Source organism: Takifugu rubripes, chromosome 21 (genome assembly GCF_901000725.2).
Source record: "Takifugu rubripes chromosome 21, fTakRub1.2, whole genome shotgun sequence".
In the NCBI taxonomy this organism is placed as follows: Eukaryota; Metazoa; Chordata; class Actinopteri; order Tetraodontiformes; family Tetraodontidae; genus Takifugu; species Takifugu rubripes.
The window spans coordinates 2235496-2307365 of record NC_042305.1 but is presented as its reverse complement, the minus strand read 5'-3'; the positions used below and the strand labels follow the sequence as shown (position 1 = coordinate 2307365).

Sequence of the window (71870 nt, the reverse complement as noted above, 5' to 3'; positions counted from 1 at the left end):
ATTTATCGGAGTTGAATCTTGTTTGATTTTTTTGAAGGCGTTTCACCTCTCATCCAAGAGCCGTTCTAGGCAGATTTGATGATATGACGCTCATAGGCTATATAGCCTTTTCTTTTTGGGGGGAATGGATTGGAGGCTGCTCCAACATTGACGTTTGGACTGTGACAAAGCAAAATGGACAACCTCCACCAGAATAAGTGTTTCAAGAAAATAAGTTTGAGTGTATTAACTTCAAAAGGCCATTTTCTTGTACCTGCTCTCGCTTACGGCCATACCACCCTGAGAACGCCCGATCTCGTCCGATCAGGCTTCAGGCTGCAGAAGATGGGGTGCTGCTGTACTGTAGTAAGACTGACGAGTGGAGAGACAGCGACAGCGACATCAGCAGTCTGTCAGACTTCCTGCACTACAGTGGATGGAGGACGGTGATGGTGGAGCACAGGCAGCACACCACCGCAGGAACCCAGCATGCATGGTTGGATGCAGAGCTTAAAGGAGACAGCAGATGTAAGGAGGAACCTGAGGTTCTTAGGAACCCAACACGTGGTGTCGGGCCCACCCTTGATTCAGATCCCTGTGTGGCGCTGCCCAGACTGAGCACAGGCGGAGAGGGAAACACTCCAGTTGGGTCAAAGCCGTCCAAACCGGTCCAGTCAACTCTTGTTGAGCCGCTGTCCGTTGCCTTCATGGGGACTGAGGCATCAGGTGACCATCAGAGGCCGAAGGTAGATCCAAAACCCCAACGCGATGATAAGGGCGGCGAGGAGTTACATGTGTTAACGACGGCTCCGCCTCAGGCCTTCAAAACAACGACCCGCAGCTTCGGCTGCATGTGCGACATTGATGCTGATGACCTTGAGCAAGAGCAGAGCCAGTGTGCAACAGCAGGAGCAACAGATGAGTCCATCCACTGTGCTGCAAACCAGGTTATTAACACCTCCTCGTGGACCAGACCCTGGTTCATTCCAAACACCTCCTCCTGGACCAGACCCTGGTTCATTCCACACACCTCCTCCTGGACCAGACCCTGGATTATTCCACACACCTCCTCCTGGACCAGACCCTGGTTCATTCCAAACACCTCCTCCTGGACCAGACTCTGGTTTATTCCAAACACCTCCACCTGGACCAGACTCTGGTTTATTCCACACACCTCCTCATGGACCAGACCCTGGTTCATTGCAAACACCTCCTCATGGACCAGACAGTGGTTCATTCCAAACACCTCCTCCTGGACCAGACTCTGGTTTATTCCACACACCTCCTCATGGACCAGACGCTCCACCAAACGTCTCCCAGCATCTCCACGTCCCACCACAGTCACTGTGCACTGTTAGTAACAATGCGTGGACGTCTCCTGCTTCTGTGGCTGACAGTTGATCATCTCTGGCCAATCTATGATGTTCAGAGTTCTCTTTTCGTGGTCATTTAAATAGATAAATCTAAGTGTACATGCACCATATGTCCAGCAGGTGGCAGTGTTGGTTTTTATAAAGTAGTTCCAGATTTCCTACCGTGCAGGATACTGCAAACAGAAATGATCTGAATTGTCTTCAAAAGATCACAGCTTATATGGGTAGAGATTTCCCTCTACTCATCCCTCTCTGTGTCTTACTCACCATCATTGTTCACCTCTGAAACAAGCCTCCAAAATCAATTTGTCACTTTCCTTTATTCTTTCTTTATTTACACAGCACCATTTTACAGGAATATTATTACAATTATTGTGTTAAAGCCATATTTCAATGTACATTTTTGCATGAAAATATACAAAAATAAAGTTGGATCTGTTATATATCTGCCTCCTTTTGTCTCGCTGTTAGGAAACGGTGCCTGATTTCCTGTTGCGCTTTGCTCGACTTGTGGCTGAAAAGCAGATAAACTCAAAGTGTTTGCTCTGGTCCATGTTGGGGAAGGGAGGGGGGCCTGCGTGGAGCCTCTTGATGAAGTGGACCTCTCTTTGGTTCTGCCTTGTCCTGGAGGCTTTGATGGGCCTCCCTTTCCGACTGAAGGCAACGTACCAGCCTTCAACCTTAGCATTCTGCAGAGCTGTGTAATTGTTTTCCAGCACTATCTCTGAGAAGATGCACTCCCTGCTCCGACCGTTGGGCTGGAACACAGAAAGGTTCTCCATTAATCCATTAACTGTCCCATCTGGACATTACAGACGGGAGACAGCTAAAGACGTGTTTCTGAGCTACAGCAACTAGTGGAGCAGGTAACGGGGCCCCTTTTGAGAACCCCCAAATGTCCCCGTAGCAGCTGTAACGGTACGTTAGTAGTGACGGTACCACCAGCTCAGCTAAAAGGAGGCTACAGGTTCAAACACAGACATGATTTGGTTCTGAATTTTGATAGTTGATCCCACTCCAAACACTGGCTGCCAGTGAGGATGGATGCAGGTTCCATGCCTCTGATGTCTTCACTGACATGAAACAGGTGAACATCAACCCTACTGAAATGTTCAGGTGAGGGGCCTAATGTCAAATGTGCTCATTATCAGTGTTTTCTACAGCAAATGTGTGTGTATGTGTGTGTATGTGTGCGTATGTGAGAGAGAGAATAATTATTATATTGTTATCATTTAAATGCATTTGTATGTTTAGCACCTAAGTGCATGGAGAAGAAACAGTGTTTTTCACCTCTCTAGATTTAGTACACTTGTCCAGAGCACCAGATTTACTGTGAGGTTGTTATCTGAAACCCTAAAAGCATCTTGGGAGAAGGTGAAAATTCCACATGGATAATGAGCTGATGTGAATAAAGGAAGGAGATTTGCAGGGGAGCAGCAGAGCGACGGAGGGTGTTCCAGAGTGAACTGCTGCTCGCTCTCCCTTGCAAGGTACCTGTGTTTGTGTCTTTTGTTCATTCACGCAGGGTTTTGCTGGGTTGCTCTGTTTCAACTCTAATATCCAGCCTGGAAGTAACAAATGCTGGACTAACTTTTCAGCATCATGGTGGGTCAGTAGCTTCCTGATCTTTGTGATGTTCCTCAGGTAAAAAAAGGCACTTCTAGAGACTAATTTAATGTGTGAGTTGAAGGAGAGATTTTGGTCAAAAATTACTTCTAGATTCCTCACAGAGAGACTAGATGTTAATGAGATACCATCTAGAGTGATCATGTGATCTAATCTATCCCTGAGAGGTTCAGGACCAAACACCGTGACCTCAGTTTTTCCTGGGTTAAGGAGGAGGAAATTTGAAGACATCCAGGACTTTATGTCTTTAAGACAGGTCTGAAGCTTCACTAACTTCTCTGTCTCCTCTGCTTTCATGGATAAATAAAGCGTGAGTGTCATCAGCATAACAATGAACATTTATCCCATGCTGCCGAATAATGTTCCCTAAGGGAAGCATGTACAAGGTGAAGAGGATTGGTCCGAGTACAGAACCTTGAGGAACTCCATGGCTAACCCTACTGTATGAGGAGGGAACACCATGGACATGAGCAAACTGGTATCTATCAGATAAATATGATCTAAACCAGTCTAGTGCTGTCCCTTTAATCCCAATCACATGTTCCAGTCTCTGTAACAGGATGCTGTGATCAACTGGATCAAAAGCAGCACTGAGGTCCAGCAGAACCAGCATAGAGACCAGCCCATGATCGGAAGCTATGAGAAGATCATTAGTGACTTTAAGAAGTGCTGTTTCTGTGCTGTGATGAGCTCTAAAGCCTGACTGAAACATCTCAAACAGGCTGTTCCTCTGCAGGTGCTCCAGTAACTGAGTCACCACCACCTTCTCAAGAACTTTAGAGATAAAAAAAAAGGTTGGATATGGAAGGTTGGTTTATCTGCTGGAGGAAACCAACTGACTCAAGTCATGAAATGAAGCCATTTCTGAAGCTGTCATTTATAACGTCCATATGGAAGTCTCCAATGATAATGACTTTGTCCGTTCTAAGGACCAAGTCAGATAAGAAATCAGAGAACTCAGACAGGAACTCTGAATGTGGCCCAGTAGGGGGCCGATATACAACTACAAACAGAAGTGGCTTTTTTGTCTTCCAGTTCAGATGAGTGATGCCAAGAGTCAGGCTTTCAAATGAACTGGATAATTGTGATATTAGTTTCTCCAACTTGTACTTTGGTATTAATTTTAATAAGATTATGGTGATTGACCGCTCCCCTGCTCTGTGCTTGGGGAACTTTTAACCGTGGAACAGAGACTACCTCTATAGTGTTAAATATATTATTGTTGGTGGATGAGGGTTCTAAGGAAGCAGCAGAGAGGTGTGTAAGACTACACCTCTGCATCCTGGTCTGGACCCTGGATTGTCAGGTCACTTTAGGTCTAATAAAATTAGCCAAATTACTAGAAATGAGAGAGGCACCATCCCGTGTGGGACGGACACCGTCTCTCTTGATCAGACCAGGTTTTCCCCAAAAAGTGTTCCAACTGTCTAAAGGCCACCTGGTTATCGGGGCACCACCGTGACAGCGACGACATGCGGCTAAACATCTCCTCGATGGCCAGATTGGGGAGGGGACCAGAGAATGCAACGGAGTCCCACATCGTTTTTGCGTAGTTACACACCGACTCCAAGTTAATTTTAGTGACCTCCGACTGACGAAGCCGGGTGTCGTTGGCTCCGACGTGAATAATAACTTTACCAAATTTACGTTTACGTCTCGCCAGCAGCCGTAAATTTGCTTCTATGTCGCCCGCTCCGGCCCCCGGAATGCTCTTAACTATGGTCGCTGGAGTCGGCTTCACGTAGCGCAAAACAGAGTCGGTTACCAGGGTCGGTTTCTCAGCGGGTGTGTCGCCGAGTGGGTAAAAGCAGTTAGCCACAGGAAGCGGGTGGTGGGGCACCGTGGGCCTTTGTTTTGGGCTACGCTTCCTGCGAACCGTCTCCCAGCCGCCCTGGCTAGCCGGCTGCTCGGCTGCTGCTGGGGGACCGCTAGCTGAAGCTACGCTAGGCGGCTCCGCAGCAGCTAGCTTCTCCTGGCTACCTGACGCAACTCCAGCTAACTCCAAGCTGCGGAACCGCGTCTCAAGCTCGCTAAGTCTCGCCTCCATAGCCATAAATAAACTACACTTTCTGCACCTATTCCCTTCACTAAGGGAGGCAGAGGAGTAACTAAACATTTCACACGCTGAACAGACAAAGACACCGGGTGGAACAGACGGTGAGGCCATGCTAACGCTAATATCAATATCAATCTTTATTTATATGGCATTTTTCATACGCTAGGTAGCACAAAGTGCCTCACAAAGGATAAAAACAGCAAAGAGAACAAGAGAATCAAGAAAAGGACACACACACATGCATACAACACACTTACACACACAAACAGGCTTAGACAAGTTGAGACATGGCTGGGCACCGAGACCTGAGGCGAATAATCGGCGAAGCCCTGTATTTGTTTCATATGGGTTGTTTCTCACTGTTGTTATCGGGTGACTGGAATGTCCCAAGCGTTCAAATTTTAAGTAAAGTGAATACAACACACCAAGTGTTCAATATTAAGTGAATACAACACACCGTGCACAATGCAACCAACGAACGATTGAGAAGACAGGAAGTGACGCAATACGTTACCAGGAGGAAGTAAAATGGAGACTCAACGGCTAACTCTTGGTTATTGATGTGGCGGTTGGCTCCTGTCCGTCACCTCATGGTTGTGTCTGTTCCCCAGGAAATACAGTGTTTATATTCCCAAATTCTCCATCAAAACGTCATACTCACTGAAGACTGTGTTGACTGAAATGGGGATGGTAGACATGTTTGGTGACAGGGCAGACTTGAGTGGTATTGCAGAGGGGCAACAACTGGCAGTCTCAGAGGTAAAGATGGAAAACAGGAACAGCATCAACAATGAGCACAGATTTCTTTCTGACAATTAGTTATGTCTGGTATTTCTTGTAGGTTGTCCATCAAGCTACCCTGGATGTCGATGAGGCTGGAGCCACTGCCGCAGCTGCTACAGGCATCACAATAACACTTCACTCCTATTATTATGTTCCAGTCCTGAAGTTTAATCGTCCCTTCATGGTTATCATCACTGACCACAGCTCAGATAATATCCTCTTCATGGGCAAGATTACCAACCCAAACATCTGATGCACTAAATGCCTGTTTTGCTCAATAAGAATTGCATCACATATAAAGAGCCTTAAAAAAGAAATATTTGCCTTGTAGAGTCTCACTTTATTAGAATGTTTCTGAATCAGCTCTAAAAATAAAATAGGTGGCTGAATAGCACAATTTTAATCTGGTTTGAGACGGGGTCCCGCTATGAGCGGCCGACTACAGACGGGGCTCCCGCTGTGAGCGGCCGACTACAGACGGGGCTCCCGCTGTGAGCGGCCGACTACAGACGGGGCTCCCGCTAGGAGCGGCCGACTAAAGACAGGACTCCCGCTGTGAGCGGCCCACTACAGACGGGGCTCCCGCTAGGAGCGGCCGACTACAGACGGGGCTCCCGCTAGGAGCGGCCGACTACAGACGGGGCTCCCGCTGTGAGCGGCCCACTACAGACGGGGCTCCCGCTGTGAGCGGCCGACTACAGACGGGGCTCCCGCTAGGAGCGGCCGACTACAGACGGGGCTCCCGCTGTGAGCGGCCGACTACAGACGGGGCTCCCGCTAGGAGCGGCCGACTACAGACGGGGCTCCCGCTGTGAGCGGCCCACTACAGACGGGGCTCCCGCTGTGAGCGGCCCACTACAGACGGGGCTCCCGCTGTGAGCGGCCCACTACAGACGGGGCTCCCGCTATGAGCGGCCCACTACAGACGGGGCTCCCGCTATGAGCGGCCGACTACAGACGGGGCTCCCGCTATGAGCGGCCGACTACAGACGGGGCGGCCCACTACAGACGGGGCTCCCGCTATGAGCGGCCCACTACAGACGGGGCTCTCGCTATGAGCAGCCCACTACAGACGGGGCTCCCGCTATGAGCGGCCGACTACAGACGGGGCGGCCCACTACAGACGGGGCTCCCGCTGTGAGCGGCCCACTACAGACGGGGCTCCCGCTGTGAGCGGCCCACTACAGACGGGGCTCCCGCTGTGAGCGGCCGACTACAGACGGGGCTCCCGCTATGAGCGGCCGACTACAGACGGGGCGGCCCACTACAGACGGGGCCAGAGTGATGGGCTTTGAGCACGTGATGACTCCTGTGGTGAAGATCATCAACAGCATCCGCTCCAGAGCGAAACAGCTCAGAACATTCAAGGTTCTGTTGGAGGAGCTGCCAACTGAATATGGTGACCTGCTGCTACACACAGAAATCCGATGGCTCAGCAGGGGACGGATTTTGCTTCCTTTTTTGTCCCTTTTGAGTGAAATAAAAGAATTCATGCAGTCCAGAGGGGAAGACGCCGCGCTGCAATCAGGTCAGATGGTTCAAACAGAGTCCTCAACCCAAAGTCTGATTTAAAAAGATCAAAAGTGGCGTAAATGTCTGGTCCTGACAGGAGAAGGATAACTGGAGCGGCATCGCTCGTACAGTAGACCGACTCTGCCTCTTCCTGGTCACCCCGGTGATGACCTTTGGCACCGTAATCATCTTTCTGAGGGGAATCTGTAACCAACCTCCTCATCTGCCCTTCAAAGGAGCCCCGCATGACTCCAGAGAGGAGAACCCACGCCTGCTGTGATGCACACACACAGCCAGGGCTTTTTCCATCGCCATCGTTTCTCTGGGGGAAATGTTGCATTTCTTTATCTTCATAACAACAAATCTTTAGTTTGTTCTATAGGAGCTCCATATGTTTAGTGTCAAAGACTTCTTAGATTGTGTTCATTGCTGGCACATAAAGAAAAATGCTTTGATTTTACTAAAGTGACACAAACCCATCTCTACACTGTTTTTTATATCCTCTATATTATTGTGCGTAGTCTGTGTAACTGTTGTGCTTTATTTCTGCTGGCTTCTTTAATGGGATGTAAACCAGCCTGACATAATACCAGTTGAGTACTTTATTTGATGTTGCCAAAGGTTTAAAAACAGCCTGACAGAATAAGAAATTGTGAAAATTTAGAGGATGAATTATACCTGGTGGTATCTGATCTTGAATGGCAAATTTTAGAGTATTTTATAGGGAAGTGAAATAATGTTTGGACCACTTATCAGGCAAAGAGAAAGTAGTTAAGAACTGCTCTAAAAACACCACCTCAGGGGGACTATATCCAAATCTCTCCGTTTACTGATGGGACGTTGAAACGTCAATACGCGGATTCATACATTTAGAACTGGACGTTGCACCAGAACTGGAAGCGCGGACTGATACATTTTTAACAGCGGTCCTGCTTCAGCCCTCCGGGGTTTAATAACAAAATACGAAAAATACGAACATTTTAATTTTGGAAACATAGTTGTCTGTTGCCGGCTTTTGCAAAATTGCTAAATACACGCTAGCATGCATGTTTTAAGCTATCGTAGCGGTATGTTTTACCATGCCCGCGCCCTATAATCTGGAGCGCCTGATGTATGTGTTAAATACAGAAATAGCACCCGTAACTGAGGCTGCACCTTTTAATACCGTGCGCCCTTTGGTCGCGAACATACGGTATATAGAACATAGGCCACGTTTGTGCGTGATATCACTCCGCGTCTGCGCAACGACAACAACCTCCAATCTTTAGTATTGCTGCGCCAACTGGTGGTCTTTTGGGTTGAGGATAACGGTGATCTATATGTACCTATATGTAGCTATAGCGTCATTGGCCTCCACTCCAGCCACTCCTGGTAGTTCCTCAAAAACACTGAGTTTCTAGTGGATGCACAATCTGTGGAAGCCAACATAGAAACTTCTGAAGAGCCAAAGTTCTTGCAACAAAAATATAGTCCCCAATGAGGTTGTTTTGTTATCACACGACCCCGTCCCCATTATCTTAAGAGAATATAAAAGAATGAGTGGAGACAGAAGAGAGAATGAGACGTTTCTGGCGCGTGTCGCTCTTGATTTTGTGTTTATTTTTGCAGTAAACTTAAAGGAGGCCTTTTCACTTTATGTTTGATTAAATTTAAGCTGATATTCCATTCTTGACATCTTTAAATTTACAGTATTCATGGGAGTTTTATTTGGTCATTTTGCTTCTTTTTATTTCCTATTTCCCACATTTATTCATAGTTTTTATTAGATTGCAATAAATCCTATAACATTGAACAGACTGACTAAAGTCAAATGACCTGTGGTTCCCACCGATAGCCGTCATTCTGATGGGTTTTTGCTGGCTGCAGCTGAAATATTCCAATGCTCCATGTCACAGAGACAGTAAATACTAAACCCTAAAGATTCTGAAGGCATGATGTAAAATAGTAACGTATAATACAGACATTTGAAGAGACAATTAAGAGAATGTTTCCATGCTTATAAGAGTGGTCGAGGAGCCATTTAGAACTTTATAAAGAAGCATTGTGTGATACCAGGAACTAATTTAACTTCAAAGCGAAGCTGCTTCTGCTTTGTCGACCATCGACTGATCTCCTGAAAGTCCACCAGCGCTTTTTAAAAACTGAATTTTTCATCTATGGAGGGAGTAGACGGCAGATGTTTCCACAGACGCTCTTCACCAGTGGTCAGTGAGTGATGCAGCAGATGAGCGGGAGTTGACTGGCTACAACCAGAAATGTCTCAATGTCTCCAGCCCATAGTGTGGATTCTCAACGAGATCAGACAGCAGCTTCACTCCTGAATCCTTCAGCTGGTTCCCACTCAGGTCCAGTTCTCTGAGATGGGAGGGATTGGACCTCAGCGCCGAGGCCAGAGAGTCACAGCTGATCTCTGATAAGCTGCAGTCCCATAATCTAAATAAAGAAGGGAAACTTTTATAAGGTTATAAGTGAAACCAGTATTAATCTGAAAGGTTAATCAAAGGCATGATCTGTAAATATTTAATTTAGTTACAGGTTAAAAAATGATACTAATATGTAATTACCACAATTCCAACCTCTCAGGTTTGCACTGTTCCAAAGGAGAATATATATTGTTCTGGCCCTCACTCTTCCCAGGTTCTCCCACCTCTTTCCCTCCCATCTCATCATGGAGATCCATCTCACCTGTGGCTCATCTTTAAAGGCACAACCTGTCTTAGATGACTTCCTGTCTCCCTCACCATCTCCCTCCTCGTTGGCTGGTGTCTACCAGGCACCCTCACCTAGTTTTGTCTAATTTTGGTGACCATCTGTCGGCTTTTTCATTGTCCTTAAATCAATTTATCATGAATAAGTGGTCCCCGTGTGGCCCTCCCTCCTGAAGGAACTGGGCACAACACACACACTCAGAAAGTGTGAGGACCCTCGGATGGAATAATGGACATTTTTGAGAATGGTGTTTACCTCAGAGTTTCCAGTCGGCAGTTTGGAAAGTGGAGAAAACCACAGAGCAGCTTCACTCCTGAATCCTTCAGCTGGTTCCCACTCAGGTCCAGTTCTCTGAGATGGGAGGGATTGGACCTCAGCGCCGAGGCCAGAGAGCCACATCTGATCTCTGATAACCTGCAGTAGTCTAATCTGAAAAATGCAGGATGAGGTTATACGGAGCAGGTCTGCATGTTATCTGCGTCAGTACTAAACCTACGTTAGTTCTTAGTTGGGTCAGACCTGAATTCACAATATTACAAGGAATTTTTTTAATGTGGTGCATCACAGCAGTGTTGAGAACAGCCTCACTTCACCATCTTAGCAGCTGGTATATAGGTAGAAAAATGAAGACTGACCTGAGCCTCTCCAGTTTACAGTTTGGACTCTCCAGTCCAGAACAGAGCAGCTTCACTCCTGAATCCTTCAGCTGGTTCTGACCCAGGTCCAGTTCTCTGAGATGGGAGGGATTGGACCTCAGCGCCGAGGCCAGAGAGCCACAGCTGATCTCTGATAAGCTACAGTGCCTTAATCTAAATAAAGAAGGGAAACTTTTATAAGGTTATAAGTGAAACCAGTATTCATCTGAAAGGTTAATCAAAGGCATGATCAGTAAATATTTAATTTAGTTACAGGTTAAAAAATGATAGTAATATGTAATTACCACAATTCCAACCTCTCAGGTTTGCACTGTTCCAAAGGAGAATATATATTGTTCTGGCCCTCACTCTTCCCAGGTTCTCCCACCTCTTTCCCTCCCATCTCATCATGGAGATCCATCTCACCTGTGGCTCATCTTTAAAGGCACAACCTGTCTTAGATGACTTCCTGTCTCCCTCACCATCTCCCTCCTCGTTGGCTGGTGTCTACCAGGCACCCTCACCTAGTTTTGTCTAATTTTGGTTACCATCTGTCGGCTTTTTCATTGTCCTTAAATCAATTTATCATGAATAAGTGGTCCCCGTGTGGCCCTCCCTCCTGAAGGAACTGGGCACAACACACACACTCAGAAAGTGTGAGGACCCTCGGATGGAATAATGGACATTTTTGAGAATGGTGTTTACCTCAGAGTTTCCAGTCGGCAGTTTGGAAAGTGGAGAAAACCACAGAGCAGCTTCACTCCTGAATCCTGCAGCTGGTTCCCACTCAGGTCCAGTTCTCTGAGATGGGAGGGATTGGACCTCAGCGCCGAGGCCAGAGAGTCACAGCTGATCTCTGATAAACTGCACTTAATCAATCTGAAAAATGCAGGATGAGGTTATACGGTGCAGGTCTGCATGTTATCTGCGTCAGTACTAAACCTACGTTAGTTCTTAGTTGGGTCAGACCTGAATTCACGATATTCCAAGGAATTTTTTTAATGTGGTGCATCACAGCAGTGTTGAGAACAGCCTCACTTCACCATCTTAGCAGCTGGTATATAGGTAGAAAAATGAAGACTGACCTGAGCCTCTCCAGTTTACAGTTTGGACTCTCCAGTCCAGAACAGAGCCGCTTCACTCCTGAATCCTGCAACGTGTTGGAGCTCAGGTTCAGAACCCTCAGATGGGAGAGGTTGGACTTCAGAGCCGAGACCACAGAATCACAGCTGGTCTCTGATAAACTGCAGCGACTTAGGCTAAAATAACAATTATTTTGAGAGAAGACAAATAAAAATGAACATGTACCAGAGCAAAACACAGCTTACAAGCAACAAACCTCTGGTCCTGCACCGGCTTATCTGCCGTATGTTCCTATTTTGGGTTCTTTCAGGGCGGTTGGACAAGATCTCCACCGTATGTAAAGTGTGTGTGGGTCAAAATACCTTCCAAGTTTGTGAGACCACATTTCTCAATAGCACTCAACTCTTGTCAGGAGTTGGGACAAAGCGACCCACTCCTGATAGCTTGTGGGCGATGCTGCAGCGACCCTGCAATCCCTACACTCTCTGGTGAAACCAAATCAAAGGTTTTAGACACTGCTGGATGCTGGAAGGGTGGCTATAGTCTGGACGCATCGTTCCCCTGACTGCACATTTCTCCAACAATGATTGGCAGCTGGCGTCACTTGTTCTCCAGATGAGAGAAGGAAAGAGAGCCCCCCCACAGTGTGTTTGATTGCCCCACTGCAAGCTCAATGCTGCCAGAAAACATTGCAGGAGCATCAATTCCCCTCAGGGCATCAACAAGGACCTCAGGAAAAGGTGCAGCTGCCACCTACTAGAGACAAGCACACTGAGCTGAGATTCAAAGCCCTCTCCTCCCAAGAGAAGAGCTTGTTTGTTGGAGGCTCTTCTGGGCGATACCTGGTGCCACAGCTCCAGCTCAGCCCGTCTCTGGAGCTGAGGTGGAGCTTAGCAAGTTTCATGGTTCTCCACCACTTCCTCTCGCTGAGGACCTTCTCAGCTGGTGGTTTCTGCTCCACCTTCCAAGTTGAGCAGGTGATACTTCTGCATTCCTGCCACCAGTGTCTCTGCAGAAAGAGTCTTCTCTACTGTTTTATATTAGATTGAATAAAATTAGGATTTTTGGTTGATGTCTTAGATGTTGTTGACTAAGAGCAGGTTTTTCTTTAATACCATAGAAAGATTCGATGAGAAGAGCAAATGTATTATTTTATGAGCTACTTCCACTACTATTATATACACATACTTCCATATTGTCTTAGATTGCAAGCTGCATTTATTGCATCGTTCATAGAAAGTCATATTTGTGAGGAGAAAAACTCCAATAAGGTCATTTTCTTTAATGACCATTACAACAGAAGGAGGCGATGAACAAACAGATTTATCTAAATATTCGTGAAAACTTATGGATGGAAACCTTTTTAAAATGGTTGCATTGTGTAGAATCAGTGTAGAATCAACTTGTTGACTTCTGATTTGGACTCCAATGGAAGTGAGGTGCAACAATTGTGGATGCTGAAAGCTTCAGATCTTCATGAAGGTTTCTGTGGTTGGACTGACCTGCTGCCCCTTTAAGAGGGAGGCAGGTTTGGGCTTCTGGCTGGAATGAAGCCACCTAAGATGAGAATGACTGCAGGCTTTCGGTACCAAGGTTTAACAGGGTGCTCACTTCACACTTGGGCTTTTCTCTTTTTTGGGATGGCTTTTCTCAGTAGAGAAGGGGCATGGCACACTGCAGCAGCTTTCTTTTTGGGGTTTCTAGTTTTCCTTCTGATCTTTAAAAGACAGGAAGAACCATTTTTGATTGGTCTGAATGTTTGGGCGGTTTTGTGGCCAGCCTAAAATAAAACAAGACAAATCTACAACTGATACTTCCTTTCTAGTCATTGATGACCATCCTCACATGGGACAGATTTCCACAACCAATTTAATACTGCAAATCTGTCCTGTGTGGTCTTTTTTCTGAGAACTGTAACACTACGTTTATAACAAAGATCAAACATGTAAACAGTTATTGTCTAACTAGTTACACCTGGGAAAGTACTGGATCATCTCTGACTGACCTGAGAGTCTCCAGCTCACAGAGAGGATCCTGGAGAGCACCACAGAGCCGCTTCACTCCTGGATCCTCCAGCTGGTTCCAACTCAGGTCCAGAACCCTCAGATGGGAGGGATTGGACCTCAGCGCCGAGGCCAGAGAGTCACAGCTGATCTCTGATAACCTACAGTGTGACAGCCTGGAAAAGGAATCATGGCAAGAAATGATCTCTTATTGGAGGAAAAGTCATATTACACTTGCTCAAAATCATTATTTCATTTTATTTCATTATTTAATCAGGGCCCTTGGAGTCAGGAGAGCTCTGCCCCCACTGATAAACTGGGATATTACAGCAACAACATAGTTAAAAAGTATCTATAAAATTGACTTTCGATGGCTCATTTAAATTCATACTACACTTCTCTTCTCCAAAAGTCAATGGAGATTATCTTGAAGCCTTTCATTGTTTAGTTGTTATGTCGAAGATAAAAGGAAGCTGACCTGAGAGTCTCCAGCTGACAGTTTAGACTCTCCAGTCCAGAACAGAGCAGCTTCATCCCAGAATCCTCTAGACTGATGTAGCTCAGGTCCAGAACCCTCAGATGGGAGGGATTGGACCTCAGCGCCGAGGCCAGAGAGTCACAGCTGATCTCTGATAAACTGCAGCACCCCAGCCTGGAAAAGGAATAAATGGGGCAAATAAAAACACATTTCTAAATCTGAAAATGAAGAGAAAAGTAGAAAATGTAAAGAAATTTAGAAAAGGCCAACAGAGGCCTCCTGACCTGAGCGTCTCCAGTCTGCAGTTTGGATGCATCATTACAGAAGACAGTAACTTTACTCTGGCATCTGTCAGGTTTTGGTTCATGCTTAAGTCCAGCTCCCGTAGATGAGAAGGGTTTGACGTCATTGCTGAGGCCACAACTTCCCAATGACTCGTTGAAAGAACACTACCAGACAGTCTGTTGTGTATGAAACAAAAATAGTGAGTCAAACTTTGGGATTTCTCATCAACTTATCTGAGAATCTACCTCAACACAAATGTAGCTCATTTCCTGGAAAAGCTAAATTCAACACCGTAGAGCAACAGTTTGAACGACCATCAGATCTGAAATGCAACTGAATTATTCTCAACATTTGTCTTATTTTAGAACAGCTCATAATTACTCAATATTTAAAATGATTGTAGCAAATGGTTTAAAGAAACGTGCATCTTTTTATCTGTCTATCGGCTCTTTGGATATTTTGCATTTCATCTAATTTGTACGATCGTGCGTCAAGTCTTAATTCAGCGATCCGATCGATGACATCAGAGTCTCTGGTTGCATCGATTGCCCTCAGCTTCTGTTATATCTGCCCGTTTCCCTTCAAATCATTTTCACTGCACCTTTTGTTGCTAGTGATGAAGTTGCCACCTAACGGGTGTGGAAAGGGTCAAACAACTTTGTGGGTCACATAAAGGCTCCAAACAGAACCGCCACAAAGACCTAAAACACCCATTTAAATCAACGAGGCCGGCTGTTTTTACGTTGAACAAATGAAGCAAAATAGTCACGTGTCATTAGTTAAAATGTGTTTTTCTGTCGTTAGAATACGATGTATACAAACAAACAAAAGTGATTTAATGACATGACAGTAATTTCATGATAGTCAGTTAACTTGTGGCTCCTATTATTCCTGCCTTATGTTGGTTTGTCTGGATTGACCTTTGAACTTATATCCAGTGAAGAGAATTGTCTTTATTTTATTAGCATGTGTTGTACCATATGTTTCTTTTTTCTGTTATAAGCACTTTAGAAGTTAGGAATAGTAGAATGTTTAATCAGTGGAATAAAGATAAGCAGTCAGTTGACCCTTCCTTGACATGAATGTTGTTTAGACAGTTGGAGCCAGGAGGAGACAGTCAGAAGGAAAGTGGTAGACCCCCATCGTAAAACGTGACAGAATAGTTTACTGGTGTTGATAAGTTCCTCGGCGGGAATGACCTCTGACCTGGCTATCTGGGAAGATAATGGAGAAGAAGGACTGCACCAACACCAAATGAGGCGGGAAGAAGAAGATGAGGTCATCCAAGAAGAAGGACTGGATTGGACTGAATTAGCATCAATAATTTACATATATTGTTCTATAAAAGACTGGGCCAAGGGATAGTTAGGCGGTCAGACTTCATGCCCTGACAATTGACTTTGTTGTTGCTAGGGTTATGAACTGGCCCGGAGCTCTGTAATATTTGTATCTTGAATTGATTCTGTTTGCTAAATACATTTGTTTGCTAAATACATCTGTTTGCTAAATACATCTGTTTGCTAAATACATTTTGAAATTGACATTTGTTTACTTGAAGTCTTCATTTAAAGAACACACGGATTGGCAGTGACACACGAGAGGTACTGCAATCCAACAATTTGGTGACCCCGACGTGATGAAGACAGAAAAGACATCTGAGGCAAAGAATTCAACAACGGTCACTTCGGAGGACAACTGACGACAAAGGGATCCCTAATAAAAGGTAAGCAGACACCTGTTTAATCAAAAGTTCTGCACATTGGCAATTTCCAAAAAATTGTCGTCACTGTCAATTGAAGTGTCCTAGTTATAAATTCCAGATACAATATTGCAAATATTGAAACGACTGCAGTAAGTACGGTTAGAGTCCGTAAATTTGAACGGTTAGAGTCCCTAAGTACGGTTAGAGTCCGTAAATTTGAACGGTTAGAGTCCGGAAGTACTGTTGAAAAAACAGGGAATAGACGGTTAGAGTAAACCGGAACTAGTACAGTGCTGTATTGCATATACAGTGCACTGTATATGAAAAAGATTTGGGTTGGGACTCGGAGCGCAGTTGACGGGACGGACACTCCCGACGCCCGAGATTTGTGTTTTGTGTGGGTTGGAAAAGTGACAGAGTGAACGTGAATTAAAAGGCTCTTTGTCCTTGGGAATTAACCCCCAGAGTGGAACCGGACCAACGAAGTTTGGTCTAGAAACTTGTTTCACTAAGGCATTGAGTTGACCGTTGGAGTCATTCACATTCAATCTCACTTGGGAGCATAGTTAAAGATGGAACTGGAATGTGGTAAAGCGTGTTGGGATCAGGGAGAATGCTCTCCCTATCCCCGGTCTGTGGAAGAACAGTGGAAGTGGACTCTTGATCAGGTGGTGAGTGGCATGAAAGAAGAGGACAGGGAAGGAGAATTGGATGCAATAAAAAAGTTGTGGAAAGAAGCTCAGAAGCAAAAGGTACTTCCCCCTCCAGAGGTGAAGGTTAATTTAGCTGAAGCATTGTGTAAGTGGGAGTCAGAAATTCACACTAGATTACAGGATCATTTGGATAATCCAAAATCCAAAGGTTTTATAGCAGGAAAATCATGGAAAAAACAGGGTAAGGAGTTAGAAGATAAGCGTCGAAGGATACATGTTGTGGCTGTGGCATGTGCAGCGGTGCACTATTGCAGATCGAGGGGGGTCACACGAGTGCCCAATGTGGAGAAGCCTCCATTAGAAGATCCAAACCAGACACTGACACTTAACACCACTCTTTACCCAGTATTACCTACTACCTCTTCCTTACCCCCATATCAATTGCCAGTTTTGACTACTAATAGTGGTCAGTTAGATGTGGACAGAAATGAAGAAATGCAGGATTTACGTGAGACAGTGTGGGACCTTCGGAGACAGGTTAGCAGGATCAAACAGAGACAGGAAGAGGTTGAGGATAGCTTGGGAAAATTTGAATTTAGAGAGAAAGGTCAAGTGGTTCGCCCTAAAATCTCCCAACAAACTATATTTAAGAAACAGGACAGTCAAAAATCTGCATTAAATGTCTTTAAAAGACTTAACAATCAAACAAAACAAGAGAAAAGAGCTGATCCCTCAGGAGGATTTGCCAGGGCTGAGCTCAGGGAGGAGAAGGCAAGACTGATTTATGGCAGTGATAAAGAGGAGAGTGAGAGTAAGACAGACACCCTCAAACTTCCAGCTACATTTATGGGAGAATCGGATCTTCAGGAGCCCGTTGAAGCTCAGACAAAATTATATGAAAAAGACCCAGCTTCAAGTATGGAAAATTATGAATCAGAATCAGGGGAAGAGAGTGAGTGTGAGGATAGAGGTGTACCGTTGACAGGGGCCATAAATAATGAGGAGGCAGGTCAAACAGGAATACACATGAGGAGTAAGGGGCCCGTTTCAGGAATGCCGCAGTTCCAGGCCCCTCTGATACAGAAAAGAGGAGGACAGGAACCAGTATATGTTCCGTTTGCTATCACAGACATTAATTGTTTGGTGGATAAGATGCCCCCACCTGCAGAGGGAGGCGGCAAGTGGATGTCCAGCCTTTTCAGTTTAACACAGAGCATGCAGCTGGCGATGGGAGATTTTAGAGGAATTCTAGGGAGACAAGTGTCTCTCTGGGATTTGGATAAGGTCGAGGTAGCAGCAGGTATTAAAGACAGACCTAACGCTGCACGTTTTGGCCCTTGTGCAACCAGGGTTGGTGAAGCTATGAGACAGATATTTCCAGTATCTCCAGGAGCAATGCAGAACTTAAGATTTAAATGGGAGGAAAGTGAGTCGGCACATGGATTCCTTGCGAGGTGTAAAGAGGAATGGATGTGTGCCACAGGTTGCCATCCTGGCTCAGATAATCTACACACCATTTTGTTCCGTCAGGCAATAATTTTAGGACTTCCACAGTCAGTAAAAGAAGCCATGGAAGGAAATCCTGACCTTCCAGGCAGTACGGCGGATGTCTGGGAGAGACATCTTTCACACCACATCAACACATTTAAAGTTAAACAACAGGGAAAGAAAGAGGAGGTGATGACAGCGCAGGAACAGCTCCTTAAAATGCAGTTAGATGAGGCACGGAAAAAGCTTAATGATAAACAAAAGGAAGAGAAACAGATGGTTCAGCAGTTTTCTCGGCAGGTGCAGCCAGATCAGTTAGGTCCGCCAGAAGATTTTGCTCCAATAAACCCTTATTGGGTCAGTCCAAGGGGAGGCATGTGTGGGAGACACGGCGGGCAGGGATACGGCTTGATAGGCGGGTACTTAGGCCAAGATCAGTGTCACGCCTGCAAAGGGTATGGTCATTGGCAAAGGGACTGTCCATATCACAACTACGCGGAGGTACCAGGCAGTGTTCCACCATCTCATGGAATTTATCACCGGAGCCAATCTCATCTGACACCGTCGAGCTTGTGGGGTTCTCAGGGAGACCGGAGAGACTGCCGTTTTCTGTGCCATTAGTGACTCATTTTGCCGGACAGACTGTGTTGCACCCTTTTTTGATTTCACCACATTGCCATATAAACCTGTTGGTACGAGATCTCCTGGTGAGGACAGGAGCAGCTATTCTGTGTGGAGATAAAGGTATTTTGGTGCAATTTCCTAATGGAATGAAACTGAACTGCTGTATTTCACACCAAGGTGTGAAGGGACAAATGCTGATGAGTCCGACACCCTCGCCAGAACAGGGGGTGTGGGCGGACATTTATTGGGGAGAACTTGAGCCTGAGACCTCACCTGGTGTCGGTGTTGTGGCATTGTTTCAGAGCTGGAGGCCCTGGTTGTCGATGCTAAGTCCTTTTGCCCCGCCAGTTGATCCCTATCATGTCACCCTATTTTACGACCGTGAGAATAATGAGGTGTATCAGGATACATTTAGAGAAAAGTTATAGGGAAATTTCTGGATGATTACATCACCGTGTTTGTGTGTTGGGCCTGAAGGTGTGGCTGCGCAGGTCGACTTTGCTGAACAGAATGAGTGGCATGAGAGACTGTAAAGGAAATGTTGTTATTTCTGGGTCTCGCGAGCTATAGTAGATATTTTATTCCCACATATTCAGAAAAGACTATGCCCCTACGTGCAATGGTAAATGAACAGGGAATGCGTGATTTGGCAGCTCGGTTAACATGGACAACTGAGGGAGAGAAAGCGTTCATTGCTCTTAAACAGGCACTCACTACAGCTGCACATTTGGCAGTTCCAGATTATAAGGATACTTTCTTTTTGGATGTTTCTGAAGGAGAACATACAGTAAATGGTGTTCTCTTTCAGAAAAAAGGGGGTGAAAGGAAAGTATTAATGTATGCAAGGATAATACAGTGTAAGGCATGTAGCAGGGGTAGCAAAACTTTTACAAAAACAGCACATTTAGTTACGCTCTGACAGTTCTTACAACACATAGTGTGGTATCACTGGTCAGCTCAGCAGCATTTACCATGACCTCACTTAGGCAGACCAGGATGGACAAGATTTTAACGGCATCACACATAACATACACACATGAAGGGATCAATATGGCAGATGGTATAGGAGAGGGTGAACCACACAGATGTGAGAAGAAAGTGAAGAAAGATGAAAAAATCAGAGTAGACCTCAAGGCGGAGCTGTTAAAGGATCCAGATGAAATATTAATCACAGATAGCTGTTGTTTCAGAAACCCACAGGAGGGGCTGAAAGCTGCCTAGGCAATAGTTAGAAAATGGAAGTGGAAACAGGAAAGATAACAGGTAAAGAGTCAGCACGACTTGCAGAATTGAAGGCAGTTATTAGAGCATTAGAAATATCAAAGGGAAAGAGAGTGACCATCAATACAGATTCAGCGTATGTAGTGCGAGCGATTCACTTAGAACTTTGTCAACTTGAACTTTGGTTGCGGGCAGGTTTTAACACAGCATCAGGCTCTCTTAAAAAAAAATGAGGCAGATATGAGGTAATCGGCACAGGCACTCATGGAACCAGCAGAGGTCGCAGTCGTAAAGTGCAAAGGTCACAGCAAAGAGAACTCTCTGGAGGGAAGAGGTAATGAGGCTGCAGATCAGGCAGCAAAGAAGGCAGCAGGTTATAAACCAAGTTACAATTTGTTGATGGCAGAGAAAACAGTTCATGAAATTCTTCCAAGATACGATAGGGAAAGACTTGGTTGTGATCAAGAAGAAGCTTCTCCACATGAAAAAACAGTTTGGAAGGAAAAGGGGGGCTGTGAAAGTTGAAGGAATTTGGCGGGGCCCAGACGGCAGACCTGTTCTCCCGCCCGGTCTGTTAGATGCCGTTCTGGAAGAGGCCCACGGCCTGACACACTGCGGGAAACCATGAATGATGCAGAGAATGTTCAATATGCACACAATTTAATGTAAAATCAACAATTCGACCACATGAGTTTCCATGGCAGGGCAAGGAAAATTATAGATTTCACCGATATGATAGACCGAGTCAATGGGTTCCGATACCTCTTGGTGGCAGTGGATGCATACACTGTCTGCCCAGAGGCGGTTCCCGTAGAAGTAGAAGATGCAAAAAGTTTTATAGTTATTAAATTTTTGATTAATCCGACACACGGTTTCCCCAAACAAATTAGGTCTGATAATAGAACTCATTTTAAGAAGAAAGATTTTCAAGAAGTAAAGAAGGTGTTAGGCAAAGGTAGAAAGAATGAATCAAACTGAAGAGCAAAATTGGCAAGATATGTGCTCACAGGGGAATGAAATGGACACAGGCGCTTCCAATTGCCTTGATGTCAGTAAGAAGCTCTGTTAGCTCCCGGACAGGATTCACTCCCTTTGAGCTCAAGCGGGGTGTTCCCTTTCTGGGACCAGGAGCAGAAAATCCATAGGCCAGCCCAGCACTTGTATGAAATATAAATTGTTCAACTAAAAACAAGTTTTCTCCCAACAGGCAACTTCAGTAACCACATCCAGTAAGGATCCAGGAACTCAACACACAGCTGAGTGGGTTCTTCTGAGAGTCATCAAGTGAAAGTGGTCAGAGCACAGGTGGACTGGTCCCGTTGAAGTTGTAGAGTGAACATTACATGTTAACCCTAACATACTAACATACTAACACTCTAACACATTAACCCTAACTCTGGTATCACTGGAATCAATGTACCCCAGCAGGTAATTCAGAGAGAACGCTTGGACAGATCCAGGAACATCCAAAGAGGATGGCACCATGATTAAACTTATATTATTCTTGATTACATCAAAGGGAGCGGTCAATGAATTGTTAGTATTGGCCTAGCATAGGCTAGGCCAAAAGGGGGATTGAAGAGAATTGTCTTTATTTTATTAGCATGTGTTGTACCATATGTTTCTGTTTTCTGTTATAAGCACTTTAGAAGTTAGGAATAGTAGAATGTTTAATCAGTGGAATAAAGATAAGCAGTCAGTTGACCCTTCCTTGACATGAATGTTGTTTAGACAGTTGGAGCCAGGAGGAGACAGTCAGAAGGAAAGTGGTAGACCCCCATCGTAAAACGTGACAGAATAGTTTACTGGTGTTGATAAGTTCCTCGGCGGGAATGACCTCTGACCTGGCTATCTGGGAAGATAATGGAGAAGAAGGACTGCACCAACACCAAATGAGGCGGGAAGAAGAAGATGAGGTCATCCAAGAAGAAGGACTGGATTGGACTGAATTAGCATCAATAATTTACATATATTGTTCTATAAAAGACTGGGCCAAGGGATAGTTAGGCGGTCAGACTTCATGCCCTGACAATTGACTTTGTTGTTGCTAGGGTTATGAACTGGCCCGGAGCTCTGTAATATTTGTATCTTGAATTGATTCTGTTTGCTAAATACATTTGTTTGCTAAATACATCTGTTTGCTAAATACATTTTGAAATTGACATTTGTTTACTTGAAGTCTTCATTTAAAGAACACGCGGATTGGCAGTGACACACGAGAGGTACTGCAATCCAACACCAGCCAGTGTTGAACATTTCTGGATGAATTGTTGTGTTTTTTAATTTATGGACGCTGCAATGGAGATAAAGAATTGAAGGAATGACCACTGGAGGGGGTAGTGCTACCTGACATGATCCACTCGCTTGATTTAAACGCCGATGTCCGGCCCCAAAAATCTCTACTTACACGGCCTTCCTGCAGTTCCTCACAGCTGGAATCAGGCGACGTCGTCCCTCCACTGAGGTGTTGTACAGCTGCAGGTTCAGCTCATCCAGAACCTCCTCTGACATCTGCAGCAGGTAGGCCAGAGCTGAACAGTGGATCTCTGACAGTCTCCTCTCTGATTTCTTCTCTGACTTCAGGAACTCTTGGATCTCCTGATGGACTGACTGATCCTTCATCTCCATCAGACAGTGGAAGATGTTGATGCTTCTGTCTGGGGAGATTCCATCACTGTTCACCTCCTTCAGGTTGTTGAGGACCTTCTGGATGGTTTCTGGGTGGCTGTTCCTCTGATCCAACAGTCCACCCAGGATCCTCTGATTGGACTCCAGAGAGAGACCATGAAGGAAGCGAACAAACAAGTCCAGGTGGCCATTTTCACTTTTGAGAGATTTCATTAGTGCTCTCCTGAGGAAGTCATCAAGAGATGTGGCTGGTTCAGAATATTCTAGGAACTGATTTATAACCACTGTGTCTTTCCTGGTGTAACGGTGGAACATGTAGACGGCAGCCAGAAACTCCTGAACGCTCAGATGAACAAAGCAGTAGACTGATTTCTGGAAGATCACACTCTCTCTCTTGAAGATCTCTGTACAAACTCCTGAGTACACCGACACCTCGGAGACGTCCAGTCCACATCGCTCCAGGTCTTCTGAGTAGAACATGATGTTTCCTTTCTCCAGATGTTCAAACGCCAGCCTACCCAACTTCAGAAGGAGTTCTTTATCAGCCTTATTTAGTTCCTCTGGTCTCTGCTTTCCTCCATACTTCTGCTTCTTCCTCTTTATCTGAACCCTCAGGAAGTGTGAGTAGAGGTCAGTCAAGGTTTTGGGCAGCTCTCCTCTCTGGTCTCTGGTCATCATGTCCTCCAGAACTATAGCAGTGATCCAGCAGAAAACTGGGATCAGACACATGATGTGGAGGCTCCTGGAGGCCTTGATGTGTGAGATGATTCTCTTGGACAGATCTTCATCACTGAACCTCCTCCTGAAGTACTCCTCCTTCTGGGAGTCAGTGAAGCCTCGTACTTCTGTGATCGTGTCAACACACGAGGGAGGAATCTGATGGGCTGCTGCAGGTCTGGAGGTGATCCAGATGAGAGCTGAGGGAAGCAGGTTCCCCTGGATGAGGTTCACCAGGAGCACGCCAACGGACGATACTTGTGTGACATCAGAGATGAGCTGATGCTTGTTGAAACCCAGTGAAAATCTGCTTTCATCCAGGCCATCAAAGATGAACAGAAGTTTCCAGACAGTCAGATCTTCTGCTCTGATCTTCTGTAATGTTGGATGGAAAACATGAAGCAGTGAGAGAAGACTGTGCTGCTCATCTCTGATCAAGTTCAGCTCCCTCCATGAGAGCGGAAGCACCAGACTGATGTCTTGGTTCTCCAAACCTTCTGCCCAGTCCAGACTGAACTTCTGCACTGAGAAGGTTTTTCCAACGCCGGCGACACCGTTGGTCAGAACCACTCTGATGTGTCTCTGTTGCTCAGATAAGACTTTGAAGAGGTCCTGGCACTTGATTGGAGTGTCCTGGATGTTCTTCTGGGAGGTTCTCTCAAGCTGTCTCACCTCATGTTGTGTGTCCACCTCCTCACTTTGTCCCTCAGTGATGTAGAGCTCAGTGTAGATCTTGTTCAGCAGGGTTCCACTTCCTGCTTCATGAGTTCCTTCAGTCACATGTTCACATCTTCTCTTCAGACTCATCTTATGACCTTCTATCACCTCCTGCAGATCACTTCCTGAACATAAGTAAACCAATGATTTCCATCTATAATAAATCATCAACACAACTACAAATTCATAACATCACAAATTAAATCTCATATTGAACAGTTTTACTTTGTTTGGGCTTCATTTCAGCATCTCCAGATCTGCTTCCAGGTTGTGAACAAGAGGACTCTCCTGGTGGAGCTGACTGGTCCCAGTTTGATAGGATGTGCTCCCCCCTCTCACTATGAAACACATCTCTATTAGTCCTTTGATTTATAGGATGAAAAAACCTGATCAAGACTCAATATTGTTCCAGCATTTATGTCTGAATTCATCTTTCAGTTTAAACCTGATTCTTGTTTCTAATCAACAATATTCACATTAAGTATGTAACTATATGACTGTCTGAGGTTTAAGTGTTAAACATCTCCAATAATAAACTCACAACCTGCTGCTGTTAATGTGACTAACAGCTGCCACACAAACACATCATCACGCTTTAGTTTTCTTACATTTCCTCTGAACTTCTGAAGTTTAATATATCATGTTTGGACCGGTCACTCTTCAGGGACACACAGCTGGGCACTGTGGACTCTGCTCTGTCCTCGTCCATCCTGAGGAAACATCAGAAATAGTGATGAGACTGTGATGAAGGTAAATAATCTGTAGAGGTTGGAGTTAAATAATCCCAATTCACTGCATTTTTATCAAACAGGAACATTTCTAATCCATTCTGGATAACAACTGAATCAATAAATCAATGATGTCTCTGTATAATTTTCATGTTGTCAGAGTTTAAGCTGCTTTTTTTAACTGTTCCCTGCAGTGAGAAAAGAACTGGCACCTTTTCCAGCCCCTCATCCTGCAGCACTGAATGTGCTCTAAAGTTCTTTCCAGAGCAAACGTCTCTGCACTTGCAGCAACATGTTGTAGTCATGGATCCGTGAGGAGAACCGGATACAGGAAACGCCCCCACTTTGATCCCAAAACCCAACTGGTGGCCAACGGTGGTCCGGCAACGACGGGGACGCTGGTCCATCGGGCCCACAACACTGGTTTTCCACAGGCCAACATGGTGAAAGGACTGTCTTCAGCTCAGCCACTAAATTATCTGGTGCTACATAAACATACTAGTCAGGACTTTTTAACTTCCCTCCTTTGTTCCCCTCTTCAATTATTTCTATAATCCAAGTCCTCAAAGATCACTGCTCTATTTAAAATAGATGAAAGAAATGACACCCACTCCTGCATTTCTTTCACAGTGGTTCCACAACATAGAACAATAAACCACTGTGAGAAAACGTGCAACATGAACCCAAAATCCTGTTGGTGTCCTGTGATCCTGTGTGGATTTATTTAATTATTTTTAAAGTTTATTGTCTTAAATAATACCAAAATATCCAGCTGTAACCTGGACTGTTGAACAACTCTAATAACTTTATGAGCTTTTCACCTGTCACAAAAATGTTGCTCTTCCTGCTTCGTCTGAAGAGAATACTTTCACTTTCATTTTTAAAACCTAATCACAGCTTTATGGCCTATATATTACTGCCATTAAAGCATTCTGGGAGGGTTTAAAGTTCTTTTAGGATCAGTAGCAAAGAGCAGAAAAATAAACTAAACTTCACTTAGAAAGACTATTCAACTATAACTAAAGCCAGACTATAAGAATGTTAAATAAGCCCTATTCATTTATAATGTATAACGATGTTTTGTGCTAAAACTAAATATGAAGTCTCATTGATTCAAATCTTGATTTTATCTCCAATCACAACTGTCAATTCTTTTCAATAATACTCTTCGTTTCCACTCACCTTGTCGGTCTTCAGTCTTCCTGCTTAGTCTGAAAGGAATACTTTTAAAAACTGGTTTGTTGAGTTCCCAGTTTCTGGGAACGTTGTTGCTGGTGTCTACCTGCAGGGGGCGTGGAGGAGCCGCTCATCAGCCACAGCTGGCCCCGCAGACACACGCACCTGCGGTCTCTCTTCAATCTCCCGTTAGATTTAAGGACAGAACTCCCGTCTGCCAGCGGCGGAGGGTTTTCATCGCCAAACCCTGACTCCTGTGGCTTGACTATTTTTGAGAGTTTTCCTCGCGGACTTGTTTTGGACTCTCTCGAGGTCTCTCCGCTTCTCTGTGAACGCGGACCGAACTGTTCTTGTTCACTTTAAAATAAAGACGCTTTAAGGACACCATTCTCCACCATTATTCAACCTGGTTAAATAAATAAGATTTATGATGCTTGACAGATTTGAAAGACTTGTAAAAGCAGCATATTTCTGCAGCCCTGGAGTCCAGGAGGAGCAGCAGAGGTCACAATGTGTCGGAGCGCGTTTAACTATTGTCTGCAGTTCCATGCGTGTCCACCGGGTGGCGGTAAAGCACCACATGATATTTCTCCTTTTTGGAACTTCTTCAGCTGCGTTGAGCTTTAAATCTTCAGCTGTCGCTCCCTTTAAGCTCTAAACTTTGCGGTTCTGTGTGTAGTTTGTTGGTTTAAATATTTTTGATGAATTCTGATGACGATGAGTGAAACTGTCAATGACCAATGGAAAGTTCGTCCATTGTTCTACTGTGTCACACATTTTCATTATTTATTGTCATTTTTGGGTCTAAACTGGACCAGTTCTGTGAGCTGTTTTGCTTTTTCTGTGGACCAGATGTTCCAGGCAGGTTCCATCATGGGACACAGACGGAGACAGGTCACGTGACAACAGTCAGCCTTTAGTTCTTTATTACAGGAGGATCTGGTTTATATACAGACACGTATCTGCAAAATACTAAAAAGTCTATGAACCCAAAGTACTAAAAAGTCTACATCCACGCACACGCGTGTATTAAGTGTTTATACACACGTGTGCGCGTACGTGCACACTGTATATTCATCTAATAACTGTTAGTTTCTAAAACAGCAAAGTAGAGTCACTGAGGCACGGCTTCACCTCCTTTACACCGAGGTTTCCCTGAGCAGGTGTGATGAACTGTTGCAGAAGGAAAAGCATGGAACATGTTAATAACTGGACACAACAACACTCAGGTTTATTGTCTGACGGCATCAGTGTCTCTGGTTGCATCTGTCTGAGGAGCATTGTGAAACCAGGAGCAGTGTAAATGAGGGGGGGGGGGGGGGGGGGGGGGGGGCAGTGAGTGGATGCTGCATTCATCAAACACACAATAGTCAGAAGAGAAGAAGGAAGAACAGAAGCCCGTGTTCCTCAGTGTTGGTGTGGAGACGCCTGTTTGGAGGAGCAGGAAGCAGGCTGGACTCTTCCAGCTGGCTTTAATGCCACTTCTCTTCTGAGAACCTCCCAGCAGCTTTCTCTCCACCATCTTTTTACGCTGAAGGGTTTTGATCATTTCAGGTCAGATGTTCTTGGATTGAGGTTAAACATGTTTGTTCTTGTGCTCGGAGCGAACCGACGATCCTCTAAAGTCAGGCATCCTAAAGGTGGATGTTTTCTGAGGCCTGGAGGCTTTAAAGTGGCGCTTTTACCCACTTGTCCTCGTTCTGTTGGAAACTTGATACCAAAACCTTTTCTGGAGCTTCATGTTCTGGTTTTTTGAAGGAATGAAATGGTTTCATCAGCGCTGCCGGGGGCTGAGCAGGCTTCATAAATCTGAAGCTCTGAGATCCTTTAAAGATCTCCTGGAATCAGCAGATGGGGGTTTGATCAAAAACTGTAAGAATCAGTCAAGCTATCAAATCTTGACTCAGTCCAAGCGTGAACCAGTCCATCCAGAGCTGATTATGGCTCAGCCAGGAGGAAAGCACGGCCTGGGGGGGTTCATATGGAGCAGGCACACTCTGGCTCTATTGCTACTGAAAACAGCCCTTCAGCACAGCAGCCTGGAATACAGTTCTGGAGAACACCTGTTCCCAACAGAACCTGTTTAAAACGGGACCAGTAAAGATGCCCGGCGTGACCACGACCACGGGGAGAGAGGGGGGGGGGGGCAGAGACAGGTGGTAACGCCGCTGCCCACCGATTCACCTGGAAACAACAAAAACCCCAGCAGCTTGGACCCAATATGGCAGCGTGTTCCTCACAAACGCTCCTCAAACTCTCCCCACAGCTTCATTGCTAAACAGGATTTGGGTTTTTTTGTCCGTGCTAAATGGAAAGTGTTTGTCCTTTGGTGGTCCAACAGGACCACGATTTGGATGGATGATTTGATGTTATTGAGAATAAAAACAGCTGAAAATGGAAGCGGAGATGTTTCAGAGCACCAGAGTTCAGAAAGAGTTTCTAATCAAACACCGCCTGTTGGGAATGATGAATGGATGCATTTTTATTTAATTTAGACTAATTCAGACTAATTTTAACATCCTTTATGCCAGTTCCATAGAGCGTGCGCACACACACACACTAGCAAAGATGATATCCAAACAGCCAAATAAATGGGAGTCAAAAGAAATCATTTAAAGCTCATATGTCAGAGTCAAGGTCGAGGGTTTTCTATGGCCCCCGGGATGATATTGATTTATTATTAGAACCGGCCCACAGGCCGCAGATGTTTTACACAGGCCAATACTACATTTCCCACAATGCAACGGTGACAGTCTGAGCGGGAGGTGGCTTCATTTCATTATTTATCAGTAGTCATTAGCATAACAGCAAAAGTTAACTTTCAGATCCCCATAAAATGGCAAAAGGGAAGGTGGACACTGAGAACCGGGGGTTCAAACAAGGTGGGAGTGGGAGCACATGTTCACGGAGGCAGCTGGGAAACCTGGGTGTCTTCTGAGTGGAGAAAGGGTGGCGGTAATGAAGGAATATCATCTGAGACGCCATCATGAAGCTAAACACAGCCGATCTGTCTCTGAGCTTTGTCCTCCACACGCTTTTTGGTGGCCTCCAGCTCCCTCTGGAAAAACTCTGACGCGGCAAATTGTTCAAAGGGCATTCTGGGGTCAGAGAGTCCCTCAGCAGCATAAGTCTGATGCACCTTCCTTGAGCAGTAGAAGTAGCGAACAGGACCCTGCTGATAGAAAAAGTGGATGGAAGATCCACCCGTCCCATACGGAGACTTGGGCTGTCCACAGGCCAGACAGGGTTTGGTCTGTCTCATCTTCTGCTCTGGTCGCTGCTGCTGCTGCTCCATCTCTAGAATGCCCTGCACAATTTTTCAATGGAATCCTGCGTCAGAGGCGTGGGCAGGGCGGCTGTGGGAGGAGTGACAACAGCCGTCTCCATGGTGACTACAGGAACGCTGGTTGTTTTGCTCCCCTCTGTCAAGGAGTACCACAGCTGTTGAGTCTCCAGGAGCTTCTCTGGGCTGGTGTTCAGAGAAGAACTGGTGTTCAACAGCTTTGCCAGATGCTTCACATAGCGGGATATGTGAAACCTGGTTGTGGGGCGGAGCAAGCTGTTCGGATCGGCCGCAGACCGATGGACCGTGTCTGCGTAGTCTGGATCCACAAGCCTCAGGATGTCCTTGTCCCCATGATGATACTGCAGCAAACTATCAACAGCGTCTTTCATGGGAAGAGTCCAGCGTGTGTGGTCCAAGACAAACACTCCACCACCAGTCTTCATGGGTCCAGTGCGGGCGCTCCTCGGCGAGGACTTCAGCGGCAGGGGCAAAGCTCCAGAGACGTCTGGAACACAAACAAAGCAATAATGCATCCTTAGTAACTCATATTATCGTGATATGGGCTATTGAGAAAACACATTAATATCCATCCCTTAATAACAGAAAGTGTCATATTTAACACATCAAAAGATTGAGATACACTGACCACAACCTAACTAAATCTATTTATTTTCAATCATTCGAAGGCCTTAATTCCAACATGCCGCTCTGAAAAACCCGATTATCGTTGACCCGCCCACTGATCTTTCAGGATCCTGGTCGTCCTCTGCTGGAATCTCCTTTACACGTCCAGCAGCAGAGAGATGGAAGCTGACAGGTGGCGCAGGGGGAAGCGACGGCACAGCAGTCGCTGTTGCCCAGCTGGAGGAAGGTGTTGCCCCAGGAGCATCGTCTGGAGCGGGAGGGGGCGCAAGAGCCGAAGGCCGATCCCTCTGCTGCATTTTGTGTTTGTCCCAGTCCAGAGGGAGCGGACGGCAGCCCGGTTCTCTGGACTCCAGCCCAAACCTTTCTCCAGTGTCTCTGTCAGAGAGGTGAACGCAGGGCACTTGTCTTGTCCCGTCACTGCCATGGAAGCAGAGTTCAACTCCCACATTGAGGCAGGGTCAAAGACAGCAGGGAGGACGGCGCCGGGCTTCTTCATGTCTACCGGTCGCTGAAAGTTCCACCGCACAACGCCGGTCATGGCCTGGGCCTGGAACAGTTCAGGGGAGACCTGCGTACCCGTGACCCACTGGGCCTGCTGGAAATGGTAGCCCTCCTGCTGAGATGTACCACGGACAGGGATCCAGACGGGGACTTTGGCACCTTCGCCCGCTACGTGGTTTAGCTGAAGGGTCCCTCCGTCCCTGTCCATTATCCCCTCAGACAGTTCTGGGTCACTGAGGCAACCACGGAGGATGTGAACCCTCTGAACGCGCCACGTCTCCAGCATGGATAGGGTTAGGGTTAGCATGGAGCATTTTTCAGTTTGAATGACGGCAAACAAAGAAGATGGCTGATCTCACCTGTCCATCCAGTGGTAGCCGGCCTTTTCCACCCCAGCGTGGCTGTACCTCTGGGCCATTCCTTGCTACATCGGACGCAGGGACCTTTCTGTCTCAGCCTGAACCATCACCCAGGACACAATGAGCCAGTTCTCATTCATCACTGCGAAACTGGACATGGCTCCAGATGCCAGTGTCACCTTCCTCGCCATCTTCCTCGTGCGGTCCGACCTGAAAACCTGCCCCAACGTGCCCTGGAGGAGCTTGGTCAGAGACGGCTGTTGACGCTTGAACTCATCCAGCAGGCAGTCAGTCAGGTAGAATCCGGACACAGACGCCCCACCCCAACCTTCTTGGTCCTCGTATGGCCCGAAAGCACGTGGCCGATCTTCCATCCTCACGTACTGGCCGATGGTTCTCTGTCCGTACGCCCCAGCCTCGGCCTCCCTGACGTTCTGGACAGCGTGCAGATATGCCAGGTGAGCTCGTTCATACTTGAGGTGCATGAGCTCATTCACCTGGTTCGCCATATCGGTCGGTGACTTGCCAGAACGCCGCAGTTCATCCGTTACCGACTTGCACGCAGCCTTCTTGTAAGTCAGGAATGTAGGCAAAAGGTTAGTAAAGCGCACGGGCAGCTTCTCCACCCATGGAGGGTTGTCAGGACCAGTTCCTGCGACAGGCCTTGCAGCAGAGTCGCGAGGAAAAGATCAAATACTGGCCACGGACGCTGACGATCACTCGAGGTCTGCCCACGCCTGCAGAGACCACCTGAGGACGAGGACAGCTATGGAGGCACGGCAGGATGTCATTGTTCCTCAACCTGACCATGATGTGGCTCTCTGGCTTCCAAATGAAAAATGGATGGAGCTGAAAAAAATTGGAGGACGGGAGCTCAGCCACCATGTCCAGTAGCTCCGGCTGAGGAGGAAGACGCCAAAGAGAAATTGCGTTCCCAGGGTTATGCACTGGTCGGGACCCAGGCCACAACCCAAGTTGTTGAAGCTCCGTCCTCATCCACAGCTTTTGATGTTGTGAGCAGATCCACTTGCTCATGTCGTGGTCAGGGACAGGCATGGGAACAGGAGCTATGGGAACTAGGATAAAGTAAAGAAGACAGTTGAACAACATAAAGTTATCATTACTGAAGAGACAATTTCAGTGCCCCCGCCCTCACATGATATAAACACACGATACAAGGAAACAAACACGCGCCTCGGACACTTGGTTTCATTCCAGAGCTCACACCTCAGATTTTTTCCATGTCAGTGACAAAGAATCGTGTCAATTTGAATCACCCCGGGACACTTTATTATTGTTCAACACCCCACGGAATGGGGGAAATTTACATGATTTAACATACCACTCTTTTGGTCTTGGGTAGAGTCCGTCAAAGGAGGCACTCTGCCGTCAGAGGTCTGTGCCGTGCAAGAGTCAGGTCCTGAAAACAAGTGCAGACTTGCTATTAAGAAATTACAGTCACTTCACCTGATGACAACATGGAAAGAACAGTCAGCTGGACATTACAGAGACATCAGGTTGTTCATCAGCCCTAAATAAAAAGAAAGGAAACATACCTGAAGTTGAGTGGGGCTCCTCTACCTTTGTGAGACCCTCTGTCTCTGTCACCAGGAAGGCCAGCTGTGGGGGGAGGGGCACAGGTCTCTTCCTCTTCACACCTGGTGAAGCTGGAACAGCTGCAGGTACGGTCATTTTCAAAAATGAAATGACTTTATTTAAGGCAGCTGCAGTTAGCAGAACACTTGATTGGATGAACAGAATTACAATGTTTTTACCATCAACTAGTGATGCCTGTAGCTCAGCGGTATCTCCAGGTGGGGCTTTGGAGCGTGTGGCAGATGGAACTAAAAAGACAACATTAGTTTAGTCAGTTCACATTCAATGAGTTGTGAAGACGCCGTTATTAGTAGAAATTCAAGCAGCCTTATCGTTACTCCTCCTGCTTTTTAGAATTTGACATCATTAAAATGAAAACAATATAATGGTCTCATTCACACCAATTGAAATGACAATGTTAATCAGCGCTCTCGAGGCCGAGCAGGAGGAGCATTGGGACTCGGTCAACAAACATGCATTCGCGTGTTCGTACCCCGTGCATCCAAACTGTTTTTCAACGAAGCAGCAAAGAGAACAAAAACAAACACTTACCCTCCTCCTCATAGTCAATATCAGCTCATCATTGCACGGATCAATTCATAGTCCTCACGACGGTTATTATCACACCAACATATGAAGAGTAATATTAAAGGAACTCGGCCGGAACATCAGGAACACAAAAATAATAAGATAAGTTTCAGATTTGGAGAGGAATTCTTCATGGAAAGGAACGGAACTCCAGCTCTGAAACCTATTTTTCAGAAACCTGTCTTTGCTCCTGGTGGCACTCTCGGCAGGGCGGCTGCTGCTACTGGCATAGCATCTGCACACAGATGAAAAGAAAAACAATAGAAATCAGATACGGCATGGACTTTGTTTGTCTGACATGAAATAAATGTGGTAACGGTGTATTTACAGCTCTGGACTTGCAGATCAGCGTTATGGATGCTCAGCATCTCCCTTTCCATCTCCACGTCCTCCTCCATGGCTGTGTTAAAGACAAAAATACCGGCTACAGGTTATTAGTAGAAAAGAAAAAAACCTTTTCCCAGATTGAACTTGTCACATGAAGGAATGAGCATACCCAGGGGCTCAGCTGGGGCCTTCATGGGATGCTCAGCAGGTGTGGAAGATGTGGTGGGCTGCTGCCTCTTCAGCAGGTTCTGCTGCAACCTGGACATTCGTGTGCCTGGAACGCAGCGCCTGCCTGTGACAAAATCAGCATAGCCATCACCTCTGCTGTCCCAGATCTCCTTCCACCTGCTCTTGGCTCGGGCACCAAATCCAACCAGCTGGTCGTCTTCAGATGAGGCAGTCACTCCATCCCCTCTTCCGGCCTCATAAGTGAGGAGAGCCTGGATTTCTTGGAAACTGAGGGCATAACTCACAAATGACTGGAGGCTGTCCTTACTGTGGCTGTCAGCCATACAGAGACCTGCTGCCTCCTCGCTCTGCACGTTCTTGATCAGATACACGGTGTATCCTACGTCATTCTGCAAAAGCCATCTGAATGACTTCCCTTTATATTTACCAAACTGCAGGACATAGTCTCCCAGCACCTCCATCTTATCTGAGGGATCCCCCCTCTTTGTCGGATGACGGCCAAAGCGTTCTGCCGTACGAGGTCCTCCCTCATGGCCGCAGACTTGTCCTGAGGAGTGGAACTCACCCGTTTGGCTTCATCAGATGGCTCCTGGAGGAGAAACCCAAGAGGCCCCTTGCGGAACACGACCCGAAGTTTCCCAGGGAAAAAGGCGAATTGCTTCTGCATGTTGAGCTGACATAAAGGAAAAATGTCTATTAATTTTCTCATTTTTATTAGACACTGATAAAACAGTTCCACCCATTTTTCAAATCACACCTGATAAATGTGATCAAAGGAATCTTAGGCCAGTAAAAGATAAAGTGTGGTACCATGCGTAAAGCTCTGTGTGTGTGTGTCTGTGTGTGTGTGTGTGTGTGTGTGTGTGTCTGTGTGTGTGTGTTTGTGGGTGTGCGCACACATGCAATTATCATGTAGGTGTGAAAGTGTAAGATCAAGGTTGTTGGGGTGTCGATTCAGGAGTTCAGAAGGTCAGTACCTGGTGTGGCTAGTGAGGAAAGGACTGGAAAGTGATGGTGTGTGTGTGTGTGTGTGTGTAGGTGTGTGTGTGTGTCTGTGTGTGCGTCTGTGTGTGTGTGTGTGAGAGAACATGTTGGGGGGGGGCAGGAGGACAGTATCCCCTTTCAAAGACATTGGAAACAAAAACACACATTTGATGTAATAAAATGTAATACTACCACTACTAATATTACTACTAATAATAATTGTAGTAATAATAATAATAATACCGAGATTTCAGTGCCACGACAAGTAAATCGGTTACTTGAATATAAAATATGAACAAGTTCATTCATCACTATCGTGTAATTTAATTTATGAAAAACTAGCTTGACAAGATATGAGTATATTGTAGCATGACAAATAAAGTACATTATAATTTAGGGCCAATTATAACACGTTCCTTGCTAATTTAGGACAAAATTGACCACAGCCTATGCACAATTACGAAAAGTTTCCTCATTAATTTAGTAGGAAATCAAGCCCAAACTTACCTTCAGCGAAGTTTACCAAAGAATGAACCAAGAATGGCCGATCCTCCGGAGAGGAGCCGCTCTTCATAGAAACGGCAGAACAGCGCCACGGGATGATAGCGGCCGGAAATATATTGCGTCCGTAGTGGTTTAGCACTACCATTGAAAATGAATGGGAAACGGTTTAGGGCCGTTTAGCTCCCGGCCATGGCACATTGCTTTTAAGTTGATTTCATTTATCGGAGTAGAATCTTGTTTGATTTTTTTGAAGGCGTTTCACGTCTCATCCAAGAGCCGATCTACGCAGATTTGATGATATGGCGCTCATAGGCTATATAGCCTTTTCTTTTTTGGGGAAATGGATTGGAGGCTGCTCCAACATTGACGTTTGGACTGTGACAAAGCAAAATGGACAACCTCCACCAGAATAAGTGTTTCAAGAAAATAAGTTTGAGTGTATTAACTTCAAAAGGCCATTTTCTTGCACCTGCTCTCGCTTACGGCCATACCACCCTGAGAACGCCCGATCTCGTCCGATCTCGGAAGCTAAGCAGGGTCGGGCCTGGTTAGTACTTGGATGGGAGACCGCCTGGGAATACCAGGTGCTGTAAGCTTTTTGCACTCTTCCACTGGGTCAGCAGAGGCCGCCAGTGTTCCTGATAATTATCCAGCCAGATGTAATTCACTTCTTAAGTACTTCTAACATTGAGATTTAATGTTGCACTATTGTACATCGTTTGAGATTTAATATTTTCTGAGTGTGTGTGTGTGTGTGTGTGTGCGTGTGTGTGTGTGCGTGCGTCCGTGCGTGCGTGTGTGTGCGTGCGTCCGTGCGTGCGTGTGTGTGTTTGTGTTTAAATAAAATTGAATTTCCCACTTTGGTCCACACTATTGTCAACATTTCTGTCTTAAAAAAAAAGCCAACTCAAGGCGGCAGATTCCTGAATGGAAAACAATATCTAAAGAACTCAAGTATCATACTAACAACACTAATATTCCATCTGTCTATCCCCAACTGAATTAACTCCACACCTATCTCATCAGATTATTTGTAACAGAATAAGCAGATAACGTAGCATTTCCCTGTTCATATCTGCTACTTGCAATTTAGAATTTGTCAATAAAACTATGCTATGACACAAACTACAGTTTAATAGATGGCTGTGCTCCTAAAAAGAGCAGCATTTCTGGCTCATAAACCTCACATACACTGCTATGCTCTTTAAACATTTTTATGATCGTGAATTTTTCAATCAAATATCTTCTGTTTGATAATGCCCAAAGCTGGATTCGAACTCTCCCTCTGGGGTCTTCAGGAGGTTTCAATCAGGTTGTCTGTTACAGCAATTGTCAACTGGCCCGCAGCGGCCCGGGATCGATTCCCGGCCATGGCACATTGCTTTTAAGTTGATTTCATTTATCAGAGTTGAATAGTGTTTGATTTTTTTGAAGGCGTTTCACCTCTCATCCAAGAGCCGATCTAGGCAGATTTGATGATATGACGCTCATAGGCTATATAGCCTTTTCTTTTTGGGGGGAATGGATTGGAGGCTGCTCCAACATTGAGGTTTGGACTGTGACAAAGCAAAATGGACAACCTCCACCAGAATAAGTGTTTCAAGAAAATAAGTTTGAGCGTATTAACTTCAAAAGGCCATTTTCTTGCACCTGCTCTTGCTTACGGCCATACCACCCTGAGAACGCCCGATCTCGTCTGATCTCGGAAGCTAAGCAGGGTCGGGCCTGGTTAGTACTTGGATGGGAGACCTCCTGGGAATACCAGGTGCTGTAAGCTTTTAGCACTCTTCCACTGGGTCAGCAGAGGCCGCCAGTGTTCCTGATAATTATCCAGCCAGATGGAATTCACTTCTTAAATACTTCTAACATTGAGATTTAATGTTGCACTATTGTACATCGTTTGAGATTTAATATTTTATAAGTGTGTGTGTGTGTGCGTGCGTGCGTGCGTTCGTGCGTGCGTGCGTGTGCGTGCGTGCGTGTGTGTGCTTGTGTTTAAATAAAATTGAATTTCCCACTTTGGTCCACACTATTGTCAACATTTCTGTCTTCAACAAAAGCCAACTCAAGGCGGCAGATTCCTGAATTGAAAACAATATCTAAAGAACTCAAGTATCATACTAACAACACTAATATTCCATCTGTCTATCCCCAACTGAATTAACTCCACACCTATCTCATCAGATTATTTGTAACAGAATAAGCAGATAACGTAGCATTTCCCTGTTCATATCTGGGTGTATGGGGTGTACAGGGGAGGGGCAGTACCTCTGGCCTGGGGGAATATCGTGCCCTTCTAGGGCAGCTCGCCAGCCTTTGGTCCCCACCTGTCACTCAGCTCTCACTTGTGGCTCCCCGTAGCTGTTAACATGCAACAGCGGCCACACCCCGGGCAACGACTTCGACAGGTCGGCTAAACCAAGTGAGGGTAACCGTCGGGTCATAGACCCTCGGTGAATAGGGCTCTGCTCACCCAGCATGTGAAGACTGCTTCGACGGACCAGGCGGAAGAAACCAATAGTAAGGTTCAACGGCTGAGAAAGCGTAGCAGCAAGGCACTGTGGAATGCATAGGGCACACCGGAGCACGGAAGAAGGTCTGGCCATCCACTGCAGCCAAGGGGGTACCCAGTCGTAACGCCTCGTCGTGCCACTGGACTCTGACTTCTGCGGCCGAGAGGGTGGGGTTGTCCCAGCGCAATGACTTCCCCACCAAAATCTCTCTCTCAGCGCAGGTTTTTTGTGTAGTCTTCTCGCACCTGCTGCAACATCTTTTTCACTACAAGTCCTACAGCGACGGGGGCGGGGCAAAGCGGCAGGTAGCGGTTACTACTGCGAGCCGTAGTCTCAAACCTGCACGTAGGCGGCCTGTGGACCAGTGGTCGCTCGACTCTTGACTTGAGGCAACAGAGGAGTTCGGCAGCATCCCAGGCGACTGAGCAGCCCTCTTTAGGACAGCACTGCTCACCCTAGCAAGGGAGGGGACTAGAAAAGGTGTCCCAAACATTGCTTGCCTCACAACGTTTCTGGCCAGCATGCCGCGGCTGGCAGATTAGCTCTACAATGCGGTCGAAAACAGAAAGAAACAAAGGAAAAGAAACTCATCTTTGGATCATGGAACATACGCACTCTGCTGGACCGAGACACCACAGAAAGACCCCAGAGAAGAACAGCCCTGATAGCCAAGGAGCTAGCCCGCTACAGGATCGACATCGCTGCTCTTAGTGAAACTCGCTTTGCTGAAGAAGGATTGATCTGCGAGCCTGATGGAGGGTACACATTCTTCTGGAAAGGAAAAGCTGAAAATGAGGACAGGATCCATGGAGTTGGTTTTGCCATACGCTCCACTCTCCTCCGTCTCATGTCTGATCTCCCCACCGGCATCAACGAACGCCTAATGAAACTCCGTTTCCGCATCTCGAAATCACGCCACGCAACTGTCATTAGCGCTTACGCGCCCACACTGACTAGCAGTGACGAAGACAAGGAGGCATTCTACGAGAACCTGGACTCCGTCATCAAGTCCACGCCTAGCAGCGACAAACTCGTATTGCTGGGAGACTTCAATGCCAGGATAGGATGCGACTCTGAGACCTGGAAAGGTGTGATGGGTCCACATGGAGTAGGAAAGCTGAACAACAACGGCATGCTACTCCTGACGATGTGTGCAGAAAACGGCCTGACAGTCACTAACACTCTCTTTCGGCTTGCGAACAAGTACAAGACTTCATGGATGCATCCCAGATCCAAGCAATGGCACTTAATAGACTATGTCATTGTCAGAAGGCGGGACATACGTGACGTGAAGATCACCAGAGCCATGAGAGGAGCGGAATGCTGGACCGACCATCGACTGATCAGAGCCATCCTTGCACTCTGTATTGCCCCCACCCAACGCAAGAGAGCCAAGCTCATCAGGGCAAAGTTTGATACCAAACGGCTTCAAGACCCGGTCAAAAGAGAAGCGTTCCAACAACACCTGGACGACGCGCTGACTGCCCATGGACCTCTGACTGGAGATCCAAACGACAAGTGGACCCAATACAGGAAAATGGTGACAGAGTCAGCTAAAGCTATTCTTGGGCCGAAGCAAAGAAACCATCAGGATTGGTTTGATGAAAACAACGAGGCCATCAGCAAGCTTCTAGACAAAAAGCGACAAGCCTTCATCGAGTTGCAAAATGACATCAACTCCACTTCAAAAAAGGATCGCTTCAAACAGCTGCAGCAAACGGCGCAGAAAGAGCTTCGCGAGATGCAAGACAGTTGGTGGGACCGAAAGGCAGAAGAGGTGCAAAACCATGCTGAGTCCAATAATGCTAAAGAGTTCTACAGTTCGCTAAAGGCAGTTTATGGGCCAGCAAAACCTAGCATCACCCCGCTTCTATCTGCGGATGGTTCGACCCTGTTGAAAGATAAGGCCAACATCATCGAACGCTGGAGAGAGCACTTTTCCACCCTCCTCAACAGGCCTTCTACTGTCGACCCTGCTGCACTGAACTCTATCCCCCAGAAGCCAGTTGTAGATGACCTCGACCTCCCTCCATCATTAGACGAAGTCATGAAGGCCATAAAGCAGACCAGCTCAGGCAAAGCAGCAGGTGGCGACAATATTCCTGCAGAGCTCCACAAAGTGGCGGGACCAGGAGCACTTGGAGCCTTCCACAACATCCTGACAAGCATATGGGAAGAAGAAAACATGCCACAGGACTTCAAAGATGCCACTGTTGTTTCTATCTTTAAGAAAGGCAACAAAGCAGACTGTGGTAATTACCGAGGCATCTCGCTTCTGTCCATTGCCGGGAAAATACTGGCTCGCGTCATTCTCAACCGCCTCATCTCCTTAGTCTCCGAGGAAGCTCTTCCAGAGACTCAGTGTGGTTTTAGACCTGGCCGTAGCACCATCGATATGGTGTTCACCATTAGGCAGATCCAGGAGAAATGCATTGAACAGCACAAGGACCTCTTCGCCGTTTTCATCGACCTCACCAAGGCGTTCGATACGGTAAACAGAGAGGCACTTTGGTCCGTCCTTAGCAAGCTAGGCTGCCCGAGAAAATTCACCAACCTCATCCGTCTCTTCCACGATGGCATGCAAGGACTCGTGTTGTCAAACGGCGACACCTCTGCGCCCTTCGACATCTCCAATGGCGTGAAACAGGGGTGTGTCCTTGCCCCTGTCCTCTTCAACCTCTTCTTCACCTGTGTCCTCAACCATGCCCTCCGAGACCTCGACCGTGGCATCTACCTGCGCTACCGGCTGGATGGCTCCCTCTTTGACCTCCGAAGACTGAATGCCAGAACAAAGACAATAGAGCGGCTAGTCCACGATGCGCTCTTTGCCGACGATTGTGCTCTCATGGCACACACAGAGCCTGACCTCCAAATTATCGTCGACAGATTTGCAGAAGCAGCTCGATTGTTTGGCCTGATGATTAGCCTCAGTAAGACGGAGGTCATGCACCAACCAGCACCAGGCACCAGCGCACCGCCCCCCAATGTATCCATCGAGGGAACTGAGCTGAAGGTGGTTGAGCAATTCAAGTACCTCAGAAGCACCATTTCCTGTGATGGCTCTCTAGACAAGGAGATAGCTCAGCGTATCAGCAAAGCCAGCCAGTCCCTTGGTCGACTCAGAACCCGTGTGATAAATAACAAAAACATCAAACTGGAGACTAAAATTAAAGTCTACAAAGCTGTTGTGCTCACCAGCCTTCTTTACGGCTGTGAGACCTGGACAACATACAGGAAGTACATAAAACAGCTGGAACGATTCCACATGAGGTCCCTGCGGTCAATAATGCACATCAAATGGCAGGATAGAGTGACCAACCTGGCGGTCTTGGACAGAGCTGGCCTTGTAAGTATCGAGACCATGATTATGAAAGCCCAACTCCGCTGGTCAGGCCACCTGATCAGAATGGACAGCACGCGCCTCCCCCGTCAGGTCTTCTACGGCGTCCTCTCCCAGGGGCAGAGAAACACTGGGCGCCCCAAGAAGCGGTACAAAGACTGCATCAAGGACAGCCTAAAGTACTGTGGCATCCCTCCAGCACAGCTAGAAGCCCAGGCCCAAAACAGAGTCGGATGGCGCGCCGCAGTCAAGAAGGGCTGCAAATCCTTCGAGGACCACAGAAGAGGCAAAGTCGCAACAGCCAGGCAAAGAAGGAAGGAAGCAGCAACAGCCCCACCCACGGCGTCTTTCCCATGTCCCAACTGTCCCAGAGTGTGTGGCTCCAGAATTGGGCTAATCAGCCACCTTCGAAGTCACCAGAGATGACTGCACTGACATCATCGGATCGATGGTCAACCCAAGAAGAAGAAGAAGATCTGCTACTTGCAATTTAGAATTTGTCAATAAAACTATGCTATGACACAAACTACAGTTTAATAGATGGCTGTGCTCCTAAAAAGAGCAGCATTTGTGGCTCATAAACCTCACAGACACTGCTATGCACTTTAAACATTTTTGTGATCGTGAATTTTTCAATCAAATATATTCTCTTTGATAATGCCCAAAGCTGGATTCGAACTCTCCCTCTGGGGTCTTCAGGAGGTTTCAATCAGGTTGTCTGTTACAGCAATTGTCAACTGGCCCGCACCGGCCCGGGATCGATTCCCGGCCATGGCACATTGCTTTTAAGTTGATTTCATTTATCGGAGTTGAATCTTGTTTGATTTTTTTGAAGGCGTTTCACCTCTCATCCAAGAGCCGTTCTAGGCAGATTTGATGATATGGCGCTCATAGGCTATATAGCCTTTTCTTTTTGGGGGGAATGGATTGGAGGCTGCTCCAACATTGAGGTTTGGACCGTGACAAAGCAAAATGGACAACCTCCACCAGAATAAGTGTTTCAAGAAAATAAGTTTGAGTGTATTAACTTTAAAAGGCCATTTTCTTGCACCTGCTCTCGCTTAAGGCCATACCACCCTGAGAATGCCCGATCTCGTCCGATCTCGGAAGCTAAGCAGGGCCGGGCCTGGTTAGTACTTGGATGGGAGACCGCCTGGGAATACCAGGTGCTGTAAGCTTTTTGCACTCTTCCACTGGGTCAGCAGAGGCCGCCAGTGTTCCTGATAATTATCCAGCCAGATGTAATTCACTTCTTAAGTACTTCTAACATTGAGATTTAATGTTGCACTATTGTACATGTAGTGGGTCTGAAATAGCCACATATAGTTTATTATGTTAACAGACACCCCCTCTTTTTCATTTTAATATTTGAACCTTTATACGGTTTGCAGAAATCATTGCCACTTTGCACCAGTAGAGGGTGCTTTAACACCAGTGGGTCCAAGCAAACAGTCTATGCTCTGCTTTTGCTCTGCGCATGTGCAAAGAATAAAATACACTGCGCAGCAGTAGCGTGAGCTGACAACTCTCGTGTCGTGTGTTTGGATCCACAGGTAGTTATACCGTAGCTCAGCCGCTCAGCGCCCGCCGCCTGAGTGGCTCATGCTGCCGGACCAGAGACCCCTAGCTCTGGCGCCGGTAACATTTGGGGGCTCGTCCGGGATGGTTAGCGTTTCTGCCTAGTGAAGTGAGTGTCGCGACGACGTGAAACGGTGCCCAAAGCTTCAGGGAAGGCTGCAGTCCAGAGCGTCATCCAGAGAGCGGAAGTCACCAGAGTAACGCCAAGATGGCCACTGTCACCCCACGGCGGATGCTGATCTTCAAGATCCAGAAGAGTCTTTCATATTTGAGTACAGACCAGCTATTGGCAGTTGTGAGTTCAATAGACGATGGCAGCAAAACTCACAAGGTTAAAGATTTGAGTGAACCAGAACTGTATGACCTGATTGTGGACTACCTCAGGAGTGAGAAATTAAGTGCTATGGAAGATGAAGGTATGACACAACTCCTTATCCTGAATGACATGCTGAGTGACCTGCTGGCCACAGACCCCGGTGGAAGTGAAGCTCGCCAGACTGCGCCGGAGACAGGACAGCCAGTGGAGGAGTCATCACCCCACCAGGAGCAGCTATCCACTTCACCTCATTCTGATCATCACGATACAGTCACACAATCCACCACAACCCCACACAACCACAACATTCCCACACAGCCATTGCAGATGAACAAAGACATTCATCCCCTTTCACCTACACCACTGGACAAAGATGCACACACTAACAGCCCATCACAAGACAGAGACATTCACATGCATCCAGCACCTTTACGAAGAGACAGTGGACTGCCAGCAAGGAACTTTGACACTTCCACAGTCACCAGGGCTTTCACCGCAGGCGTTGATGGATCTCCCCATGGTAGAGTAAGTCTGTCATCCAGCATGGGAGACCAGGTATTGAGGGTGAATGATTTTGCAGCTCTGCTCCCACGCAGAGAATTTAAGTTACATGGTGGACAAATCTCTGATGTTGGGTATGATATGTCATACAGTAACCTTTGTAAACAAATCGAAGAAGGTATACAGGAAGGTTTTACTGAGTCAGAGGTGATTCGCACTGTGATGAAAATAATCAAACCAGGTACATTCAGAGAAATGTTGACAAACAAAAGTGATTTAACTGTTGATGAGCTAAAGCGGTTTCTCCGCGCACATATCAGGGACAAAAGCAGCACTGAACTTTTTCAAGAGTTAAGTAATGCTAAACAACAGGACAAAGAGAGTCCTCAACAATTCCTATACAAGATAATGGGTTTAAAACAGCGTGTTTTGTTTGAGTCACAACAACCTGGTGCAGAGTTTAGCTACGACAAAAAGCTGGTTCAGGGCACCTTTCTTCACACTTTGTATCAAGGTCTGAATGAGAAAAATAACCATGTTCGTTATGATCTCAAACCTCTTCTCACAGACTCGCAGGTTAGTGATGACTTTCTTTTGGACCAGATAACTAAGTCTACCAGTGAGGAGACAGAGAGACTCAGACGCCTTGGCACAGTAGCTAAAAACCGACCAGTGACTGTGAGCCCAGCTCAGCTTGACTGTAGTGACTCAACTAAGCAGACTAGAGTTGACACTGAGTTACAGGCTAACCGTGCCGCTATTGAAGAACTGACTGCACAGGTGTCCTCCCTGACCAAACAGCTGGCTCAAGTGGTGAGGCCTGCTGACACTGCCACCCCTGTGAACACACACTCAGCCACAGCCCAGCCAATGCCACCAACATCTGAAGCCCGTGGCAGATGCAGCAACTGTGTTCAGCAGGGCAAGATGAGTTGCCCTCACTGCTTCGTATGTGGCCAAGCTGGACATCGGGCGGTCGGCTGTCTTCAAAGGAGGACGTCGGGAAACGGGATGAGGTCACTGGAGAAGGGCAGATATCGTCCAGGCAAGTCAAACACTGATGCTGACACCCTGTCAAGACACCCAGTGCATCTTGATGGTCACCTGAAAGAGTTCACAGAGACAGTGTCCCCTGATGTAGTCTCCGCCATCTGGCAGGGAGACACAGCTGTAAAAGACGGTGATGTGCCGTGGGTGGCTGCATTACAGCTGCAGTCGGATGTAAGTGACGCACACTTTGGAGGCACCCCTGTCATCACACCAGAGAGTGTCAGAGATGCACAGAAAGAAGATGCTCCTATCTGTGAGGTGATAAACCTAAAGAAAAATGGATGGAGTCCTCAGGATAAAGGAAAGAGACAAATGGGACGAGAAACACGCAGACTGGTACACGAATGGAACAGACTCAGACTTGACAAAGGGATTTTGTACAGACAGACAGGACAGAGGAAACAGTTGGTTCTCCCCAGTAAACTGAAGGCCACCGTGTTAAAACACCTGCATGATGACATGGGACATGTGGGCGCTGATAAAGTCATACATTTAGCACGAGAAAGGTTTTATTGGCCTTTTATGCAACAGGACATAGAAGATTATGTGATTCGCCAGTGTCAGTGTATTAAACAAAAACATCCAAACAGACCAGAGAGAGCACCTATGGGTTCTATAACAACCAGTGCCCCATTTGAGCTCATCTCAATTGATTATTTACATCTTGAACAGAGTAAAGGTGGTTATGAGTACATTTTAGTCCTGGTAGATCACTTTACTCGGTTTGGTCAAGCTTATGCCACAAAAAACAAATCTGGCAGAACAGCAGCCGAGAAAATCTTCTATGACTTTATCCCTCGCTTCGGGTACCCTGCAAAGCTACATCATGATCAGGGCCGGGAGTTTGAAAACAGTCTCTTCCAGAGACTTCAGCAGCTCGCAGGAATTTCCCACTCACGAACCACTCCCTACCATCCGCAGGGAAATCCTGTCGAGCGCCTGAACAGGACACTTCTACAGATGCTCCGCACTCTGCAGGAGGAGAAAAAAACAGAGTGGAAGGATCACCTACCTCACATTGTCCACGCGTACAACTGTACAAGACATGAGGGAACAGGTTATTCACCATTTTTTCTTCTTTATGGTAGAGCTCCACGTTTGCCTGTAGATCTGCTCTTTGACTTGAAACCTGAAGAGGGACCACGGTCCAGGCAAGAGTATGCACAGAAATGGGCTTCACGCATGCAGGAAGCATACAAAATTGCTTCAGAAACCAGTGGGAAGCGTTCAGCTAAGGGAAAGAAGTATTATGATCAGCATGTGAAAGGTATTACACTGCAGCCTGGAGATCGTGTGCTTGTCAGGAATCTGTCGGAGAGGGGTGGTCCGGGCAAACTTAGAGCTTATTGGGAGAAAAAGGTTCATCGAGTGGTTGAAAAGATGGGAGACGGACCTGTTTACAGAGTTCAACCAGAAACAGGAGAACGCACTCTCCGTGTGCTGCATCGCAACCTTCTGCTACCTGTTAATGATTTGCCTTTAGAAGTCCCACCAAGTCAGTCCGCACCTAGACAGAGACAAAGACAGACAGACTGTTACAGAAACAACAGAGAGACAGTGGAGCAGGAGTCTGAACACTCTGAGGAAGAGGAGGAATACACATATTGCCTTCGAACAATTCCAGTATATAGCAGGAGGAGAGTCAGACCGGCAAGTCCTCAGTCTAACCCACCAGATGAGCTCCGACCTATAGCCCCAGAGTTTCAACCACTGAGACATACTGAAATGTCAACTGAACAACACCGTGATCCTGTCACCGTCCCAGATCCAGTGCAGACACCAGACCAGCAGGCAGCTGTTCCACCACCAGCTCAGGAAGTGCAAGGAGAACTCGTAACTGATGACACTGCGGAGGAGGCTGATTCAAGAGAGCAGGAGGACAATGATGAGCCTGCAGTGGAACTGTCTGAGGAGGAAGTGCGACCTGTGAGGAGGTCAGCTCGAGCACGGAGACCTCGAGAAATGCTCACATATGACAATCTTGGACAACCATCATACCAGTCTTGGGGACCAGGTGCAAACCTGATGTTCGCCTATGCCCCTTACCCCATGTCTCATCTCCCATTACCCCTCAATCCATGTCCCATACCCTCCTTTTACCCAGCTGTCCCCGAACATTGTTTCTACCCTGCACAAGCAGTGTGGACATGCTAGAGACACACAAAGACTTGAAGGACAGACGAGACCAGACTTCACTGTACACATACACACCTACACCTGCACACACTTACACACACATGCTTACACATACACACCTACACTGGCACACACTTATACATATACACACATAACTGTACGGTGACAATTGGACTGTTTTGAGACATTTTCTTTTAATATTTTTGTTAGTTTGGTTCTAGATGTCTGGAGACATCTCTTGAAGCAGGGGAGAGTGTAGTGGGTCTGAAATAGCCACATATAGTTTATTATGTTAACAGACACCCCCTCTTTTTCATTTTAATATTTGAACCTTTATACGGTTTGCAGAAATCATTGCCACTTTGCACCAGTAGAGGGTGCTTTAACACCAGTGGGTCCAAGCAAACAGTCTATGCTCTGCTTTTGCTCTGCGCATGTGCAAAGAATAAAATACACTGCGCAGCAGTAGCGTGAGCTGACAACTCTCGTGTCGTGTGTTTGGATCCACAGGTAGTTATACCGTAGCTCAGCCGCTCAGCGCCCGCCGCCTGAGTGGGAGGAGGAGGAGAAGGGGGAGGACAGGTAGAGGAGAGACAAGGCAGACATCATTCAGTTCATTTTAAAACCCACTACATTATATATTCTGAATAGCTGGTGCTGGTAATCGGAAGGATAAAACTATTCTGTAAAAATGTATGTTTAGCTTTGTGAAATTGTGTCGTACAGGTCAAATAAGAAAACAAGATCAACTGCTGAACCAGTGCAATTTATTTTTAACATGTTTATCTCCACAAAGAAAGAAAAACCACAAACAACAAGTTTATAGTGGTCCAGTAATGCGCTATAGTCATACACCAGTACAGTTAACAATAACTCATGTTTTCCACCTGCTTTTCCATCTTCAGTGGGAATAATCCAGGGCGTTCTGGGCTTGAACAAAGGTATTAAAAGCTGGCTGAATGTCTGAGGTGACTGAAGGACACACTTGGGCTTTTCTCAATAGAGAAGGGGCACGGCACAGTGCAGCAGGTTCTCATCTTAAAATTTACTGTATTCATGGGAGATTTATTTGGTCATTTTGCTTCTTTTTATTTCCTATTTCTGTTACGATACATGGTGGTAGCGGACCCGAACGCAGGCCAGGACACAGTGGTGGAGAGGTCAAGGGCTTTATTTACAGGGAAGGGGAGCACACATTAACAGAAACAGTCCTCCTGGACCGCATGGGGATCAGAAGGCAGCGTCCGCCCGTCCCAGGTCCATCGGCGAGTCCCCAAACCAGACGCAGTCCCCCTGGACTGCCGGGAACTCGGAACACCGGTGAGTCCTCAACACGCTGCAGTCCTCCTGGACCGGCGAGGGCTCGGGAGTCCGGCGCAACACGCTCGCCTCACGAACGTGCCCCAAGACACTCCTCCTAGACTGCAAGGGGGGCAGGAGCGGTCCTCCAGGAGACACGGAACAGCAACAGGAGAGGCCCTCCAGGAAAACCGGAAGCTCGGGGACAGGAGTGGCCCTCCAGGGCAACAGGAACACAGGAACAGGAGCGGTCCTCCAGGAGAAATGGAACAGCAACAGGAGAGGCCCTCCAGGAAAACCGGAAGCTCGGGGACAGTAGTGGCCCTCCAGGGCAACAGGAACAGGAGCCAACACCAAGGAACCCAAACAAGCTCCCACACTAGACCAACGAACAGACTCCCAACACGAACAGACACCCCAGCACTGACAGGCAGGCACAACCTGCTTAAATAGGCAGCAAGACGTAAATTGCCTACAGGTGCGCCCACCTGCAGTGCCAGCTGCACCCAATTGTGCTCAACACCACACCCTGCAGGCCAAAGACAAACACAAACCAGAAATCCCAACAATTTCCCACATTTATTCATAGTTTTTATTAGATTGCAATAAATCCTATAACATTGAACAGACTGACTAAAGTCAAATGACCTGCGGTTCCCACCGATAGCCGTCATTCTGATGGGTTTTTGCTGGCTGCAGCTGAAATATTCCAATGCTCCATGTCACAGAGACAGTAAATACTAAACCCTAAAGGTTCTGAAGGCATGATGTAAAATAGTAACGTATAATACAGACATTTGAAGAGACAATTAAGAGAATGTTTCCATGCTTCTAAGAGTGGCCGAGGAGCCATTTAAAAATTTATAAAGATGCATTGTGTGATACCAGGAACTAATTTAACTTCAAGGCGAAGCTGCTTCTGCTTTGTCGACCATCGACTGATCTCCTGAAAGTCCACCAGCGCTTTTTAAAAACTGAATTTTTCATCTATGGAGGGAGTAGACGGCAGATGTTTCCACAGATGCTCTTCACCAGTGGTCAGTGAGTGATGCAGCAGATGAGCGGGAGTTGACTGGCTTCAACCAGCTACCGACTCAATGTCTCCAGCCCATAGTGTGGATTCTCTATGAGATCAGACAGCAGCTTCACTCCTGAATACTTCAGCTGGTTCCAACTCAGGTCCAGTTCTCTGAGATGGGAGGGATTGGACCTCAGCGCCAAGGCCAGAGAGCCACAGCTGATCTCTGATAAGCTGCAGCGGCCTAATCTAAATAAAGAAGTGAAACCAGTATTAATCTGAAAGGTTAATCAAAGGCATGATCTGTAAATATTTAATTTAGTTACAGGTTAAAAAATGATAGCAATATGTAATTACCACAATTCCAACCTCTCAGGTTTGCACTGTTCCAAAGGAGAATATATATTGTTCTGGCCCTCACTCTTCCCAGGTTCTCCCACCTCTTTCCCTCCCATCTCATCATGGAGATCCATCTCACCTGTGGCTCATCTTTAAAGGCACAACCTGTCTTAGATGACTTCCTGTCTCCCTCACCATCTCCCTCCTCGTTGGCTGGTGTCTACCAGGCACCCTCACCTAGTTTTGTCTAATTTTGGTGACCATCTGTCGGCTTTTTCATTGTCCTTAAATCAATTTATCATGAATAAGTGGTCCCCGTGTGGCTCTCACTCCTGAAGGAACTGGGCACAACACACACACTCAGAAAGTGTGAGGACCCTCGGATGGAATAATGGACATTTTTGAGAATGGTGTTTACCTCAGAGTTTCCAGTCGGCAGTTTGGAAAGTGGAGAAAACCACAGAGCAGCTTCACTCCTGAATCCTGCAGCCAGTTCTGACTCAGGTCCAGTTCTCTGAGATGGGAGGGATTGGACCTCAGCACCGAGGCCAGAGAGTCACAGCTGATCTCTGATAAACTGCAGCCAATCAATCTGAAAAATGCAGGATGAGGTTATACGGTGCAGGTCTGCATGTTATCTGCGTCAGTACTAAACCTACGTTAGTTCTTAGTTGGGTCAGACCTGAATTCACAATATTACAAGGAATTTTTTTAATGTGGTGCATCACAGCAGTGTTGAGAACAGCCTCACTTCACCATCTTAGCAGCTGGTATATAGGTAGAAACATGAAGACTGACCTGAGCCTCTCCAGTTTACAGTTTGGACTCTCCAGTCCAGAACAGAGCCGCTTCACTCCTGGATCCTGCAACGTGTTGTAGCTCAGGTCCAGAACCCTCAGATGGGAGAGGTTGGACTTCAGAGCTGAGGCCACAGAATCACAGCAGGTCTCTGATAACCTGCAGCCACTTAGTCTAAAATAACAATTATTTTGAGAGAAGACAAATAAAAATCAACATGTACCAGAGCAAAACACAGCTTCCAAGCAACAAACCTCTGGTCCTGCACCGGCTTATCTGCCGTATGTTCCTATTTTGGGTTCTTTCAGGGCGGTTGGACAAGATCTACAGCATATGTAAAGTGTGTGTAGGTCAAAATACCTTCCAAGTTTGTGAGACCACATTTCTCAGTAGCACTCAACTCTTGTCAGGAGTTGGGACAAAGCGACCCACTCCTGACAGCTTGTGGGCGATGCTGCAGCGACCCTGCAATCCCTACACTCTCTGGTGAAACCAAATCAAAGGTTTTAGACACTGCTGGATGCTGGAAGGGTGGCTATAGTCTGGACGCATCGTTCCCCTGACTGCACATTTCTCCAACAATGATTGGCAGCTGGTGTCACTTGTTCTCCAGATGAGAGAAGGAAAGAGAGCCCCCCCACAGTGTGTTTGATTGCCCCACTGCAAGCTCAATGCTGCCAGAAAACATTGCAGGAGCATCAATTCCCCTCAGGGCATCAACAAGGACCTCGGGAAAAGGTGCAGCTGCCACCTACTAGAGACAAGCACACTGAGCTGAGATTCAAAGCCCTCTCCTCCCAAGAGAAGAGCTTGTTTGTTGGAGGCTCTTCTGGGCGATACCTGGTGCCACAGCTCCAGCTCAGCCCGTCTCTGGAGCTGAGGTGGAGCTTAGCAAGTTTCATGGTTCTCCACCACTTCCTCTCACTGAGGACCTTCTCAGCTGGTGGTTTCTGCTCCACCTTCCAAGTTGAGCAGGTGATACTTCTGCATTCCTGCCACCAGTGTCTCTGCAGAAAGAGTCTTCTCTACTGGTTTATATTAGATTAGATAAAATTAGGATTTTTGGTTGATCTCTTAGATGTTGTTGACTAAGAGCAGGTTTTTCTTTAATAACATAGAGAGATTCGATGAGAAGAGCAAATGTATTATTTTATGAGCTCCTTCCACTACTATTATATACACATACTTCCATATTGTCTTAGATTGCAAGCTGCATTTATTGCATCGTTCATAGAAAGTCATATTTGTGAGGAGAAAAACTCCAATAACGTCATTTTCTTTCATGATCATTACAAAAGAAGGAGGCGATGAACAAACAGATTTATCTAAAAATGTGTGAAAACTTATGGATGGAAACCTTTTTAAAATGGTTGCATTGTGTAGAATCGGTGTAGAATCAACTTGTTGACTTCTGATTTGGACTCCAATGGAAGTGAGGTGCAACAATTGTGGATGCTGAAAGCTTCAGATCTTCATGAAGGTTTCTGTGGTTGGACTGACCTGCTGCCCCTTTAAGAGGGAGGCAGGTTTGGGCTTCTGGCTGGAATGAAGCCACCTAAGATGAGAATGACTGCAGGCTTTCGGTACCAAGGTTTAACAGGGGGCTCACTTCACACTTGGGCTTTTCTCTTTTTTGGGATGGCTTTTCTCAGGAGAGAAGGGGCATGGCACACTGCAGCAGCTTTCTTTTTGGGTTTTCTAGTTTTCCTTCTGATCTTTAAAAGACAGGAAGAACCATTTTTGATTGGTCTGAATGTTTGGGTGGTTTTGTGACCAGCCTAAAATAAAACAAGACAAATCTACAACTGATACTTCCTTTCTAGTCATTGATGACCATCCTCACATGGGACAGATTTCCACAACTAATTTAATACTGCAAATCTGTCCTGTGTGGTCTTTTTTCTGAGAACTGTAACACTACGTTTATAACAAAGATCAAACATGGAAACAGTTATTGTCTAACTAGTTACACCTGGGAAAGTACTGGATCATCTCTGACTGACCTGAGAGTCTCCAGCTCACAGAGAGGATCCTGGAGAGCACCACAGAGCTGCTTCATTCCTGGATCCTTCAGCTGGTTGCCACTCAGGTCCAGAACCCTCAGATGGGAGGGATTGGACCTCAGCGCTGAGGCCAGAGAGTCACAGCTGATCTCTGATAAACTGCAGCCACTCAGTCTGGAAAAGGAATAAATGGGGCAAATAAAAACACATTTCTAAATCTGAAAATGAAGAGAAAAGCAGAAAATGTAAAGAAATTTAGAAAAGACCAACAGAGGCCTCCTGACCTGAGCGTCTCCAGTCTGCAGTTTGGATGCATCATTGCAGAAGACAGTAACTTTACGTCGGCATCTGTCAGGCTTTGGTTCCAGCTTAAGCTCAGCTCCCGTAGATGAGAAGGGTTTGACGTCATTGCTGAGGCCACAACTTCCCAATGACTCGGTGAAACAAAACTACCATACAGTCTGTTGTGTATGAAACAAAAATAGTGAGTCAAACTTTGGGATTTCTAATCAACTTATCTGAGAATCTACCTCAACACAAATGTAGCTCATTTCCTGGAAAAGCTAAATTCAACACCGTAGAGCAACAGTTTGAACGACCATCAGATCTGAAATGCAACTGAATTATTCTCAACATTTGTCTTATTTTAGAACAGCTCATAATTACTCAATATTTAAAATGATTGTAGCAAATGGTTTAAAGAAACGTGCATCTTTTTATCTGTCCATCGGCTCTTTGGATATTTTGCATTTCATCCAATTTGTACGATCGTGCGTCAAGTCTTAATTCAGCGATCCGATCGATGACATCAGAGTCTCTGGTTGCATCGATTGCCCTCAGCTTCTGTTCTATCTGCCTGTTTCCTTCAAATCATTTTCACTGCACCTTTTGTTGCTAGTGATGAAGTTGCCACCTAACGGGTGTGGAAAGGCTCAAACAACTTTGTGGGTCACATAAAGGCTCCAAACGGAACCGCCACAAAGACCTAAAACACCCATTTAAACCAACGAGGCCGGCTGTTTTTACGTTGAACAAATGAAGCAAAATAGTCACGAGTCATTAGTTAAAATGTGTTTTTCTGTCGTTTGAATACGATGTATACAAACAAACAAAAGTTATTTAATGACATGACAGTAATTTCATGATAGTCAGTTAACTTGTGGCTCCTATTATTCCTGCCTTATGTTGGTTTGTCTGGATTGACCTTTGAACTTATATCCAGCCAGTGTTGAACATTTCTGGATGAATTGTTGCTGTTTTTAATTTATGGACGCTGCAATGGAGATTAAGAATTGAAGGAATGACCACTGGAGGGGGTATTGCTACCTGACATGATCCACTCGCTTGATTTAAACGCCGATGTCCGGCCCCAGAAATCTTTACTTACACGACCTTCCTGCAGTTCCTCACAGCTGGAATCAGGCGACGTCGTCCCTCCTCTGAGGTGTTGTACTGCTGCAGGTCCAGCTCATCCAGAACCTCCTCTGACATCTGCAGCAGGTAGGCCAGAGCTGAACAGTGGATCACTGACAGTCTCCTCCATGATTTCTTCTCTGACTTCAGGAACTCTTGGATCTCCTGATGGACTGACTGATCCTTCATCTCCATCAGACAGTGGAAGATGTTGATGCTTCTGTCTGGGGAGATTTTATCACTGTTCACCTTCTTCAGGTTGTTGAGGACCTTCTGGATGGTTTCTGGGTGGCTGTCCCTCTGATCCAACAGTCCACCCAAGATCCTCTGATTGGACTCCAGAGAGAGACCATGAAGGAAGCGAACAAACAAGTCCAGGTGGCCATTTTCACTTTCAAGAGATTCCATTAGTGCTCTCATGAGGAAGTCATCAAGAGATGTGGCTGGATCGTTATTAAACAACCCAACAAACCAGGAAAAAGGGTTTGGTTTCAAATATTTTAGGAAAGATAATCCATATTCTATCACCTCCATAATCCCTTTATTCTTGATGGTGTAACGGTGGAACATGTAGACGGCAGCCAGAAACTCCTGAACGCTCAGATGAACAAAGCAGTAGACTGATTTCTGGAAGATCACACTCTCTCTCTTGAAGATCTCTGTACAAACTCCTGAGTACACCGACACCTCGGAGACGTCCAGTCCACATTGCTCCAGGTCTTTTGAGTAGAACATGATGTTTCCTTTCTCCAGATGTTCAAACGCCAGCCGACCCAACTTCAGAAGGAGTTCTTTATCAGCCTCAGTCAGTTCCTCTGGTCTCTGCTTTCCTCCATACTTCTGCTTCTTCCTCTTTATCTGAACCATCAGGAAGTGTGAGTAGAGGTCAGTCAGGGTTTGGGGCAGCTCTCCTCTCTGGTCTCTGGTCATCATGTCCTCCAGAACTATAGCAGTGATCCAGCAGAAAACTGGGATCAGACACATGATGTGGAGGCTCCTGGAGGCCTTGATGTGTGAGATGATTCTCTTGGACAGATCTTCATCACTGAACCTCCTCCTGAAGTACTCCTCCTTCTGGGAGTCAGTGAAGCCTCGTACTTCTGTGATCCTGTCAACACACGAGGGAGGAATCTGATGGGCTGCTGCAGGTCTGGAGGTGATCCAGATGAGAGCTGAGGGAAGCAGGTTCCCCTGGATGAGGTTCACCAGGAGCACGCCAACGGACGATACTTGTGTGACATCAGAGATGAGCTGATGCTTGTTGAAACCCAGTGAAAATCTGCTTTCATCCAGGCCATCAAAGATGAACAGAAGTTTCCAGACAGTCAGATCTTCTGCTCTGATCTTCTGTAATGTTGGATGGAAAACATGAAGCAGTGAGAGAAGACTGTGCTGCTCATCTCTGATCAAGTTCAGCTCCCTGCATGAGAGCGGAAGCACCAGACTGATGTCTTGGTTCTCCAAACCTTCTGCCCAGTCCAGACTGAACTTCTGCACTGAGAAGGTTTTTCCAACGCCGGCGACACCGTTGGTCAGAACCACTCTGATGTGTCTCTGTTGCTCAGATAAGACTTTGAAGATGTCCTGGCACTTGATTGGAGTGTCCTGGATGTTCTTCTTGGAGGTTCTCTCAAGCTGTCTCACCTCATGTTGTGTGTCCACCTCCTCACTTTGTCCCTCAGTGATGTAGAGCTCAGTGTAGATCTTGTTCAGCAGGGTTCCACTTCCTGCTTCATGAGTTCCTTCAGTCACATGTTCACATCTTCTCTTCAGACTCATCTTATGACCTTCTATCACCTCCTGCAGATCACTTCCTGAACATAAGTAAACCAATGATTTCCATCTATAATAAATCATCAACACAACTACAAATTCATGACATCACAAAGTAAATCTCATATTGAACAGTTTTACTTTGTTTGGGCTTCATTTCAGCATCTCCAGATCTGCTTCCAGATTGTGAACAAGAGGACTCTCCTGGTGGAGCTGACTGGTCCCAGTTTGATAGGATGTGCTGCCCCCTCTCACTATGAAACAAATCTCTATTAGTCCTTTGATTTATAGGATGAAAGAACCTGATCAAGACTCAATATTGTTCCAGCATTTATGTCTGAATTCATCTTTCAGTTTAAACCTGATTCTTGTTTCTAATCAACAATATTCACATTAAGTCTGTAACTATATGACTGTCTGAGGTTTAAGTGTTAAACATCTCCAATAATAAACTCACAACCTGCTGCTGTTAATGTGACTAACAGCTGCCACACAAACACATCATCACGCTTTAGTTTTCTTACATTTCCTCTGAACTTCTGAAGTTTAATATGTCACTTTTGGACCAGTCACTCTTCAGGGACACCCTGCTGGGCACTGTGGACTCTGCTCTGTCCTCGTCCATCCTGAGGAAACATCAGAAATAGTGATGAGACTGTGATGAAGGTAAATAATCTGGAGAGGTTGGAGTTAAATAATCCCAATTCACTGCATTTTTATCAAACAGGAACATTTCTAATCCATTCTGGATAACAACTGAATCAATAAATCAATGATGTCTCTGTATCATTTTCATGTTTTCAGAGTTTAAGCTGCTTTTTTTAACTGTTCCCTGCAGTGAGAAAAGAACTGGCACCTTTTCCAGCCCCTCATCCTGCAGCACTGAATGTGCTCTAAAGTTCTTTCCAGAGCAAACGTCTCTGCACTTGCAGCAACATGTTGTAGTCATGGATCCGTGAGGAGAACCAGATACAGGAAACGCCCCCACTTTGATCCCAAAACCAAACTGGTGGCCAACGGTGGTCCGGCAATGACGGGGACGCTGGTCCATGGGGCCGACAACACTGGTTTTCCACAGGCCAACATGGTGAAAGGACTGTCTTCAGCTCAACCACTAAATTATCTGGTGCTACATAAACATACTAGTCAGGACTTTTTAACTTCCCTCCTTTGTTCCCCTCTTCAATTATTTCTATGATCCAAGTCCTCAAAGATCACTGCTCTATTTAAAATAGATGAAAGAAATGACACCCACTCCTGCATTTCTTTCACAGTGGTTCCACAACATAGAACAATAAACCACTGTGAGAAAACATGCAACATGAACCCAAAATCCTGTTGGTGTCCTGTGATCCTGTGTGGATTTAGTTATTTAGTTTATTGTCTTAAATTGGTCCGGCTGAGAGATGCTAACTTGCGCACGATTAGATGTTGTTTGACAGGTAATACCAAAATATCCAGCTGTGACCTGGACTGTTGAACAGCTCTAATAACTCTAAGAGCTTTTCACCTGTCAAAAAAAAGTTTTAAAATGTTGTTAATACCTGTTAAGACTCTCTAACAACGTTAACAGCACAATACTCACTTTACACTCACCTTGTCGCTCTTCCTGCTTCGTCTGAACAGAATACTTTCACTTTCACTTTTAAAACCTAATCAACAGCTTTATGGCGTATATATTACTACCATAAAAGCGTTCTGGGAGGGTTTAAAGTTCTTTTAGGATCAGTAGCAAAGAGCAGAAAAATAAACTAAACTTCACTTAGAAAGACTATTCAACTATAACTAAAGCCAGACTATAAGAACGTTAAATAAGACCGATTCATTTATAATGTATAACGATGTTTTGTGCTAAAACTAAATATGAAGTCTAGTTGAATTTTCTTAAGCCAAGAATTCTTCAGCTCTATGCAGCTCTTCAATAGTAACAAAACTGTTTTCAAATCTTGATTTTATCTCCAAACACAACTGTCAATTCTTTTCAATAATGCTCTTCGTTTCCACTCACCTTGTCGGTCTTCAGTCTTCCTGCTCAGTCTGAACGGAAAACTTTTACCTTTCCTTTTTCCTCTGTTAATGAACAACTTTATGGCTGTGATTAATATTCCACTACAATAAAAGCATTCTGGAAGGGTTCAAGGGTTGTTTTGCTATTTTAATGCCATAAATATGTTTTTGCATTTAAATTAAAACTGACTAACTTAGTTAAATAAATAAATAAGATTTATGATGCTTGACAGATTTGAAAGACTTGTAAAAGCAGCATATTTCTGCAGCCCTGGAGTCCAGGAGGAGCAGCAGAGGTCAGAATGTGTCGGAGCGCGTTTAACTATTTCTGCAGTTCCACGCGTGTCCACCGGGTGGCGGTAAAGCACCACATGATATTTCTCCTTTTTGGAACTTCTTCAGCTGCGTTGAGCTTTAAATCTTCACCTGTCGCTCCCTTTAAGCTCTAAACTTTGCGGTTCGATGTGTAGTTTGTTGGTTTAAATATTTTTGATGAATTCTGATGACGATGAGCGAAACTGTCAATGACCAATAGAAAGTTCATCCATTGTTCTACTGCGTCACACATTTTCATTATTTGTCATTTTTGGGTCTAAACTGGACCAGTTCTGTGAGCTGTTTTGCTTTTTTCTGTGGACCAGATGTTCCAGGCAGGTTCCATCATCGGACACAGACGGAGACAGGTCACGTGACAACAGTCAGCCTTTAGTTCTTTATTACAGGAGGATCTGGTTTATATACAGACACGTATCTGCAAAATACTAAAAAGTATATGAACCCAAAGTACTAAAAAGTCTACATCCACGCACACACGTGTATTAAGTGTTTATACACACGTGTGCGCGTACGTGCACACTGTATATTCATCTAATAACTGTTAGTTTCTAAAACAGCAAAGTAGAGTCACTGAGGCACGGCTTCACCTCCTTTACACCGAGGTTTCCCTGAGTAGGTGTGATGAACTGTTGCAGAAGGAAAAGCATGGAACATGTTAATAACCGGACACAAAAACACTCCGGTTTATTGTCTGACGGCATCAGTGTCTCTGGTTGCATCTGTCTGAGGAGCATTGTGAAACCAGGAGCAGTGTAAATGAGGGGGGGGGGGGGGACAGTGAGTGGATGCTGCATTCATCAAACACACAATAGTCAGAAGAGAAGAAGGAAGAACAGAAGCCCGTGTTCCTCAGTGTTGGTGTGGAGACGCCTGTTTGGAGGAGCAGGAAGCAGGCTGGACTCTTCCAGCTGGCTTTAATGCCACTTCTCTTCTGAGAACCTCCCAGCAGCTTTCTCTCCACCATCTTTTTACGCTGAAGCTTTTTGATCATTTCAGGTCAGATGTTCTTGGACTGAGGTTAAAAATGTTTGTTCTTGTGCTCGGAGCGAACCGATGATCCTCTAAAGTCAGGCATCCTAAAGGTGGATGTTTTCTGAGGCCTGGAGGCTTTAAAGTGGCGCTTTTACCCACTTGTCCTCGTTCTGTTGGAAACTTGATCCAAAAACCTTTTCTGGAGCTTCATGTTCTGCTTTTTTGAAGGAATGAAATGGTTTCATCAGCGCTGCCGGGGGCTGAGCAGGCTTCATAAATCTGAAGCTCTGAGATCCTTTAAAGATCTCCTGGAATCAGCAGATGGGGGTTTGATCCAAAACTGTAAGAATCAGTCAAGCTATCAAATCTTGACTCAGTCCAAGCGTGAACCAGTCCATCCAGAGCTGATTATGGCTCAGCCAGGAGGAAAGCACGGCCTGGGGGGGTTCATATGGAGCAGGCACACTCTGGCTCTATTGCTACTGAAAACAGCCCTTCAGCACAGCAGCCTGGAATACAGTTCTGGAGAACACCTGTTCCCAACAGAACCTGTTTAAAACGGGACCAGTAAAGATGCCCGGCGTGACCACGACCACGGGGAGAGAGGGGGGGGCAGAGACAGGCGGTAACGCCGCTGCCCACCGATTCACCTGGAAACAACAAAAACCCCAGCAGCTTGGACCCAATATGGCAGCGTGTTCCTCAGAAACGCTCCTCAAACTCTCCCCACAGCTTCATTGCTAAACAGGATTTGGGTTTTTTTGTCCGTGCTAAATGCAAAGTGTTTGTCCTTTGGTGGTCCAACAGGACCACGATTTGGATGGATGGATGGTTTGATGTTATTGAGAATAAAAACAGCTGAAAATGGAAGCGGAGATGTTTGGGTGTCTTCTGTGTGGAGAAAGGGTGGCGGTAATGAAAGAATATCATCTGAGACGCCATCATGAAGCTAAACACAGCCGATCTGTCTCTGAGCTTTTTCCTCCACACGCTTTTTGGTGGCCTCCAGCTCCCTCTGAAAAACTCTGACGCGGCAAATTGTTCAAAGGGCATTCTGGGGTCAGAGAGTCCCTCAGCAGCATAAGTCTGATGCACCTTCCTTGAGCAGTAGAAGTAGCGAACAGGACCCTGCTGATAGAAAAAGTGGATGGAAGATCCACCCGTCCCATACGGAGACAGGAACGCTGGTTGTTTTGCTCCCCTCTGTCAAGGAGTACCACAGCTGTTGAGTCTCCAGGAGCTTCTCTGGGCTGGTGTTCAGAGAAGAACTGGTGTTCAACAGCTTTGCCAGATGCTTCACATAGCGGGATATGTGAAACCTGGTTGTGGGGCGGAGCAAGCTGTTCGGATCGGACGCAGACCGATGGACCATGTCTGCGTAGTCTGGATCCACAAGCCTCAGGATGTCCTTGTCCCCATGATGATACTGCAGCAAACTATCAATAGCGTCTTTCATGGGAAGAGTCCAGCGTGTGTGGTCCAAGACAAACACTCCACCACCAGTCTTCATGGGTCCAGTGCGGGCGCTCCTCGGCGAGGACTTCAGCGGCAGGGGCAAAGCTCCAGAGACGTCTGGAACACAAACAAAGCAATAATGCATCCTTAGTAACTCATATTATCGCGATATGGGCTATTGAGAAAACACATTAATATCCATCCCTTAATAACAGAAAGTGTAATATTTAACACATCAAAAGATTGAGATACACTGACCACAACCTAACTAAATCTATTTATTTTCAATCATTCGAAGGCCTTAATTCCAACATGCCGCTCTGAAAAACCCGATTATGGTTGACCCGCCCACTGATCTTTCAGGATCCTGGTCATCCTCTGCTGGAATCTCCTTTACACGTCCAGCAGCAGAGAGATGGAAGCTGACAGGTGGCGCAGGGGGAAGCGACGGCACAGCAGTCGCTGTTGCCCAGCTGGAGGAAGGTGTTGCGCCAGGAGCATCGTCTGGAGCGGGAGGGGGCACAAGAGCCGAAGGCGGATCCCTCTGCTGCATTTTGTGTTTGTCCCAGTCCAGAGGGAGCGGACGGCAGCCCGGTTCTCTGGACTCCAGCCCAAACCTTTCTCCAGTGTCTCTGTCAGAGAGGTGAACGCAGGGCACTTGTCTTGTCCCGTCACTGCCATGGAAGCAGAGTTCAACTCCCACATTGAGGCAGGGTCAAAGACAGCAGGGAGGACGGCGCCGGGCTTCTTCATGTCTACCGGTCGCTGAAAGTTCCACCGCACAACGCCGGTCATGGCCTGGGCCTGGAACAGTTCAGGGGAGACCTGCGTACCCGTGACCCACTGGGCCTGCTGGAAATGGTAGCCCTCCTGCTGAGATGTACCACGGACAGGGATCCAGACGGGGACTTTGGCACCTTCGCCCGCTACGTGGTTTAGCTGAAGGGTCCCTCCGTCCCTGTCCATTATCCCCTCAGACAGTTCTGGGTCACTGAGGCAACCACGGAGGATGTGAACCCTCTGAACGCGCCACGTCTTCAGGGACCTTTCTGTCTCAGCCTGGACCATCACCCAGGACACAATGAGCCAGTTCTCATTCATCACTGCGAAACTGGACATGGCTCCAGATGCCAGTGTCACCTTCCTCGCCATCTTCCTCGTGTGGTGCGACCTGAAAACCTGCCCCAACGTGCCCTGGAGGAGCTTGGTCAGAGACGGCTGTTGACGCTTGAACTCATCCAGCAGGCAGTCAGTCAGGTAGAATCTGGACACAGACACCCCACCCCAACCTTCTTGGTCCTCGTATGGCCCGAAAGCACGTGGCCGATCTTCCATCCTCACGTACTGGCCGATGGTTCTCTGTCCGTACGCCCCAGCCTCGGCCTCGCTGACGTTCTGTACAGCGTGCAGATATGCCAGGTGAGCTCGTTCATACTTGAGGTGCATGAGCTCATTCACCTGGTTCGCCATATCGGTCGGTGACTTGCCAGAACGCCGCAGTTCATCCATTACCGACTTGCACGCAGCCTTCTTGTAAGTCAGGAATGCAGGCAAAAGGTTAGTAAAGCGCACGGGCAGCTTCTCCACCCATGGAGGGTTGTCAGCGGACCAGTTCCTGCAACAGGCCTTGCAGCAGAGTCGCGAGGAAAAGATCAAATACTGGCCACGGACGCTGACGATCACTCCAGGTCTGCCCACGCCTGCAGAGACCACCTGAGGACGAGGACAGCTATGGAGGCACGGCAGGATGTCATTGTTCCTCAACCTGACCATGATGTGGCTCTCTGGCTTCCAAATGAAAAATGGATGGAGCTGAAAAAAGTTGGGGGACGGGAGCTCAGTCACCATGTCCAGTAGCTCCGGCTGAGGAGGAAGACGCCAAAGAGAAATTGCGTTCCCAGGGTTATGCACTGGTCGGGACCCAGGCCACAACCCAAGTTGTTGAAGCTCCGTCCTCATCCACAGCTTTTGATGTTGTGAGCAGATCCACTTGCTCATGTCGTGGTCAGGGACAGGCATGGGAACAGGAGCTATGGGAACTAGGATAAAGTAAAGAAGACAGTTGAACAACATAAAGTTATCATTACTGAATAGACAATTTCAGTGCCCCCGCCCTCACATGATATAAACACACGATACAAGGAAACAAACACGCGCCTCGGACACTTGGTTTCATTCCAGAGCTCACACGGCAGATTTTTTCCATGTCAGTGACAAAGAATCGTGTCAATTTGAATCACCCCGGGACACTTTATTATTGTTCAACACCCCACGGAATGGGGGAAATGGACATGGTTTAACATCCCACTCTTTTGGTCTTGGGTAGAGTCCGTCAAAGGAGGCACTCTGCCGTCAGAGGTCTGTGCCGTGCAAGAGTCAGGTCCTGAAAACAAGTGCAGACTTGCTATTAAGAAATGACAGTCACTTCACCTGATGCCAACATGGAAAGAACAGTCAGCTGGACATTACAGAGACATCAGGTTGTTCATCAGCCCTAAATAAAAGAAAAGGAAACATACCTGAAGTTGAGTGGGGCTCCTCTACCTTTGTGAGACCCTCTGTCTCTGTCACCAGGAAGGCCAGCTGTGGGGGGAGGGGCACAGGTCTCTTCCTCTTCACACCTGGTGAAGCTGGAACAGCTGCAGGTACGGTCATTTTCAAAAATGAAATGACTTTATTTAAGGCAGCTGAAGTTAGCAGAACACTTGATTGGATGAACAGAATTACAATGTTTTTACCATCAACTAGTGATGCCTGTAGCTCAGCGGTATCTCCAGGTGGGGCTTTGGAGCGTGTGGCAGATGGAACTAAAAAGACAACATTAGTTTAGTCAGTTCAGATTCAATGAGTTGTGAAGACGCCGTTATTAGTAGAAATTCAAGCAGCCTTATCGTTACTCCTCCTGCTTTTTAGAATTTTACATCATTAAAATGAAAACAATATAATGGTCTCATTCACACCAATTGAAATGACAATGTTAATCAGCGCTCTCGAGGCCGAGCAGGAGGAGCATTGGGACTCGGTCAACAAACATGCATTCGCGTGTTCGTACCCCGTGCATCCAAACTGTTTTTCAACGAAGCAGCAAAGAGAACAAAAACAAACACTTACCCTCCTCCTCATAGTCAATATCAGTTCATCATTGCACGGATCAATTCATAGTCCTCACGACGGTTATTATCACACCAACATATGAAGAGTAATATTAAAGGAACTCGGCCGGAACATCAAGAACACAAAAATAATAAGATAAGTTTCAGATTTGGAGAGGAATTCTTCATGGAAAGGAACGGAACTCCAGCTCTGAAACCTATTTTTCAGAAACCTGTCTTTGCTCCTGGTGGCACTCTGGGCAGGGCGGCTGCTGCTACTGGCATAGCATCTGCACACAGATGAAAAGAAAAACAACAGAAATCAGATACGGCATGGACTTTGTTTGTCTGACATGAAATAAATGTGGTAACGGTGTATTTACAGCTCTGGACTTGCAGATCAGAGTTATGGATGCTCAGCATCTCCCTTTCCATCTCCACGTCCTCCTCCATGGCTGTGTTAAAGACAAAAATACCGGCTACAGGTTATTAGTAGAAAAGAAAAAAACCTTTTCCCAAAGCTGAACTTGTCACATGAAGGAATGAGCATACCCAGGGGCTCAGCTGGGGCCTTCATGGGATGCTCAGCAGGTGTGGAAGATGTGGTGGGCTGCTGCCTCTTCAGCAGGTTCTGCTGCAACCTGGACATTCGTGTACCTGGAACGCAGCGCCTGCCTGTGACAAAATCAGCATAGCCATCACCTCTGCTGTCCCAGATCTCCTTCCACCTGCTCTTGGCTCGGGCACCAAATCCAACCAGCTGGTCGTCTTCAGATGAGGCAGTCACTCCATCCCCTCTTCCGGCCTCATAAGTGAGGAGAGCCTGGATTTCTTGGAAACTGAGGGCATAACTCACAAATGGCTGGAGGCTGTCCTTACTGTGGCTGTCAGCCATACAGAGACCTGCTGCCTCCTCGCTCTGCACGTTCTTGATCAGATACACGGTGGATCCTACGTCATTCTGCAAAAGCCATCTGAATGACTTCCCTTTATATTTACCAAACTGCAGGACATAGTCTCCCTGCACCTCCATCTTATCTGAGGGATCCCCCCTCTTTGTCGGATGACGGCCAAAGCGTTCTGCCGTACGAGGTCCTCCCTCATGGCCGCAGACTTGTCCTGAGGAGTGGAACTCACCCGTTTGGCTTCATCAGATGGTTCCTGGAGGTGAAACCCAAGAGGCCCCTTGAGGAACACGACCCAAAGTTTCCCAGGGAAAAAGGCGAATTGCTTCTGCATGTTGAGCTGACATAAAGGAAAAATGTCTATTAATTTTCTCATTTTTATTAGACACTGATAAAACAGTTCCACCCATTTTTCACATCACACCTGATAAATGTGATCAAAGGAATCTTAGGCCAGTAAAAGATAAAGTGTGGTACCATGTGTAAAGCTGTGTGTGTGTGTGTGTGTGTGTGTGTGTGTGTGTGTGTGTGTGTGTGTGCGTGTGTGTGTGTGTGTGTTTGTGAGTGTGCGCACACATGCAATTATCATGTAGGTGTGAAAGTGTAAGATCAAGGTTGTTGGGGTGTCGATTCAGGAGTTCAGAAGGTCAGTACCTGGTGTGGCTAGTGAGGAAAAGACTGGAAAGTGATGGTGTGTGTGTGTGTGTAGGTGTGTGTTTGTGTGTGTGTGTGTGTCTGTGTGTGTGTGTGTGTGAGAGAACATGTTGGGGGGGGGGGCAGGAGGACAGTATCCCCTCTCAAAGACATTGGAAACAAAAACACACATTTGATGTAATAAAATGTAATACTACCACTACTAATATTACTACTAATAATAATTATAGTAATAATAATAATAATACCGAGATTTCAGTGCCACGACAAGTAAATCGGTTACTTGAATATAAAATATGAACAAGTTCATTCATCACTATCGTGTAATTTAATTTATGAAAAACTAGCTTGACAAGATATGAGTATATTATAGCATGACAAATACAGTACATTATAATTTAGGGCCAATTATAACACGTTCCTTGCTAATTTAGGACAAAATTGACCACAGCCTATGCACAATTACGAAAAGTTTCCTCATTAATTTAGTAGGAAATCAAGCCCAAACTTACCTTCAGCGAAGTTTACCAAAGAATGAACCAAGAATGGCCGATCCTCCGGAGAGGAGCCGCTCTTCATAGAAACGGCAGAACAGCGCCACGGGATGATAGCGGCCGGAAATATATTGCGTCCGTAGTGGTTTAGCACTACCATTGAAAATGAATGGGAAACGGTTTAGGGCCGTTTAGCTCCCGGCCATGGCACATTGCTTTTAAGTTGATTTCATTTACCGGAGTTGAATCTTGTTTGATTTTTTTGAAGACGTTTCACCTCTCATCCAAGAGCCGTTGTAGGCAGATTTGATGATATGACGCTCATAGGCTATATAGCCTTTTCTTTTTGGGGGGAATGGATTGGAGGCTGCTCCAACATTGAGGTTTGGACTGTGACAAAGCAAAATGGACAACCTCCACCAGAATAAGTGTTTCAAGAAAATAAGTTTGAGTGTATTAACTTCAAAAGGCCATTTTCTTGCACCTGCTCTCGCTTACGGCCATACCACCCTGAGAACGCCCGATCTCGTCCGATCTCGGAAGCTAAGCAGGGTCGGGCCTGGTTAGTACTTGGATGGGAGACCGCCTGGGAATACCAGGTGCTGTAAGCTTTTTGCACTCTTCCACTGGGTCAGCAGAGGCCGCCAGTGTTCCTGATAATTATCCAGCCAGATGTTATTCACTTCTTAAGTACTTCTAACATTGAGATTTAATGTTGCACTATTGTACATCGTTTTAGATCCAATATTTAACTAATGTTGCACTGAGATTTAATGTTGCACTATTCGGTTCGATTCCCGGTGTATTCCCTGGGAGGTCGTATCGGGCCTTTCTGGCCTGTGGGACACGTTGTCATGACTATGTCTCTCAACTGGCCTGGGAACGCCTGGGGATCCCCCTGGATGAGCTGGAAGAAGTAGCTGGGGAGAGGGAACTCTGGGCCTCTCTCCTTAGGCTGCTGCCCCCGCGACCCTACCCCGGATAAGTGGTGGAGGATGGATGGATGCCAAAATCACTTCAGCATCCAGGTCTGGGAACAGCAACTCAAAACAGATCAAACTTTATGGCTATCGGAGCTCCTCAAGCCTCTGAAACTGAATTGAATGTATATTTAAATAACTTTAAAACATTTTAAATTCTACATCTGCTGCCACCTTCTATTAACACACGATTTATTCTTTTCTGTTAAATGGGGAACTTTCAAAAAGGTGTTTATCCACAGTGATAAAGATAAACTTTAATGGGAAGGTGAATGTTGTCTTGAAGATGTGTGCAACTTATCAGATGTAAAATATATAAATTCATCCATGATTAAACTTATATCTTCAAAGATTATCCACATTAATCCGGATAAATAATAGAAAATATATTAACATCACAATGATTGATATAATGAAAAAACTAAAGTAAATCAGGCCCTTCCTCTTATTATGGGGTAATTTCTGCCATTCAGCACATCACCGCAGGAACCCAGCATGCATGCTTGGATGCAGAGCTTAAAGGAGACAGCAGATGTAAGGAGGAACCTGAGGTTCTTAGGAACCCAACACGTAGTGTCGGGCCCACCCTTGAATCAGATCCCTGTGTGGCGCTGGACAGACTGAGCACAGGCGGAAAGGAAAACACTCCAGATGTGTCAAACAGCTTCTACAGCATCCGTCCCATTGATGCTGATGACCTTGAGCAGGAGAAGAGCCAGTGGGCAACAGATGAGCCTGGTCCATCCACTGTGCTGCAAACCAGGTTATTAACACCTCCTCCTGGACCAGACTCTGTTTTTTCCCAACACCTCCTCCGGGACCAGACCCTGGTTTTTTCCCAACACCTCCTCCTGGACCAGACCCTGTTTTTTTCCCAGCACCTCCTCCTGGACCAGACACTGATTTATTGCCACCACCTCCTCCTGGACCAGACCCTGGTTTTTTCCCAACACCTCCTCCTGGACCAGACACTGTTTTTTCCCAACACCTCCTCCTGAACTGTCTGTGCCGAGTGAGTTCGATGTGCGTCTGACCACGATATCGGTCAACAAACTTGCCGTGGATCCACCGAGTTGGACTGGCAGGACAATGCGGAGCTCAAACGTTCGTGGCTTCCAGCGAATTCACACGTAAGGAAAATCCCGAGCTGAGATGAGGGCGATGTGCGTCTGACCACAATATCCTCCCATCACACCGATGTCACAACCTTGTCTCTCAATTTCAACAATCCAGGACAATTGTACGGTCCAGAAACGCGCCGTCGATCAAACAAATCCCAGTTTGACTGGCAGGACAATGCGGACAATGTCCGTGGCTTCCAGCAAATTCCCGCATATGGAAAATCCCGAGCCGAGAAGAGTGCGATGGTCCCTCTGTCCCGATTTGTTTTTATAACACACCTGAAGACCTGGCCCCCCGAGACCTGAGCGTCAGGATGTTGCCACTCAAACTTTGCCCCCTGGTGCTGGTGGAGATGCTCCCACTCCATCCAAGATTCACTCCGTCTGTCCTGAGCAGCGGGTGATGGCTGAAGGGGGCGACAGTGGGGTAAAGACAAAAGGAATGGTGTGGTCCCAGGGCACACCCCAGGCTGAGTTCCCACAGATGGGCAGCGGTGTGGACACCCCGGGGCCAGTGTTGGAGCTTTCTTTAGTTTGTTTAGGGTCTTTTTAAAAAAATCCAGGTTCTGTTCCCATGTTTGATTGTTCCAGTGTTTTTCTTTTAACACACCTGCATAATTGATGCTTATCATTCTGATTTCTTCTATTAAAAAGCACTGAGCAATATGTCTGTTTGCATCTTTTTCATCTCATGTTGGTACTGAGTTTGTTCGGCTTTTATTTGAGTTAATCAGGAGTGTTTTGGATGTAGAAACTTCTGTTTGAGCCAAAAGGATTTGTAGATGTAACTCATTCACATTCTGTCCAGTGTGAAATCACAGAATCTGAAAACACTGACTTTGATGAGTGTTTAAAACCATTACAAGTGTTTAAACACCATTTAAACACGAATGTGTGCAGAATATCCAGGTACAGGTGAGTTACTGATGGACGTAAATATGACTGAACACTACTAAAGTGTATTCTGCACTTTGTTGTTCTCTGTTTTTGGTCATAACGTATTCCACCCAGCAGGGGGCAGGATATCCATCAGGTTTATTGCTCTTTATAGTTGCCACCGTAATTTCCGGACTATAGAGCGCACCTGATTAAAAGCCGCATAATCTAATTTTAGTATTTACACAAGCCGCACCTGTCTATAACTCAGACGCAAATTTCTGCCAGTTTAAAGCTCCACTTTACACTGAACTACAGATAAATCAACGAAGGGAGGTCTTCAATCACACACATAACCTGGCTTATGGTGTGCAGGTGCAAACAGTAATTAAAACAGTAATTAAATACATCAACAACCAGAACTCAATAAATAGAACACTAACATTGAAAGTAGCAAAAGATAACATTTACAACGAACAAAAACAGGGTTAACACCAACCTGAACCCACAGACACACTGCCACAAGGCATGCTGGGAAATTCTCACACTGACCCTCCCCAACACGCTACACTACCTTTGCTTTTCTTTTCAAACGGTGCCTGTGACGCGGCAGTAACGCAGCAGCAATACGGCAGTAACACTAACAGGGCTGGTTAAAAAAACGTACCGGTAAAATTTCTTCTTGCATATTCCATGATGAGGGTCTGTTTATGCTAATTTTATTCATACACAAAGCGCGAAGTTACACTAAACTTGCGTCTTCCTCGACACATATATTCCACCCGTCTCTCTTACCTTTTCCGCTCGTGCGCCCTGGCGGCCGATGGAAAAATTACACAAATAAGCCGCACCGTAGAACAAGCCGCAGTGTTTAAAGTGTAGGAAAAAAGTAGCGGCTTATAGTCCGGAAAATACGGTATTCTAAATTTAACGGGCAGCCAATGAAGTGACGCCAGTACAGGAGTTATGTGATCTCTGTGGTCAATACCTGTCAGAACTCTGGCTGCAGCATTTTGGATCAGCTGGAGGCTTCTTAAAGAGTCGTTTGGACACCCTGATAATAAAGAATTACAATAGTCCAGCCTGGAAGTAACAAATGCATGGACTAACTTTTCAGCATCATGGTGGGTCAGTAGCTTCCTGATCTTTGTGATGTTTCTCAGGTGAAAAAAGGCACTTCTAGAGACTAATTTAATGTGTGAGTTGAAGGAGAGATTTTGATCAAAAGTTACTCCTAGATTCCTCACAGAGAGACTAGATGTTAATGAGATCCCATCTAGAGTGATCATGTGATCTAATCCAGGGGTCACCAACACGTTGCCCGCGGGCACCCGGTCGCCCGTAAGAACCACATGAGTCGCCCGCCGGCCTGTTCTAAAAATAGCTCAAATAGCACCACTTACCAATGAGCTGCATCTCATTTATTTTGTATGCTATTCTTGTTTAAATCACACTTACACATAAACTGGAAATAACAATATATATATTTTAAAAAAATAAAAAATAGTTCAAAGGTCAGTATGATGCACGTGACCAAAATGTAGCGTCTACGCAGATCGCTACGACCAAACAACCTAGCGGGCGCAGCCAAAACGAGGAGATGACTGACCCATAAAAAGATGGCAGAAAAAAGAAAGAAGACAGATCATTTTCACCACGAATGGGAGGTCGATTTTTTTTTACCACTGTGAAAGGAGCATGTGTTTGTCTTATTTGCGGGGCGACTGTGGCGACGGCATTTAGAGCTACGCAATTCTTGATTAAAAAGAAGAAGGCATTTTCAGACGGGGAGGTAGTTAAAGAAGCAATGATGTTGATTGCCAAAACTGTACTTGAAGACGAGAAATACGGAACCGACGTGATCTCCAATCTCTCCAATGTTCAACTGGGGGCAGCTACGATGGTAAGAAGAGTATCTGCGATGTCCGGGAACTTGGCCGACCAGCTGGGCCGTGACCTGGCGAGGTGCAGGTGGTTTAGCCTCCTGTGACGAGTCGGTGGACAGCAGCAGTACGGCGCTGCTGAGGATCTTTATCAGGAAGGTGTTTGATGATTTCTCCACAAGAGAAGAACTTCTCACACTACTGCCCCTAAAGACAACTACGAGGGGAGTTGACCTATATAACGAGGGGAGTTGACCTATATAACGAGGGGAGTTGACACATATAACGAGGGCAGTTGACATATATAACGAGGGGAGTTGACATATATAACGAGGGGAGTTGACACATATAACGAGGGGAGTTGACACATATAACGAGGGGAGTTGACACATAACGAGGGGAGTTGACATATATAACGAGGGGAGTCGACCTATATAACGAGGGGAGTCGACCTATATAACGAGGGGAGTCGACATATATAACGAGGGGAGTCGACACATATAACGAGGGGAGTCGACATATATAACGAGGGGAGTCGACATATATAACGCGGGGAGTCGACATATATAACGAGGGGAGTCGACCTATATAACGAGGGGAGTCGACATATATAACGAGGGGAGTCGACATATATAACGAGGGGAGTCGACATATATAACGCGGGGAGTCGACATATATAATGAGGGGAGTCGACCTATATAATGAGGGGAGTTGACATATATAACGAGGGGAGTCGACATATATAACGAGGGGAGTCGACATATATAACGAGGGGAGTCGACACATATAACGAGGGGAGTCGACATATATAACGAGGGGAGTCGACATATATAACGAGGGGAGTCGACATATATAACGAGGGGAGTCGACACATATAACGAGGGGAGTCGACCTATATAACGAGGGGAGTCGACACATATAACGAGGGGAGTCGACATATATAACGAGGTGAAGGAATTTTTGGGGGAGAAATAGTGCCGCTGGAAAAGCTGGTATCAGTGACTACAGACGGGGCTCCTGCTATGAGCGGCCGACTACAGCGGTCGACTTGCCGGCTTTCGCAAAATTGCTAAATACACGCTAGCATGCCTGTTTTAAGCTATCGTAGCGGTATGTTTTACCAGGCCCGCGCCCTATAATCCGGAGCGCCTGATGTATGTGTTAAATACAGAAACAGCACCCGTAACTGAGGCTGCACCTTTTAATACGGTGCGCCCTTTGGTCGTGAACATACGGTATATAGAACATAGGGCACATTTGGGCGTGATATCACTCCGCGTCTGCGCAATGACCACAACCTCCTATCTTTAGTATTGCTGCGCCAACTGGTGGTCTTTTGGGTTGAGGATAACGGTGATCTATATGTAGCTATATGTAGCTATAGCGTCATTGGCCTCCACTCCAGCCACTCCTGGTAGTTCCTCAAAAACACTGAGTTTCTAGTGGATGCACAATCTGTGGAAGCCAACATAGAAACTTCTGAAGAGCCAAAGTTCTTGCAACAACAATATAGTCCCCAATTAGGTTGTTTTGTTATCACACGACCCCGTCCCAATTATCTTAAGAGAATATAAAAGAATGAGTGGAGACAGAAGAGAGAATGAGATGTTTTTGGGGCGTGTCGCTCTTGATTTAGTGTTTATTTTTGCAGTAAACTTAAAGGAGACCTTTTCCCTTTATGTTTGATTCCATTTAAGCTGATATTCCATTCTTGACATCTTTAAATTTACACTATTCATGGGAGATTTATTTGGTCATTTTGCTTCTTTTTATTTCCTATTTCCCACATTTATTCATAGTTTTTATTAGATTGCAATAAATCCTATAACATTGAACAGACTGACTAAAGTCAAATGACCTGCG

General features: G+C 46.2%; 1 protein-coding gene, 3 long non-coding RNA genes and 4 other non-coding genes across 8 annotated transcripts; 6 read left to right on the top strand and 2 right to left on the bottom strand.

Annotated features, from left to right (window-relative positions):
* Positions 1-1665: 1665 nt before the first annotated feature.
* LOC115247711 (uncharacterized) lies at positions 1666-5660 on the bottom strand. The gene is made up of 2 exons (XR_003886813.1): positions 5549-5660; positions 1666-2110 (listed from the first exon to the last, which is right to left on the bottom strand). It is a non-coding gene; the product is annotated as an uncharacterized lncRNA (long non-coding RNA).
* On the top strand, positions 5622-6214 carry LOC115247710 (uncharacterized). Its single transcript, XR_003886812.1, has 2 exons — positions 5622-5793; positions 5876-6214. It is a non-coding gene; the product is annotated as an uncharacterized lncRNA (long non-coding RNA).
* An 8139-nt stretch (positions 6215-14353) lies between these two features.
* LOC115247572 (uncharacterized) lies at positions 14354-22658 on the bottom strand. Its single transcript, XR_003886615.1, has 3 exons — positions 22618-22658; positions 14522-14698; positions 14354-14411 (listed from the first exon to the last, which is right to left on the bottom strand). It is a non-coding gene; the product is annotated as an uncharacterized lncRNA (long non-coding RNA).
* A 12974-nt stretch (positions 22659-35632) lies between these two features.
* On the top strand, positions 35633-35751 carry LOC115247793 (5S ribosomal RNA). Its single transcript, XR_003886891.1, has one exon. It is a non-coding gene; the product is annotated as a 5S ribosomal RNA (ribosomal RNA).
* A 1062-nt stretch (positions 35752-36813) lies between these two features.
* On the top strand, positions 36814-36932 carry LOC115247728 (5S ribosomal RNA). Its single transcript, XR_003886831.1, has one exon. It is a non-coding gene; the product is annotated as a 5S ribosomal RNA (ribosomal RNA).
* Positions 36933-42067: 5135 nt separating this feature from the next.
* Positions 42068-42186, top strand: LOC115247750 (5S ribosomal RNA). The gene has a single exon (XR_003886853.1). It is a non-coding gene; the product is annotated as a 5S ribosomal RNA (ribosomal RNA).
* A 608-nt stretch (positions 42187-42794) lies between these two features.
* Positions 42795-46607, top strand: LOC115247515 (uncharacterized). Its single transcript, XM_029829516.1, has 3 exons — positions 42795-44406; positions 44578-45510; positions 46219-46607. The coding sequence occupies exons 1-3, from the start codon at positions 42795-42797 to the stop codon at positions 46605-46607; spliced, it is 2934 nt and encodes a 977-aa protein (XP_029685376.1).
* A 19032-nt stretch (positions 46608-65639) lies between these two features.
* On the top strand, positions 65640-65758 carry LOC115247792 (5S ribosomal RNA). Its single transcript, XR_003886890.1, has one exon. It is a non-coding gene; the product is annotated as a 5S ribosomal RNA (ribosomal RNA).
* Positions 65759-71870: the final 6112 nt, after the last annotated feature.

Bases quoted from the DNA above. Each gene is read 5' to 3' on its own strand.
- LOC115247515 (XM_029829516.1), top strand. From the start codon at position 42,795: ATGGCCACTGTCACCCCACGGCGGATGCTGATCTTCAAGATCCAGAAG. The intron at 44,407-44,577 runs GAAACGGGATGA...ACACAGCTGTAA, and splicing joins TCTTCAAAGGAGGACGTCGG to AAGACGGTGATGTGCCGTGG. The intron at 45,511-46,218 runs GTTATTCACCAT...TCACCGTCCCAG, and splicing joins TACAAGACATGAGGGAACAG to ATCCAGTGCAGACACCAGAC.